Consider the following 72,089-nt stretch of genomic DNA (forward strand, 5'->3'; position numbering starts at 1 on the left):
CCCTCCTCCTGCTCCCCTTCACTATCCATAGCCTTGTATTAGCAGCGTGTCTGTGTCTCTCTATGCGCTTCTGCTCTTTTCTCCTGTTTTTCCCTCCCCTCTCCATAGACTTGTATGGCAGGCTGTGAAGAGACTCACCCACTTCCTGTAGTCCATATACTCTACTCTGTAACTAGGGACAGACTTTGCTTGACAAGAGTGAGTGGACAGCAAATTACAGGAAGGGAGACATCTAGTGGCAGTAACTTCACACAGAATTTGCATGGATAAAACATCCACATTTTAACAGTAAGTAAATTACAAAGTTTATATATATCAGGTAAACTATTATATTAGCATACATTGTTTGAAAAGGTAGGGTCTATTTAAACATATTTTCAAACATACACTTGTGGTCACAAATGGACATTTCAGTGAAAAACAAATTTGTTTATATATTCAAATAAGATCGTAAGTGTCCCGAGGGCGGTCCCAAGCCCAGGAAGTGCTTGTCTCATGAGTAAACTCTGACTACAGTCTTGCCCTTGGCCTTGATTGATGGCTCCAATGTTTGGCTAATGACAGTGAAGCTGAAGCACTTGACGGGCTTGGGATTGCCATTTGCGAAGAAAATTCTTATAAAGATATGTTTGAACATATATTTAAGTCTCCTATCTAGCGCTGTTATTATTTTAGATGCCATAAAGAACTTGACATACTCCCTTTAAAATCATTACAAACAAAAATCACAATTCGGCTTAGGCTGGGTTCTCATGTTGCGTTCAGAATGCTTTTTTTTTCTGCAAAATGTGGCAAAACTATGACATTTTGACATTTTTGCAAAAATCTTGGCAAAATGGCACAGTTCTGCAGCGGTTCATGGCAAACAATAGATTTTTACCACAAGGTGAGAATCTAGCTTCAACAGATTATATTAGAGGTAGTATAGTCAGAAATGTGTCTAATGTGCATATTCCTGCTGAATGAGCAGACTCTTCTTGGAGTGATGTAAGAGCTGTGTCATCTGTTCTGAGCCAATTAGATGTCTCCCCCGCTACTCATCTTCCCCTCTCACAGCATGCAAACCTCACACACAGGCAGAGAAACATCAGCTGCAGTTTCCCTCTCCCCCTGCTCCCGGTCTATTTTCTGTTCACACAAGACTGTAGTAGTTTGTGATCCTTTCTCAGATCTTCCCAGCATGTACAGGGGAACTACAGGATTATGGATTGAAAGGAAGAAGCCACTTCCCCTGATAGGATATAATACACGTGTACTACTGATTTTTGGAAATAAAAATTATTTGTTTTCAGCTATTTTAAAATTCAATTTCCCCTTAATTGTGTGTTCTATCACAACATGAGTTATGCATTTGATTCTATTGATGCAGGAAACACCAGTGCCAAGCAGAGTATAACTATGTGGTTACTTGGCCTTCCTTCTTTTTTTTCTCTTGGCAACTACACATGGACAACCCTTAGTTGCAAAAATGTGCTTGATAAAAGAGCCCGTGACATGCAGTTTCATGATCTACTTATTTTGCAATAAGGCTAATTGGATTGTTCACAATTCCGCACATTTTTTTTTTTTAGTAAGGTGCTATTAGGTACAGAAATTTGTTTGGAAAATGTATCAGAAAATTCATCTGAAGCATGCTGTTGTGTTTCTTTATATTAGAAATATGTACAGAGTTCACATATGTCCGATGCTCCTGTCAGTTTCCCTCCAGCATGTTGCAGAAAAGCCAGAGGGAAACTGATGCTAGAACGGATCCCATAGCTTTCTATGGGGTCTGTTCTGGCACATAAGTTCTGCCGCCGTACGGTGCCGAACCTGTGAAGGAGTCATATCCAAAAATGTTACCTGCAGCATTTTTGTGTCCCGCTCCCTAGGAGGTCCGGCGCCGTATACTATTTAATATATTGTTCACAAGTTCAATGCCAGGTGCTGCTGCATCCACTTTCCAGCAGTTCCCGACATGGAAATCCCTGGCCAGAGCATTGCCAACGCTCTGGCTGGGGAGCAGGAGCAGAATTTAGTGCCAACCATGCCCCGCTGTAGATAGTGCCAACCACACCCCCCATAGATAGAACCACCCATGGCCCCCCTATAGAGAGTTTCACCCCCTGTATATAGCGCTACTCCCTGTAGATAGCGCCACTGTAGCTCCCTCTAGGATTGGAATCTCTGGCCAGTGTGTTGCCGACGCTCAGGCCGGGGATTCCACTCCAAGAGGGAGCCCCTGACGTCCCTGTCCATATATGGACAGTGATGTCAGGGGCTCCCTTATAGGAGCGGAATCCCAAGCCTGAGCTTTGGCAACGCTCTAGCCGGGAATTCCGCTCCAAATATGGACATTGACTTTAGGGGCTCCACCAGTATGGATGGTGGGTGCCACTATCTACAGGGGGCATGGATGGCACTATTTTTAGGGGGGCATGTGTGCCACTATATATAGGGGGCGTGGTGCCACTATCTATAGGGGGTGTGGGGGGCACTATCTATAGGGGGCATGGGTGGCACTATCTACAGGGGGCATGGGTGGCACTATCTACAGGGGGCATAGGTGGGGCTATCTACAGGGGACATGGTTGCCGCTATCTACAGTGGGCAGTTTGGCACTATCTACAGGGGGCTGTGTGGCGCCATCTACAGAGGGCGCGGCGGTTCTCTCTACAGAGGGCACTGTGGTGCTAACTACAGAGGGAACTGTGACACTATCTACAGAGGGCACTGTGGCATTATCTACAGAGGGCCCTGCAGCATTATCTACAGGGGGCTGTGTGGCACTATATACAGAGAGCACTGTGGCATTATCTACAGAGGGCACTGTGGAATTACCTATAGAGGGCACTGTAACATTATCTACAGAGGGCACTGTGGCATTATCTACAGAGGGCACTGCGGCATTATCTACAGGGTGTGTGGCGCTATCTACAGGGGGCTGTGTGGCACTATCTACAGAGGGCACTATGGAACTATCTACAGAGGGAACTTTGGCATTATCTACAGAGGGCACCGTGGCATTATCTACAGAGGGGAATGTGGTATTTTCTACACGGGGGTGTGGCACTATATACAGAGAGCAGTGTGGCATTATCTACAGAGGGCACAGTGGCATAATTACAGAGGACAGTGTGGCATTATCTAAAGAGGGCACTGTGGCATTATCTACAGGGGGTGTGTGGCACTATCTACAGAGGGCACTGTGGCATCATCTACAGGGGGTTTGTGGCACTGTCTACAGAGAGCACTGTAGCAGTATCTACAGATGGCACTGTGGCATTATCTACACATAAATTAATCGTTTTTAATACAGAGAGCGAAAAAAATGGATGCACAACGGGTCATAATCGGCCGTCAAAAACTGAAACACGGACGCGGAACGGATACAAAACATATGCAAAACAGCTGTCAAAATCTGACTGATATGGACGTTTTTAACGGCGACACCCGGACCCTGTCATGTGAATAAAAACAACAGCAATCCCAGCGTGGTGTGGGCTGGGAAGGAGATGCAGGGTGGGATGGGGTATCTGTAAAGGCGCCAAACACTAGGTACTTCCTGAAGTTAGTGCTAGTGTTTGGCGCCTTTGGAGCTTCACAAGGCTGCTTCGAAGATCTGATCTGAGGTGAGTGGACAGCAGCTGTCTTCTGGTCTCTCCCTCTCGGTGCTGCACTGAATATGACACACAAGACACGTGTGTCAGACTTCAGTGTAGCGTAGAGAAGGGGAGCCCTGACATGCCAGGATCACGTCAGAAGTTTTCTAAAATGACAAGTATACAACATGTATCTAATCTCTCATGTATCCAATCTATCACAAACTATGCACCACTCTGATAAAATTGGCACATTTTCAGAGCCTAGACTACCATTTTGGTGGAATATTGTGGTATAAACTGATGTTAAAAACGGATGGTAAAAACCGATGACAACTGATGGTTTTCTAGTAAAAATTGTGAAAAAGCCTGATGGCAACGGATACATTTTTGCATCCGTATTTGCATCAGTTGTAATCATTTGAGAGACAGAAAAACTGATGCAGATGCAACTAATATATGTGAACGCTCCCTAATTATGTATTTCTCGTAAATTTCTTTGAGATCAGCTCTTTTCTCGCTATGCTATTCGCTAATTATGCATCTCTGCCAACATTATGTATCGACGTCAGTATTCTAATAATAGCATGCAGTTCTGTGGAAAAGAAAATGTGATGTGCCAATGAGCAGTGTGGGCAGTTGCCCCATTTGCCCTCCCTATAAATTGGCCCTGCTTGCTCATACAACAGAAATTCTGGTGGTACAGAAATTTTGACTATACCACCAGAATGGGTACACTTGTCAGGTATTGGTTACAACATCACATGATACAGGCTGATGTGTAAAACAAAATCTTTCTCAGGAACGAAAATTACGTTTTATTTCAAAATCTGCTAATTTCCTGTAAATATTAGAAATGTACTGACTTCTATGACTACAGCATTAGTAAAACAAAAATCTGACATAACTTTTGTACTCATTGAAACTAAATCAATCTCTCAATCAAGTGAACATCTTGATCCTTTAAAACATGAAATGAAAGTAAATTCCGAAGAAATGCTCAGAAATGGAAAGCATGTCTCAGAGTAGGCAGTTAGGGTAGCAGGCCAAGTGAACGTTCCCCTTTTCTTTATTTCTTAAGGAGGTACCGAGGAGTTACAACATGAATATGTTATCTCATGAAAACAGGAGATTAGATAAAACTGAGTAGATCTGATTATAGGCCCACGGAAGTCACGGAAAAATAATAAAGTTACTATAAACAATTTATACCAATAATGGAATGATGCTGACTGTACAGTATGCTGTGAAAGTAGAATTTGGCTAGAATTATGTAAAGTGGCAATAGTAGATTTTGTCTTGAATTCTTCTTTTTTGCCATTGTACAGTGCAATGAAAAAGTTAGCTAAATTATTTTTTCTTCCTTTACTGATTTTTACATATTTGGTACATTTGTTTCAGCTCCTCAAACTAAATTTAAGACAAAGATATTTGAGCTCCATTAGTGTTCTTTCACACGTGCCGAATAGAACAATCTTTTTTCAGTGCAACCCATTTGGCAATACAGTATGCGTTTTAAAGCCACTGTTGCTGCACACGTCTTCTACAGGTGAAACAGGTGTTTAACTGTGTTTCACCTATAAAAGCTGTGTGGCAAGAAACCATAAGGCAGAAATGCAGCAATTAGCGATGAAATACAAATGGCTTTGCCGAGCGGTAATTGGCTGCGTGGCAAAAAGACGGTGGCGTTCGGCACATGTGAAAGCACTCTTAGACTAGACATACTCAGGTTTGATCAATGCCTGCCCTGATGAATCAAAATATCCCTAAAATAGAAGCTTAGATGTGAGTCTCATAGACTTGCATTGAGAGACTGACCTCTGGTGCCTACAGCAGACGCATTAGGATTTGGGTGGTTAGAATGGAGATCACGTGACTAAACCAAGGCCGTAACCATAAATGAAAGCACCTAGTAAGCTAATACACCTCACTACATTTTACTTCATCACATTTTGAAACGGGGGGAAAGTGCTTCTCTAAAAACTGTATTTTGTGTTTATTGGGGTTGTTTTTGTGTTTACTGAGGTTGTCTTCTTAGTTATATTAGATCTGACACAATTATATGTGACAAATATGTGTTTGGGGAGGAGGGAGAGTTTTTCACAGCACTGCAATTTCAATCCATCCCCTAATTAAAATGTATCTGTTGCCCCATAGGCATTGCCAGATTCAATATAAAAGCAAATCTGTCCCCTGAATATGCTGGCCTATGTTAGGGCAGCATGTTACATGGACAGGTCTGCTCTCAAATTAGCCCAAAAGGCAGAAAAACATTGTGCCATTTAGCCAATAGGAGTGATCTAAAAATTATTAAAAGTCCTGTGTATTCATGAGGAGAGCGCACCCGCCACCTCTATCCACCTCCTATCCACCCCTCTCCGCAGTGATTGACGGACTGCTTTGTGTCTGCATACACAGAATCCAGTCATTACTGATGAGAAACAGTGGGAGCGCTCTCCTCACGTCCGCTGTATTTTTTGATCGCTCCTATTGTGCAATATTTATTTATTTTTTCGTTCCGTTTGGGCTAATTGGAGAGCGGACCTGTCCTCCTAACATGCAGCCCTTAGATAGGGCAGCATATTCAGGTGACAGATCTGCTTTAATGAAATGCTCATATATATTATGGAGCATAATAGTGATTATCCATAGCAATTTTTCATAAATTCTTATGTGCAAGCTACACATCCTAAAATATTGGCTAATCATGGATTAATGGGCATAGTAGCGATCATTTCAAGTATATATTGTACATTTTAAAGCGGTTGAATGACATATTCTGTATAGTTCTGTGAATACTGTAATTTTCTGGATTCTGTCTCAGTCCAGATTCCAAGACCAATTTATTTGTACAATTTTTGGGGAAATTCCCTGCTAGGTATAATCAGCAATTTCCTGATCGTCCTTGGCAGCACAACACATATGGGTTTTAGTCCCCTAGGTACAATCAAGCAGAGACAGGTTAATTAGCAATAAGCATTAAGCAATTACACAATTAAGGACTTCCCCTTTAAGTATGTACCGGAAACCGGGCTCCAGCGTATTTTTTTTCTCTCTTAGGTCAGTACGGAGATAGTACCCTATCCTTCTAACAGAGGAAAAGATGATTCCGGGCTGCATACAGGGCTGCGCCTCTGTCCCTCAGCCGCGAAGGTATACCAAGATGGCGGTCAATGTCTTGGTACACGGAGACGGGGCACCTTACCTGATCCTGGTAATGGTAGCAGGGGAGGATGACCCCCTGTTGGAGCATCCCCGGTTCGTCTAGGTCTGAAGTGTATTCCGGACCGATTGCCCGCGCTCTCCCTGTTACCCGGAAGTACTGCTCAGCGTTATAGAGGCATGGATGGGGCAGAAGTGATGTCATCATTGGCCCCGCCCAGGTTGGCCCCACCCCTGGGTTGGCCCCACCCCTGGATGTGACGCGCGAACGCAGCAGGCTCATAATGCCGGCATCCTGTTTGAAACCTGGCATGCTCTGCCTCTGGACAGCCCTCTGCTTGCTAAGGTTAGTAAGGTTGTTTACATTGATGGGTCCTGATGTGTCTTGATGCTGATGGCTATGCACATTTTCCTACCATACGTTTCTTTCTGCCTCTTCTCTAGATGTCTGCCAGAAGAGAAGGTAGGAAAAGGACCCACAAATCCAGGCACAGGCTTTGCAGGGAATGCCACCAGCCTCTGCCTGATAACATTGTGTCCGATCTGTGTATCTCATGCTCCACCCCAGTCGACTCCCCTCCCAGGGAAGATTCTAGGGGATTTATGCAATGGTTTAAACAACAGCTGTCTGTAGTTTTTGAGGATGTAAAATGATCACACCATGCTAATAGGGCCAGGGCGGTGAAGTATACATTGGAGACGGGAAAGGAGGTTGAGCATAAACCTAAAAAGGACAGACTGTTTTATTTTCCCAGCCATCCTGTCCTGACGGAATGGATGAAATGGGATTGGGATAAGCCTGAGAGGAAATCAGAACTGGGCTCTCGGTTCAAAAACCTCTACAGACTGGATAAAACTGGCTCCAAAGATTGGGAGAATATTCCAAAACTGGACTTGCCAGTAGATAAATTGGCAAAGAAAGCCGTTTTTCCACCCGATGAATCAGCCCTGCTGAAAGACCCCATGGATCGCAAGGTGGATTCCCTTCTGAAAAAGGTGTATACTTCAGCAGTGGGCTTGTTCAATGCCTCCTTGTCTTCAGTACCGGTGGCTAGAGCACTAAGCTAAGAGTGGCTAAGGCACCTGTCAAGGGATCTAGAAGATGGAGTCCCAAGGGCAGAAATTCTCCAGTCCCTCCCAGTAATGAAGTCTGCTTCGGAGTTCCTCTGTGACTCCCAGCTGGATAACATCAAGTATGCATTCAGGGCCTTGCCCCTATCGAATGCGGCCCGAAGGGCTCATTGGCTTAAGTTATGATCTGGGGATAATCTCTCCAAAAATAATTTTTGTAGCATCCCTTTTCAGCCAGAATCTCTGTTTGGTTCTCAATTAACAGATATTTAGAATTCCTTAGGGGAAGGCAAAGGGGCTAGGTTTCCTGAACTTAAAAGGAAGGATACCAGGCGTTACGTTCGGGATCAGAGAAGAAAATCCCCGAAATTCAAAAGAAGGTTTCCAGACCTTCAGCGCACATTTAAAACAAAGCGGGAAAACCCTTCCTCCTTTCGGAAAAAAAGCCCTGCTCAAAATCCAAACAGTTTATGACGCCCAGCCAATCCTACAAGTAGGAGCAAGGCTTCAGAAATTCTCCTCTCGGTGGTGGGTGATATCATCCGACGACTGGGTGACGGCAACCATCAGGAGAAGATAAAAAATATACAAGAAAAATTGGTCCGCTTACCACTCATTCGAAGTAAAGACGCCACATTCCATGATTATTCGGTGCACGTGCAAGAGAGCTCCGTCAAGAGTAGGTAGAAATCCAAGGAAAAAAGTTAGAGGTCCAGCACCCGATATGATGTGAAAAAATACAAAACTGTTTCTTTATGTCAAAATTAAAACAAGAAATTAAAAAATCCCGGGAGAGAACGCCTACGCGTTTCTCACTTTTCAGTTCTTAATCATAGAAGAGGATACACTTTGGAGTTCAGAATTCTCCCCCCAGACCACTTTTTCCTCAACAGGCATCACAACCCGATAGTCCATCAGCTTCTGCAGGTCTTTGTGCAGAAAGCAGCCCTGGAAGATGTTCCAGTCTCAGAAAAAGAGTTGGAGGCTGGTAATAGACCTGACATTCCTCAATCAATATCTGGTGAGGAAAACCTTCAAGATGGAGACTATACGGTCAGTGATGAACCTTCTGGAAAGGAACGACGTGCTGGCAACAATCGACCTCACGGACGCATACTTGCATGTCCCGATTCTGGCTGCGCACAAAAGGTTCCTCCGATTGGCGGTCCAGATGAAAGGCGGGGTACAGCACTTCCAATTTACTTGCCTACCCTTCGGGATTTCGTCGGCACCCTGTGTGTTCACGAAAATTGTGGTGGTCCTAACAGCAGCACTGAGGCTGAAAGGGATATGTGTGGTCCCTTACTTGGACGACTGGCTAATAAAAGCATCATCAGAGTCCCTTCTACAAGAACATCTCCAAACCACATTGGAGTATCTTCCCTTTCACAGGTTCCTGGTGAACTTCAAAAAGTCGTGGCTCTCATCATCACAGAATCTGAAATTTTTAGGGTTCATGGTGAATTCCCAGTCGATCACAGTCAAATTGTCTCCAGAGAGGATTGCTGCAATCCGGGGTTCAATAGAACGCCTTATTTGCCATCCGAATATATTGGTTCGAGGAGCTATGAAAATCCTAGGTCTAATGACCTCATCCATAGATGCGGTCCCCTGGGCCAAAGCCCACATGAGATCATTACAGCTCGACATCCTCAGAGCCTGGGACAAAAATTTCTGAAATCTGGACACCCTCTTCAAAGTCTCCAACTTCACCCTTCAAGACCTCAGCTGGTGGTTAATCCCAGACACTCTCTGGTCTGGCAAGTCTCTGGTTCCCCCACCACAGAAAGTTCTCACAACGGATGCTTCCTCCTGGGGTTGGGGTGCCCATGTAGATCACCTATGGGTTCAAAACAGATGGAGTCAGAGGGAAGTGTCACTATCCTCCAACATGAAGGAACTCAGAGCAGTGAGATTGTCAATAATGTCCTTTCAATCCCATCTGAGATATACCCAAATCCTGATCCAGTCAGACAACCTTGCAACTGTGTTCCATGTAAACAAACAGGGAGGAACGAGGAGTGCCTCAATGTCAACCGAGTGCAGACAACTTATGAGTTGTGCAGAACAACATTCATTGGGAATTTCAGCAGTTCACATCAAGGGCTCCTTGAACCACACTGCAGACTTCCTCAGCCGCAATATCCTCCATCCAGGTTTTCAGCAGCTTAGTTGCCACGTGGGGAATGCCAGACATGGATGTGATGGCATCAGAAGAGAACAACCAAGTCCTCAGCTTCTGTTCTCTGGAACACACCCGCCATGCAGTAGCATTAGATGGCCTGTCTGTCAATTGGGGAGGAAAATGAATCTACATTTTTCCTCCCCTCCCCTTAATACCCAGAGTATTGGAAAAAGTTCTTGACGATAAAGCGGAAGCTATTTCAATCCTGCCATTTTGGCCCCGCAGGGCCTGGTTCTCCCTAGCATTGTCTCTCTGGAAGGGCAGGTTCCTGAAACTACCAGTATCACCGGACCTCCTGTCCCAGAAAGGGGTGTATCACCCGAACCCTCGTAGTCTACATCTCACGGCCTGGAGACTGACCGGGAGAACCTGACAGAAATGGGACTTTCATCAGAAGTTATTATTACGTTGCTGTCAGCTAGACGACCTTCAAAGGTCAAAGTATACAACAGAGTTTGGACCCTGTTTACCTCCTGGTGCTCTAAAAATTCAGCAAAACGTAGTCTCTCTGAATACTATCCTACAATTTCTTCAGGAGGGCTTCAATAAAGGTTTGAAGCTAAATACCATTAAGGTGCAGTTCACGGGAATTAATGCCCAATTGCAAAATCGTTACTCCAACTAGCAGTTGGTGAAGACCTTCTTCAAGATTTTAAGAAACCTTAGCCCAGTCTCTCAGGTACCCTCTCTTTCCTGGGACCTTTCAATAGTGGTGTCGGCTCTAACAAAGCCACCATTTGAACCCATGCAAGAGTCATCCATTAGATTTCTCTCCTTCAAGGCCTTCTTCCTGGTGGCAATCACGTCGGCCAGGCGCATAAGCGAGCTGCAGGCCCTTTCCTTGAAAGAAGCCCTGGGAGATTGTCTTCTATTACGTACCATGCCTGGGTTCTTGCCTAAGGTTCCTTCCTTTAGGAATACAAATCAAGATATATTATTGCCAGTTCTTTTCCCTCATCCCCAAGGTGAACACAGGAAAATTGGCATACACTGGAAGTGAGAAGAGCAGTTCTCACCTATATTCAAAGGACAAAGGCTTTTAGGAACTCAGAAAATCTGTTCCTTCAACATGCCGGTCTTAATAAGGGACCAAAAGCAAGTAAAATCACCCTAGCAAGGTGGATTAGATCAACTATTGAAAAATGCTATAATCTCAGTGACCTTCAATCTCCTCTACAGATCAGGGCACATTCCACACGCCTACAGCTACCTCATGGGCAGATGTCGGGCATATCCCCCTGGATCAAATCTGCAGAGCCACTACGTGGGCATCTGCATCAACCTTTGTCAAGCACTACAGGCTCGACTCACTGGCATCAGAGGGTTCTCTATTTGGCAAAAGAGTGTTTGAAATGGCGTCTGCTATCGTGCCCCTATAGCTATTGATTGGCAAGGTCCCATATGTGTTGTGCTGCCAAGGACGATCAGGAAAGCGAACATTTACTCACTGAAATTTTTATTTCCTAGAGTCTGTAGGCAGCACAAGCTTCCCCCCTGGCAGGACTTATAACTATTGCTTCGTAAAAATACGCTGTTTCCGGTACATACTTATAGGGGAAGTCCTTAATTGTTTAATTGCTTAATTCTTATTGCTAATTAACCTGTCTCTGCTTGATTTTACCTATGGGACTAAAACCCATATATGTTGTGCTGCCTACGGACTCCAGGAAATAAAAATTTTGGTGAGTAAATTTTCGTTATATGATTTGCTATTATAAATAGAATTTTAACATTTTAAATAAATTTCAAATATATGTATGTTATATGTACCAAATGCAATTGAGTGGATTGAATGTATATTGATATTAACCCTTTCCTCAGGAGATATACCACCAAAGATATTAGGTATTAACCGCTACTCCACTTTAGACCACCCGGGGTATGACAGGAAGACGATCACTAAACCCTAAACCACCCCATTAAAAAATGGTGGAATTATATATATATATATATATATATATATATGTGTGTGTGTGTGTGTGTGTGTGTGTATATATATATATATATATATATATATATATATATATATACCAGTAGAAAAACGGCAGCACTCAATCAAGTAATAAAAGGTGCCAGCTGATAGTCCCGATCCAAAGACCTTACGCATATCCACGAAGAAAATTCAGCAGCACTCCGATGATGAAAGGTCCCAAGGTGGGACGGAAACGTTGCATTTGCCATGTTGGCACAATAAACTTCACTTTTTTCATCATCATCGGAGTGCTGCTGAATTTCTTCTTGTATATATACAGTGGAGGAAATAAGTATTTGATCCCTTGCTGATTTTGTAAGTTTGCCCACTGTCAAAGTCATGAACAGTCTAGAATTTTTAGACTAGGTTAATTTTACCAGTGAGAGATAGATTATCTAAAAAAAAAAACACAAAATCACATAGTCAAAATTATATATATTTATTTGCATTGTGCACAGAGAAATAAGTATTTGATCCCCTACCAACCATTAAGAGTTCAGCCTCCTCCAGACCAGTTACATGCTCCAAATCAACTTGGTGCCTGCATTAAAGACAGCTGTCTTAAATGGTCACCTGTATAAAAGACTCCTGTCCACAGACTCAATTAATCAGTCTGACTCTAACCTCTTCAACATGGGCAAGACCAAAGAGCTTTCTAAGGATGTCAGGGACAAGATCATAGACCTGCACAAGGCTGGAATGGGCTACAAAACCATAAGTAAGACGCTGGGTGAGAAGGAGACAACTGGTGGTGCAATAGTAAGAAAATGGAAGACATACAAAATGACTGTCAATCGACATCGATCTGGGGCTCCATGCAAAATCTCACCTCGTGGGGTATCCTTGATCCTGAGGAAGGTGAGAGCTCAGCCGAAAACTACACGGGGGGGACTTGTTAATGATCTCAAGGCAGCTGGGACCACAGTCACCAAGTAAACCATTGGTAACACATTACGCCGTATGGATTAAAATCCTGCAGTGCCCGCAAGGTCCCCCTGCTCAAGAAGGCACATGTACAGGCCCGTCTGAAGTTTGCAAATGAACATCTGGATGATTCTGAGAGTGATTGGGAGAAGGAGCTGTGGTCAGATGAGACTAAAATTTAGCTCTTTGGCATTAACTCAAGTCGCCGTGTTTGGAGGAAGAGAAATGCTGCCTATGACCCAAAGAACACCGTCCCCACTGTCAAGCATGGAGGTGAAAACATTATGTTTTGGGTGTGATTCTCTGCTAAGGGCGCAGGACTACTTCACCGCATCAATGGGAGAATGGATGGAGCCATGTACCGTCAAATCCTGAGTGACAACCTCCTTCCCTCCACCAGGACATTAAAAATGGCTCGCGGCTGGGTCTTCCAGCACGACAATGACCCGAAACATACAGCCAAGGCAACAAAGGAGTGGCTCAAAAAGAAGTACATTAAGGTCATGGAGTGGCCTAGCCAGTCTCCAGACCTTAATCCCAACGAAAACTTACGGAGGGAACTGAAGTTCCTAGTTGCCAAGCGACAGCCTCGAAATCTTATGATTTACAGATGATCTGCAAAGAGGAGTGGGTCAAAATTCCATCTAACATGTGTGCAAACCTCCTCATCAACTACAAAAAAAGTCTGACTGCTGTGCTTGCCAACAAGTGTTTTGCCACCAAGTATTAAGTCTTGTTTGCCAAAGGGATCAAATACTTATTTCTCTGTGCACAATGCAAATAAATATATATAATTTTGACAATGTGATTTTCTGTTTTTTTTTTAAATATAACCTATCTCTCACTGGTAAAATTAACCTAGCCTAAAATTTCTAGACTGTTCATGTCTTTGACAGTGGGCAAACTTACAAAATCAGCAAGGGATCAAATACTTATTTCCTTCACTGTATATATATATATATATATATATATATATATATATATATATATATACTCCTCAACATTGAAATTGCTGCACCAAGAAGAAAAAGTTTTGGAGTTGTGTAAATCACATATGTTAATGATATGTAAATAAAACAAAAATATAAACAAAATATTCCAAAAATCTTGGTTTATTCAGTAACGAGTATGAGCAACATACTGAGATGGTTTACATTTGTTTCCGTTCCTTAAAGTTTACATTTTTTTCACAGAAAAAATATCGTTGTCGACTATGCGATTGTTTCCGTTGCACTTGGGCAGCTCCCTTTGCAATTGCCGTCCAATAACATCCCAGATGTGCTCGATGGGATTCCGGAGACGCTGTAGGCCATGGTAGCGCGTGGACTGCTCACAGTAGCACAAGCAACATGAGGCCTGGCGTTGTCATGTTGAAAAATGGCTCCTGGGACACTATGGAGAAATGGCCGTATCACTGGTTTCCCCAACCAAATCAATGTAACACCGAGCTGTTAGTGTACCTGAACTGGTACATAGTGGTCCGGCCACCGTACATTATGCCACCCCACACCATAATCTCGGTGAATAGGACCGGTGTGATGTTCTCTTGTGAAATCCTCTTCATGGTGTTGCCCATGTGGTCGCCAGATCAATCGGTTGTTATTGAGTCCGGGACAAAAGCGGGACTCATCGCTGAAGAGGATAGACCTCCATTGCTGATTTGCTGTGCACCATCATAGCCTTTGAGAGCGGTGGCGTGTGGTCAATGGAACACCTGTAGCAGGACATCTGTCTCGTAGCCCAATATCGTGCAAACGTCATCTGATGGTTTGTGTCGACACTGGTTGCCGCCCTAGGCTTGGGACGTGATGTCCAATTTCACTTGCAGTACAGAATGGATCACTATGCGCCATTCTTCCAATCAGACGATCCGTCCATGCAGAGGTTCGCCTCCACACACCACTTGCAGTCATTCCCGTTCGTTGTTGTTCCCCGAAAAACTCCGGGACACGCAACCTTGAACAGTGCTTACATCTCAGCGGAGGCACGTAGTGATCTGCCGGAGTGATAAACCAAGGTCTCTCAGTTCAAGGATTCTGTCCCTCTCAGTTTGCTACATATAGTGATAACTGGCACATCGTTGAGCTGGAGGCACTTGATCCATTTTTTGAGGTTTCATGTTGCGAAAAAACTTTGCTTTCAATCTGAGTTTTATAACCTCCCTCATGCCACAGATTGGAGCTAGGTGCTTGAAAATTTGAGTGACACCTGCTACTTCCTATATCTTCATAACCTTACGGCTTGCCATTCTTGCTGTTGCAATTTCAGCGTTGAGGAGTGTATATATATATATATATATATATATATATATATATATATATATATATATATATATATAAAGTTGGCAAACTCTTTATAATTGGAGGTATTTCACCGTCTGCATCTGGAAACCCCTTGCATTTGCCTCTGTGTATATAGAGTGTAAGAATGTATTTTGGATTAAAGACCCGTAACTACAATGCCTTAAATATATTCTTAATAAAAACTGACAAAAACGAATGTTCTGCTTTCATTTCTAGATAAACATAAGGGAACATTTGTCGGTCAACTTGTTTCCCAGTTTATGCAATTAATCTGTCTACTGTAATTTACAGCATATTTGTTTGATTTCCACTGTGATGCAAGGATTATAAGGAAAAAATATGTTGTTTGCTAGTTTTGGTCACAAAAGTAGTTTCTTTTCATTTGTGGATTATGGTATGTTGTCAGAATCCCCAAAATAAGATACAGTAACCCATTACCTGGTCCCTATGAAGTTGAAATTCCTATGTATTTGCTTCTCATAGAGTAAGTGCATAGGAGGTAGTACATAGAGGTCCCCAATCTATTGTAGGGAAAAACACTAATAATAAATAGGAGCACAAAGATAGCCTCCATTAGGCCCCTAGGCTGCCATACCAACCATCGGCACCACACTATCACGTCTCGGGGGGCCGATAGGCTATCAGAGGGGGATGCCCACTCTCTCTAACGCTTTAGATACCACGGTGGCTATTGATTGCGGCATCTGAGGGGTTAAACTAGCGGGATCTAGCGGGACTAGCGCTCTCGATCGCGATCCCGCTTGTTACAGAGATGTGTTGGCTGTAGCATACAGCCGACACCTGTATTGTATGGAGCAGGCTCAGCCCATGAGCCAACTCCATACTTCCCCCACCCGGCTATGACGTGAGTATACGTTATACGTCGGAAAGTGGTTAAAAGTTTTTAAAAAAAGTCAGAACTATTACAATATAATGTTATTTAACTGGCTCGGTGAAGGCTGTCACATTTTGTCACCTTAGCCCCCCGAAAAATGGAATAAAAAATTATCTAAAAGTCGCATGTACCCCAAAATAGTACCAATAAAAATGACAGCTCACATGGCTCAATCGACAGAAAAATGGAAAAGGGCAACAGAAATTTTTTTTTTTTATCAAATAGATTTTTTTTTATAAAAGTGGTAAAACATTAAAAAAAATATAAAATTGGTTTCACCGTAATCGTATCAACCCGTAGAATAAAGTGAACATGGGCGCCATAAAAAGGAAAGCCCCCAAAATGGCGCAATCGCTGTTCATTGCCCATTTCACCCCACAAATAATTTTTTCCAAGTTTCCCAGTGCATTAAATATGGTACATTAAATGGTTCCATAAAAAACTACAACTTGTCCCGCAAAAAAACAAGCCCTCATATGGATATGTCAACGAAAAAATAAAAAAGTTAGGGCTTTTGGAGGGCGAGGAGGAAAAAACAAAAATGGACAAACTAAAATTGGCTGTATCATTCAGGGGTTAAAGGTATGACAGATTGATACAGGCCAAGAGACTTACAAGAAGTGTTTGTGGAACCCCCTAAACACACACCACTCACACGCTGAACGCATGCGACATTCACATATTGGACATATGGTGCACATGTGCCGCTCACATACTGGATTCTTGCCACACATGTGCCACTTACATGCCGTTCCCATGTTCCACGTATGCGTCACCAACACACTGAACCGATTTGCACATGCGGACAAATACTGCACATGCACCCTCTACACCCTGGACTCAGGCTGTATATATGCTGCGCACACATAGGACACATGCCTCACATGATGAACCCTAGTAGAATCCCAGCAGGCTGAGTTCAAGCCCTGTCCTCGAGTTCACTGTCTCTGTACCATTGAGATAATAGAGAGTGACCATGTATATTCGTTCAATTCTCCTCTGGTAACAGGGACAGAGCACCCTCTTTCTCAAGATTAGTAGGAAATCCAGTGATCGGACCACCACTAATCAGATTTTTTTGGAATATCTAATCAATCTGGGAAAATTATTTGATGGGGAAAAAACCTTTAAAGGGGTTATCCGGGACATTTAATAATTGGCAGCAGGGTGCCACGTAGGATTCGTGGACCCACTGGGCTGTACCGCCTTGGCGGTATGGCAGCTGGCCAACAGGGTGCAGGTTAAAGTCTATAGTTCGTATAGGGTAGCAAGGCAGTAGCAAGGCAGGCTCGGCTGGGACTAGGTTGCAGGTAGACGTCAGGCGTGGAGTAGCAGGACAGGCGTGGAATACAGCACATCACGACTCTGGCTCAGCACGGCACACGACCAGGATAGCACGGGATACAGGAACAGGAACTAGAACTGGGACTGGAACAGGAATACACTAGGAGACCATTGCATAGACAAACTTATGGTACGACAACAACGCTCATGCATAGAAGCAAGGGGCTGAACCCCTCTTATAGTCCAGAGCACTCATGGGCTAATAATTCATTAAAGTCCGGTGTGAGCGCTGCCCCTTTAAGAGCCAAGGTGAGTGGAAGCGAGCGCTGGCGTCAGGGGGAGAGTGAACCTTACGGCCCGCAGCCACGGACATGACACAGGGCAGGTGATGGCATTACAAAATGGCTGGCCTTAGTGGTCACATGCTGTTTATGCCAGCATCATTGCAGTGATTGACTGCAGTGGCATGTGACCGATGAGCAGCATGTGACCGCTGCAGTAGCTTTCGGGACCGAAGCAACAAAGAACAAATCCCCAGCACTGATCATGGGGGGCACTACAGGGGGTGAGAATCTTAGATTTTATTATGTAATGCCACCCCCTGCCCTAGTGCTAATTTAGAAAAGTCACGGATAACCCCTTTAGGCCTTGTTCAAACGGGTGTGTCTGATTTGTGTGCGCAAAACACAAAGTTTTTCGTCCATGTTGCATCCACGTAGTTTCCGTGTGTAATCACTTTTTCTCAACTGTTTTTCTCCTCTGAAAGTGCTTGCTGCTTAGTTTTTTTTAATCTGCTTTTCTTAAGCAACTGATTAGTAAAAACAGCACACGGATGTCGTCTTTGTGAGAAATAAGTTTGTGTAAATAACACCTTAAGAGTATGTTCACACTAGTAGGATTTGCTGCGGAAAACTCCACAGCAAATCCGACCCAGATTCTGCTGGAAATTACAGCTAAATGTCGTTACCTAATCGAGTTTTATTTGGTGTCGATTTTCGGCCAGATTTGCTGCTGCAGACAACAGAAGAGGGGATAAATAATAAAACACTATAATTACCTTCCTTGGTGCTCTGTAGCAAGGCGTCCCTGCTCCACCATCTAGTCCCTGTGCTGCCGATCTCATAGGATGACGCTTTGTTCCATGTGATCGTTGCAGCCAATCACAGGAGACAAAATGTCATAGAAGGTTGCAGAGACGTAGCTAGGTTCTCCAGCACCCGGGGCAAAGATTCAGTTTGGCTCCCCCCCCAACCTCTTTCCCGACATCTCCTTCCCCCTCGCCGTGTTTGTTTTCTCTACCAATCGACGTGTCATTTATTTTTATGTAACGCGAGCATAAAATTATTTGTACATTTCACAAGCAATATGGTTCTATACACAACACCAGAACCCAGCTCGGTACATATATACAGCCCCAGAACAAATACAGCTCAATTTAGTGCAACCCCTGCCGTATAGGTTTGTACGGCGTAAAACGACAGCTCCCAGCATGGCCCGAACAATGGTAAGGATATGCTGGGAGATGCTGTTTCACAAAAAATAAATCCTATCATAATCATACCACCCATCATCTCGCTGCAGATCATACAGTGACTACAGTGCTGATTAGAGGCAGAATAAACATTTACATTAAGTGACTCACCGGTGACGTCTCAGATTCTAGTTATTTTTCTCCATTTGGTACAGACCTCTATGAAGACTTCTCCCGGTCCATTTCTGCAGTTTGCCGCTCACATGTCTTCAGCTTCTCACTTTTCCAACATTTCTGCACCTATAAATATATATAAAGTTATCATTATACCACACACTACGCCCCTATATCTAATAGCGCCATACACTGCACCTCTAATTATAATAGCACACACACACACACACACACTGTGCCCCCTGTAGATAGTGCCTGCCATAGAGCCCCCTGTAGATAGTGCCTGCCATAGAGCCCCCTGTAGATAGTGCCCCCACATAGACCACCCCTGTATATAGTGTCCCACAAATAACTCCCCCTATAGTGCTCTACAGATAGCCCACCCCTGTATATAGCCCCATGTAGATATAGCCCACCCCTGTATATAGAGCTCTACAGATAGCCCAACCATGTATGTAGCCCCCCTGTAGATATAGCCCACCCCTGTATATAGTGCTCCACATATAGTGTATCACAGATAGCTCACCCCTGTATATAGCCCCCCCTTGTACATATAGTCCACCCCTGTATATAGTGCTCCACTAGATAGTCCACCCCTGTATATAGTGCTCCACAGATAGCCCACCCCTGTATATACTATATACAAGGGTGGGCTATCTGTGGAGCACTATATACAGGGGTGGACTATATGTACAAGGGGGCTATATACAGGGGTGGGCTTTTTGTGGAGCACTATAGGGGGAGCTATTTGTGGGATACTATATACAGGGGTGGGCTATATCTACAGGGGTGGGCTATATCTACAGGGGGACTATATCTACAGGGGGACTATATCTACAGGGGGACTATATCTACAGGGGGACCATATCTACAGGGGAACCATATCTACAGGGGGACCATATCTACAGGGGGACCATATCTACAGGGCTGGGCTATACACAGGGGGGGGCTATTTCTACAGGGGTGGGCTATACATAGGGGGGCTATATACAGGGGGAATATATCTACAGGGGGCTATATCTACAGGGCTGGGCTATATCTACAGGGCGACTATATCTACAGGGCTGGGCTATATCTACAGGGCGACTATATCTACAGGGGGGCTATATACTGGGGTGGGCTATCTATGAAGCACCATATACTATATAGCCCACCCCTGTATATGGTGCTCTATAGACAGCCCACTCCAGTATATAGCCCCCCTGTAGATATAGTCCCCCTGTATATAGCCCCCTGTAGATATAGTCCCCCTGTATATAGCCCCCTATAGATATAGTCCCCCTGTATATAGCCCAGCAGATATAGTCCCCCTGTATATAGCCCAGCCCTGTAGATATAGTCCCCCTGTATATAGCCCAGCAGATATAGTCCCCCTGTATATAGCCCAGCCCTGTAGATATAGTCCCCCTGTATATAGCCCAGCAGATATAGTCCCCCTGTATATAGTCCCCCTGTAGATATAGTCCCCCTGTATATAGCCCAGCAGATATAGTCCCCCTGTATATAGCCCCCTGTAGATATAGTCCCCCTGTATATAGCCCAGCAGATATAGTCCCCCTGTATATATATAGTCCCCCTGTATATATAGTCCCCCTGTATATAGCCCAGCAGATATAGTCCCCCTGTATATAGCCCAGCCCTGTAGATATAGTCCCCCTGTATATAGCCCAGCCCTGTAGATATAGTCCCCCTGTAGATAGACACCCCCACGTAGACAAAGTCCCCCCCCGCAGATACAGCCACACGTCTATTACAATAAAAAAAAAAAATTCAAACTCACCTTATTCCCGCTCCCACGCCGTCCGGCATCCATGGAGACCTGCTCTCTTCTGCGCAGGTCTCCAGGGGGTTGAACGCAGCGTCTATGAAAGGCGCTGATTGGCTGGGCAGGATGACTTTCCCTGCCAGTCAGTCAGCGCCTTTCATCGACGGAAGCGTCACTGGTACAAAAGGTACAAGTCGCTTCATTCGTGGAGAGGCGCTGAATGGCCGGGCACGGAACGTGCCCGGTCATTCATTGCTTCTAATTGTACCTGTGTCCTTGCGACACAGGTACAATTATAGTGCAGGAGGAGGTGGCGCTGGCGCCCCCCTCTGATCTGCGCCCAGGGCATATGCCCCGCTTGCCCCCCCCCCTAGCTACGCCCCTGGGAGGTTGGCTGCACAGAGGACAGCCTTGGGAGAAGCCAGACATCACTACGGAAGACTAGGGGAGGTGAGTACGCTCCTTTCTTATTTTAAAGTGAAAATGTTTTTTTCCCCCTACTTGCTATTTTTGCTGCAAATTCTTAGCTTTTCCCGCATAAAAATAACAACATTTGTTATTTGTTGCAGGTTTGTACTTCCCAATTGAACTCAATGGGAAAAAACCTCAACAAATATAAAACCACTCACCAGCATAAATTGGGCTAATAATTCTTTAAAGTCCGGTGTGAGCGCTGCCCCTTTAAGAGCCAAGGTGAGTGGAAGCGAGCGCTGGCGTCAGGGGGAGAGTGAACCTTACGGCCCGCAGCCACGGACATGACACAGGGCAGGTGATGGCATTACAAAATGGCTGGCCGATCAGCAGCATGTGACCGCTGCAGTAGCTTTCGGGACCGAAGCAACAAAGAACAAATCCTCAGCACTGATCATGGGGGGCACTACAGGGGGTGAGAATCTTAGATTTTATTATGTAATGCCACCCCCTGCCCTAGTGCTAATTTAGAAAAGTGACGGATAACCCCTTTAGGCCTTGTTCAAACGGGTGTGTCTGATTTGTGTGCGCAAAACACAAAGTTTTTCGTCCATGTTGCATCCACGTAGTTTCCGTGTGTAATCACTTTTTCTCAACTGTTTTTCTCCTCTGAAAGTGCTTGCTGCTTAGTTTTTTTTAATCTGCTTTTCTTAAGCAACTGATTAGTAAAAACAGCACACGGATGTCGTCTTTGTGAGAAATAAGTTTGTTTAAATAACACCTTAAGAGTATGTTCACACTAGTAGGATTTGCTGCGGAAAACTCCACAGCAAATCCGACCCAGATTCTGCTGGAAATTACAGCTAAATGTCGTTACCTAATCGAGTTTTATTTGGTGTCGATTTTCGGCCAGATTTGCTGTTGCAGACAACAGAAGAGGGGATAAATAATAAAACACTATAATTACCTTCCTTGGTGCTCTGTAGCAAGGCGTCCCTGCTCCACCATCTAGTCCCTGTGCTGCCGATCTCATAGGATGACGCTTTGTTCCATGTGATCGTTGCAGCCAATCACAGGAGACAAAATGTCATAGAAGGTTGCAGAGGTGTAGCTAGGTTCTCCAGCACCCGGGGCAAAGATTCAGTTTGGCTCCCCCCCCCAACCTCTTTCCCGACATCTCCTTCCCCCTCGCCGTGTTTGTTTTCTCTACCAATCGACGTGTCATTTATTTTTATGTAACGCGAGCATAAAATTATTTGTACATTTCACAAGCAATATGGTTCTATACACAACACCAGAACCCAGCTCGGTACATATATACAGCCCCAGAACAAATACAGCTCAATTTAGTGCAACCCCTGCCGTATAGGTTTGTACGGCGTAAAACGACAGCTCCCAGCATGGCCCGAACAATGGTAAGGATATGCTGGGAGATACCGTTTCACAAAAAATAAATCCTATCATAATCATACCACCCATCATCTCGCTGCAGATCATACAGTGACTACAGTGCTGATTAGAGGCAGAATAAACATTTACATTAAGTGACTCACCGGTGACGTCTCAGATTCTAGTTATTTTTCTCCATTTGGTACAGACCTCTATGAAGACTTCTCCCGGTCCATTTCTGCAGTTTGCCGCTCACATGTCTTCAGCTTCTCACTTTTCCAACATTTCTGCACCTATAAATATATATAAAGTTATCATTATACCACACACTACGCCCCTATATCTAATAGCGCCATACACTGCACCTCTAATTATAATAGCACCATACACCATGTCCCAGACACACACACACACACACACACACACACACTGTGCCCCCTGTAGATAGTGCCTGCCATAGAGCCCCCTGTAGATAGTGCCTGCCATAGAGCCCCCTGTAGATAGTGCCCCCACATAGACCACCCCTGTATATAGTGTCCCACAAATAACTCCCCCTATAGTGCTCTACAGATAGCCCACCCCTGTATATAGCCCCATGTAGATATAGCCCACCCCTGTATATAGAGCTCTACAGATAGCCCAACCATGTATGTAGCCCCCCTGTAGATATAGCCCACCCCTGTATATAGTGCTCCACATATAGTGTATCACAGATAGCTCACCCCTGTATATAGCCCCCCCCTTGTACATATAGTCCACCCCTGTATATAGTGCTCCACTAGATAGTCCACCCCTGTATATAGTGCTCCACAGATAGCCCACCCCTGTATATACTATATACAAGGGTGGGCTATCTGTGGAGCACTATATACAGGGGTGGACTATATGTACAAGGGGGCTATATACAGGGGTGGGCTTTTTGTGGAGCACTATAGGGGGAGCTATTTGTGGGATACTATATACAGGGGTGGGCTATATCTACAGGGGTGGGCTATATCTACAGGGGGACTATATCTACAGGGGGACTATATCTACAGGGGGACTATATCTACAGGGGGACCATATCTACAGGGGAACCATATCTACAGGGGGACCATATCTACAGGGGGACCATATCTACAGGGCTGGGCTATACACAGGGGGGGGGGCTATTTCTACAGGGGTGGGCTATACATAGGGGGGCTATATACAGGGGGAATATATCTACAGGGGGCTATATCTACAGTGCTGGGCTATATCTACAGGGCGACTATATCTACAGGGCTGGGCTATATCTACAGGGCGACTATATCTACAGGGGGGCTATATACTGGGGTGGGCTATCTATGAAGCACCATATACTATATAGCCCACCCCTGTATATGGTGCTCTATAGACAGCCCACTCCAGTATATAGCCCCCCTGTAGATATAGTCCCCCTGTATATAGCCCCCTGTAGATATAGTCCCCCTGTATATAGCCCCCTATAGATATAGTCCCCCTGTATATAGCCCAGCAGATATAGTCCCCCTGTATATAGCCCAGCCCTGTAGATATAGTCCCCCTGTATATAGCCCAGCAGATATAGTCCCCCTGTATATAGCCCAGCCCTGTAGATATAGTCCCCCTGTATATAGCCCAGCAGATAAAGTCCCCCTGTATATAGTCCCCCTGTAGATATAGTCCCCCTGTATATAGCCCAGCAGATATAGTCCCCCTGTATATAGCCCCCTGTAGATATAGTCCCCCTGTATATAGCCCAGCAGATATAGTCCCCCTGTATATATAGTCCCCCTGTATATATAGTCCCCCTGTATATAGCCCAGCAGATATAGTCCCCCTGTATATAGCCCAGCCCTGTAGATATAGTCCCCCTGTATATAGCCCAGCCCTGTAGATATAGTCCCCCTGTAGATAGACACCCCCACGTAGACAAAGTCCCCCCCGCAGATACAGCCACACGTCTATTACAATAAAAAAAAATAATTCAAACTCACCTTATTCCCGCTCCCACGCCGTCCGGCATCCATGGAGACCTGCTCTCTTCTGCGCAGGTCTCCAGGGGGTTGAACGCAGCATCTATGAAAGGCGCTGATTGGCTGGGCAGGATGACTTTCCCTGCCAGTCAGTCAGCGCCTTTCATCGACGGAAGCGTCACTGGTACAAAAGGTACAAGTCGCTTCATTCGTGGAGAGGCGCTGAATGGCCGGGCACGGAATGTGCCCGGTCATTCATTGCTTCTAATTGTACCTGTGTCCTTGCGACACAGGTACAATTATAGTGCAGGAGGAGGTGGCGCTGGCGCCCCCCTCTGATCTGCGCCCGGGGTATATGCCCCGCTTGCCCCCCCCCCTAGCTACGCCCCTGGGAGGTTGGCTGCACAGAGGACAGCCTTGGGAGAAGCCAGACATCACTACGGAAGACTAGGGGAGGTCCTTTCTTATTTTAAAGTGAAAATGTTTTTTTCCCCCTACTTGCTATTTTTGCTGCAAATTCTTAGCTTTTCCCGCATAAAAATAACAACATTTGTTATTTGTTGCAGTTTTGTACTTCCCAATTGAACTCAATGGGAAAAAACCTCAACAAACATAAAACCACTCACCAGCATAAATTGACATGCTGCAGATTTAAAAAGATCCACACTGCAGCGTATGGAGGAGATTTTTAAAATCTCATCCACCTTGCTGCTTCTGTAAATGTAATGTAAAATCCAGATTGAAAATCTATAGCAGTTATGCTACGTGTGAATGTTGCTTAAAGTAGATCGTCCATTTAAAGGGAATCTATTATTAGAAAATTACCTATAGTTAAAATATTTTTCAAATTTTTCCATGTCACTATCTACCATATTTTTCGGACTATAAGATGCACCTGACTATAAGACGCACCGAGGTTTTAGACAACAGAAAATAGGAAAAAATGTCATATTTTTATACTTTTACAAAGCAAAAACTATTTGTTAAAAAAACTATTTGTTCTGTTTCACCACATTCTGAGAACCATTTTTTGGTACATACGATTTTTTTGTATCACTTTTTATCTTATTCCTCGGGGAAAAATGGGAAAAGTTTTTTTTTTTACTTTTTATAATTTTTTACATTTCTGAAAATTATTTTTTTTTACACATTTTATTAGTTCCCCTAGGGGACTTGAACCAGTGATCATTATATCGCTGGTACAATGCACTGAAATACATGGATGAGTTATGGAAACAGCGTAACTCGCTGAGCTACGCTGTTTCCGTAACTCCCATAGTAGTGAATGGCAGTTACAGAAGCAGTGTAGCATGCTATGCTGTTTCCATAACTACCAGAGGCGTAACTACCACTATAACAGCCGTAACCACCTGCCGGCACGGCCCCCCCCATGGCCGGAGGCTCCGCTAGGAGCTGTTATGGCTGCCACAGCGCGATGCCACTGAAGGGCATGTTCCTACAAAAGACATGCATCCCCTATCCACAGGATAGGGGATACATGTGTGATCGCTGGGATGCCCAGTGATAAGGAGAACGAAAGTCCCCCGAAGTTCTCCATGACAGACCTCGGACTTCCGGGGTCTGTCTGCAGCTCCATAGAAATGAATTGTGCACCGGTCGCGCCTGTGCGCATGCGTGACCAGCGGTCCTTTCATTTTTATTGAACTGCGCAGACGCCGGAAGTCCGAGGTTTGACATGGAGAACTTCCGGGGGACTTTCGGTCCCCCGTTCTCCTTATCGCTGCCAGCGATCACACATGTATCCCCTATCTTGTGGATAGGGGATACATCTCTTTTGTAGGACAAATTGTCAGGGATCATTACCATGTATATTGTTTGCAAAAATATTATCCTCACACATATGTATATACATTTCAGTTCTTTGTGTAATATACTGATATATATATATAACAAGTTCTTTGTTCATGTCGGACACACCTATGGAAGACACCGCCCCCTGGAATGCAAGAAGAGTGTGCATAAGAATTTGCAGCTGAGAAGTCGGTGGGGGCTTGGGCGCTCCCAAATCCCTAGGGAGGGTTTTTTTCTGTGTGTTTCTTTGTTCTGAATAAAGGGCAGTTCGCTTCCTGATTGACTAAGAGAAAGATGTCTACCAGCATTTGTCTGTGTGGTATACTTCTTTCCATGAATGCATTCAGCTTTCAATTTACAGAGGTGGTTATTCGGTGTGAGATAACAGGGAGAAGGAAGTTACCCTGACATTTGGCGCCCGAACGTGGGGCCTCACTCGAGGAAATCTCAAAATCCGGACAATCGACAATCACAGGGTGAAACAGAGGACTCAAAGTTGCCCACTGAAAGAGTCTGATAATCTCCATACTAACCACGGTAAGTCAGTTGATTTTATAAATCTTCGACTTATCTGTGTTAGTGGACAGTTTTGTGGCGATCTGTAGAACCCTTTTGTTGATTTCCTGGATTATCTCAGGTGACAGAGGCGATATTTTCCGCTGTGAGGTCGAAAACCTGTGAGACCTTAGTCGCGCCCGACTAACCGTCCTCTGGGTAATTAGGGACTAGATAGAAAATACGCGGGCACAATACACATGTGTGATAAGTCGTGGATAGTATTATAACCTGTCTTATACAGGGGCACGCGGGCACAATATACATGTGTGATAAGTCGTGGATAGTATTGTAACCTGTCCTATACGCGGGCATGCGGGGTGCAATACAATGCACTGATAAGACGTGTGATAAGACGTGAGACAGGCGCACGCGGGGTGCAATGCACTGATAAGACGTGTAATAAATTTGTAGGTAATATAGTGGCCAGACCAGAGAGTTGTATTTCGAAAATTGTTATATAAATTGCGTGTATAATATAGACTGTTAGGATGGATGGTTTATATTCAAATCATCAGGATCACCCGTACCATCCTATTCATATGATTTGGTGAAGCGAATGGAAGTTAGGAATAAGAAAGGTATTGTATGTTATATGTATTAGAAAACACAGGACCAGCCGACGCCCGGTAATGGTGTCCGTACCTCATGTTGAGTGTGTCCTCATTGTGGGCAGGAAACCCCCCCCCCACAGCTGCGCAATGTGTTTCCAATTGGAGAGGCTGCCCCCCCCCCTGCCCCTGATGTGGCCACGCCCGGCCCAACCAACTCAGTATGAAATAATCGCCTTGTTAATTTTGTCATTTGTAGCACATGCTGCAGTGTCTTTTCTATTTTTAGATTCAATTCTAGTGTGCGGGACGCTGTTCACTGTTGAAGCAACACGTCATCATAATATAGAGATGGTGGCCGACAGATTGGACTGTTACAGATTATGTGTTTGATGTTTTGAATGTAGATAATTCCTATACAATGATGTGATGAATGATTGCAGATACGTAGGTTGTTTTGCCGGCATTGAAAGTGTTAAGATTGTGAGACTAGACGCTGTGAGGAGTGAGTATGTGACCCCCCCTCCCCCTGTAGTATGCTGTGCTTGGGAGGAGGAGGGGGGGGGGGTGACTGGGTGCAGTCTGCAGACAAAGGATTTCAATATGCACTGCTTTTGAGATATATATATATATATCAGTAATGTCTACAGATACTGTGAGACACAGGGTTTTGAAAATGTATGTGTCCCCCACTGTTCCCTATATTTATGTATAGTTTATTGGTTTGCAGTAATTAATGTTATCAGATATAATATTTTCTGTTTTATTGAATAACTAACTACAATTGTTTTGTTTTTGATTTCACACATGAATTATGTCATTGTAAAGATAAAATGTATTTTCGTCAGGAAAAAAGTCATTTTTTGTTTCAGGCTGTTGTACATTACAGGGGGTTAAACTAGTGCCCCGACTTTGTTATGTTGAGATGTAGTTTTGAACTCTGCTACATTACTTTCACAGAGTCCACAAAGGGGGGAATGGTGAAGGGACTGATCAGGTACAATTTTGGTTTGTTTTGAATTAATGAATTTGGTTTCAGGAGATCTACAAAATGTGTATGAGACCCCAATGAGTAATCCAGATTAAATGTGTATGACAGTAACCTACATTTTGAGGTATTTCTGTGTAGATGGTTCCAGATCTTTCCAGAACGGTGAATATGGCACTGGGTATGCTGTGCTGTAGTCTCCATCCAATATGAGGTATTGTGTAAGAGACCATCCCCCTCCAGCAAATTTACACAAGAGGCAGAGGTGACGTCACTCACAGATGAGTCTTTACAGATTTAGGAGAGAAGGAGGTGAAAATTGTCTGAACATTGTTTATTTTATGCCAGATTTCAATAATATATTTTTATTTGTTTTTGTATTAATCAAGTATTTACAGACCCTGATAAAGGTGAAATTCTCAAAGTGTTCTGGATTATCAGATGAGTGTTGAGACATGTATAGCATTTGGTTTTATATTAGAGAATGAAGACGCCACCCCTTTGAAATGTTCTTGAAATGTTCTATCTATATGTGACATGGGTTTTTAATGTAAATTTGTAATGTAAAGATATTTCATCATATACAGTATGTACAAGACAGGATACGAGGCACCAGGTAAATTACCCAGAAACCACTCTCACCTTCTTGTTCATCTCAAGGAGTGGAGCTGGAGGTGCTCGCTGAGACTGTAGCCTGGCGGAAGGTAAGACGGCCGACATTTACACTGACTCTAGATACGCTTTTGGCATCGCCCACAATTATGGGCCCATTGGTAGCAGGAATTTTATTGGATCATCGGGTAAGCCAATTGAGAGAGCGAGAGACGACAGAACTGACAACAAGAGTATGTGCGGCCAGGTGTCAGTAAATTGGCTTGTCCCTGGATACAATAATGTCATCGCTAGGTTTGTAGCAGCCGGCATGATGTGCGCACGGCATGACATTGGTAAAGCAGCAAAGGTACCTGTGAAAAGTGCAGCCCGGCCAGATTACCCGTCCCAGCGACTGCAGAACATACAACTATCCGAGGTAGAAGTGTATGACAATGTGCTCGTATATGTGTAGACCTGTTCTCAGGGGGGCCTGAAGCCCGGCCGGTATCTTCCCCACTGCAGACGTTGTGTGTAGTGACAGGGGAACAGTGTTATCCCAAGTATTGGCCTGGTGTCCCAAGGTTAGTTTGTTTAATAATTGTATTTAAGAAGGGTTGTGGGAATATTAAATACTGAGGTTAAGTTTTATGTAAAGTTCTAGACCAGCCTCAGCATTGGACTGTTGGATGTGTCCGATAAAAGTTACAGAAGCGGAATATTCCCATTCGAAAACATTTTTATTTGTTTATTTTTGTTGTTATTGTGAAAGGGAAATTTTAGAGCAGAGAATTCTGTGCAGTGTATATGTGTATGTATAGATATATATAAAAAGAAAGAGAATCAGTTTGTAGGTATCAGTTTTAGTTACTGACCAGTGTGAACGTTTAACATAAATCTGTCATTGTTAATGTTTTTTCTTCAAGTTAATTATCTGATTAAGATCAATTACTGATTAGGCTATGAAAAGCTTGTTCTTCACAGGAAGAGTCCAACTGGGAGCGGAAGGCGTGAGAACCAGATTCTAACAGAATGTGGACGGATAAAGGAAGGTAAACCAGTAGCTCCCAAGGCATTCTTGATAGCACTTGTATTGATGGTGTATGACCTCACCTATGCCCCAAGACTGCAAGGATCGACTTGGTAAGATCTAATTGGTATGTCCCAGGCTTTACAGCTGTTGCTGCTAAATTCTGTTAGAGCTGTTTCATTTGCCTACAGAACAGTCCTGGCAGACCGGGGCCAACCTTATCATACCCGCCTCCCACATAGAGAACCGACCCTGAGGGGCCTTCCCAGGTAGAACGAACCAGATTAGAGTAAGGAAAATTGGTTTGAGACACTTGTCAGATAAACATGTGGAATCTGTGTGTATTTCTGTGAGGTGGAGATGTTCTAGGCAATCAGCTGATATCAAGGTACAAATCCTGCTGAAAAAGTAGCACCAAGTGCAAATGAAATGTACCCAATAATTACACATCTTCTAGGTGCCCTGTCCATTGTAACAGAGAAGTTTTTTCCTTATATAAAGGTGTTTGATGTCGTATAAGGCCCTGACATTATTGTATGTACTTAGAACAAAGTTTATAATGTATGCGGATGATGTTATCACCAGATTAGTATTTATTTTAACAATTGACAAGAGTTGGGGGTCCCCAGCAAGTGCCAGTAAACATGAACTAAAAGACTTTTAACACGATGAACTCCATCACTGAGATGCGGCAGGCGCAGCCTGAGCCAGTACAATGCGTTTATCATGAACTGACGGCAGTGTCACAATTCTAAGCAGCCGCCCAGACAAGTAACTTGCCAGAGGAAGAGTACAGATGCGGAGGGTTTGTGGTAGTCACAATACAACTCCACTAATCCGCCTACGTGGGATCTCACCCCAGGCTCACAGCATGAAGTGTTATGTACAGCACGGTGACGTAAACTGAAGGAGACGGTGTCTGACAGATGAGAAGGACCAAACCAAGTCCTGATGACATCAGCAAAGATCAAAGTAAAGACCAAAGACCTGAGTGAATCCGTCAGCAGTGTCAAGTGTTTTGATAAGTAAGTGGCTAGGAGGGGGTAATAATAACTCCCCCACTGGACGCCAACGTAGTCTGACTCCACAATTGTGTGGGTTACCCTGAGGGCGATAGTCAGTGAAGAGCAGAAGACAGGAGAAGAAGGGGACGATGATGTACAGGACAGGACTGATGGGACCCGAAACCTGAGGGTGATAGCATGAGATTGGTGATAGCATTATGTTATTAGTTGAGGCCCTATTGTTTATATTGTCTGAGGTTTATAATTATAATGTGTGTAAATATGCCACAGTGCTGCAAATTACAATCTGAGGAGTTTTTTGTGAAGGTGTGAGGTGAAGGTCACTGTGCTGCCCATGACCTGTTATATCTGCAGGGGTAAAAGTCCTATTAGGACAGTAAGTGACAGTGCGACAATTATTACCATTAATAAAAATGTAGACTGGATTAATTATATATATTACAACCAGCAGCGGCTTGTAGATTATATCAATACAACCATCCTGTATCCTGAGGAGAATAGGGAAAGTTAGGACAACTCCGAAACCTTGGAAGTCCAGGTACAAAGGGAGGTTACTTATAAGGAGTATCTCGTCTCAAGCTGGTGAAGAAATCCAAAACCCCTACCCGCCTGGTTCGAGTGGTCAGTGGTAGGTTGCTAGGCAAGACTCAAGGATAGAGTAATAATATTTTTAGGGGGGACTGTCAGGGATCATTACCATGTATATTGTTTGCAAAAATATTATCCTCACACATATGTATATACATTTCAGTTCTTTGTGTAATATACTGATATATATAACAAGTTCTTTGTTCATGTCGGACACACCTATGGAAGACACCGCCCCCTGGAATGCAAGAAGAGTGTGCATAAGAATTTGCAGCTGAGAAGCCGGTGAGGGCTTGGGCACTCCCGCATCCCTAGGGAGGGTTTTTTCTGTGTGTTTCTTTGTTCTGAATAAAGGGCAGTTCGCTTCCTGATTGAATAAGAGAAAGATGTCTACCAACATTTGTCTGTGTGGTGTACTTCTTTCCATGAATGCCTTCAGCTTTCAATTTACAGAGGTGGTTATTCGGTGTGAGATAACAGGGAGAAGGAAGTTACCCTGACAAAACTATAGGCTGTTTTTTTTTGTGGGGGGGGGGGGCTATATGGCGTTATCTACAGGGGGAGTCTGTGTGGCGTTATCTACAGAGGGGTCTGTATGGCGTTATCTACAGGGGGGTCTGTATGACGTTATCTACATTGGGGGGGTCTGTATGGCGTTATCTACAGGGGGGTGTTCTATATGGCATTATCTACAGGGGGGTCTGTATGGCGTTATCTACAGGGGGGTCTGTATGGCGTTATATACAGCGGGGGGTCTGTATGGCGTTATCTACAGAGGGGTTCTGTATGGCGTTATCTACATTGGGGGGGTTTGTATGGCATTATGCATAGGGGGTGTTCTGTATTGCGTTATCTACAGGGGGCTGTATGGCGTTATCTTCAGGGGGGCTGTATGGCATTATCTACAGGGGACTGTATGGCGTTATCTACAGGGGGGCTGTATGGCGTTATCTACAGGGGGGATTTGGGACTGTATGGCGTTATCTACAGGGGGGGCTGTATGGCGTTATCTACAGGGGGCTGTGTATGGCGCTATCTACAGGGGGCTGTGTATGGTGCTATCTATAGGGGGCGCTTTGTGGTGGAATCTATTGGGAGGCACTATATACAAGGGGGGCGGGGTTGTGTGATGCCCAGCGGAGGGGGGGGCCTAGTCAAAAGTTTGCTATGGGGCCCAGTCTTTCCTAGTTACGCCCCTGATAACTACTATTCAGTTCTGTGGGAGTTACGGAAACAGCATAGCTCAGCGAGTTACTCTATTTCTGTAACTCGACCATGTATGCAGTTTTCGGAGCTACCGAGTTACGGAAACAACGTAGCTCATGGTGCTACGCTGTTAACATAACTCCCATTCACTTCTATGGGAGTTACGGAAACAGCGTAGCTCAGCGAGCACTCGGCTGTTTCGGTAACTCCCGACCAACTAACCAGGAAGTGGCCGGGAGATAGCAGAGCGAGTAAGCTAGAACAGGGTTTAGGGGGCCCCATTCTAGAGATAGGTGCCGGTCCCAGAGGACCCGCATCTAGCTGACATTTATGGGAAGACCCCTATAATCGGCACATCATGGGTTCGGAAAGGGTTAAGTAAGAAGCGGTCAGGGGGCCCGGCACTGTCAGGTCCCTTGACTGCCGACTATAAGACGCAGGGACTTTTTAGCAAGATTAGACCGAAAAATACGGTATATTAAAATAAATCCTGAAATATTACAGCTTTCACACTTGTCACTGAGCACTTGTTTTGTCGTAATCACTTTCACCTTCTGCTTTGTCCACTGGGTGCAAGATCAGCTGTCATCTAATGATCAACAGGGGATAGGATTACAATGAAAGGTAACATCTCTATTAGACAGCTCGTGGAAGTGGATCACAGTATTTAGAATTGGTGGATGGGGCCAGATCTGCTTCTCCTTCCCCTCCCTGCACAGTGACCTCTGCAGATGTCACAGAGCATGCTCACAATATTCTCCCACAGAAGTTAATAGCTAATTTTCTGCCCTCTAAATGTTCCCCACGAACAGCAATCCAGTCGAGGAGGTGATTCTGTGAAGGCTGGGCCAGATTATAGAATAGGCAAAAGGGACGATTGCCCCATTGCTTTCACCATTAGTGGCCTCCACCACCCGGCTATTTGAGCATTATGTAACTATGTAACACTACATAGCATTGTTATTTGGGCATATGTGTTTACAGTTTGTCACTATTATGTAGGTAATATATGGCAATATTATATAGATGGCATAGCCCTTTGCATGAGACTTTTATTTGTCATTGTATAGTGTCAATTTTTGTTACAGTTTTGGGGATACTATTATGACATTATGATATTACTCCCTATTTCTCTTCTTTCCCCCCCAAAAAAAAAATAACTGGGCCTCCACAGGTTTGCCTAGTGGCCGCCACAGGTTTGCCTAGTGGCCTCCACTGACTTTGATCCAACAAGATCGATGAGGAAATTCCCACCTATGTCCCTAAACCATACGGAAATGTGATGGTCGACACATACAATGGGTTATGCATTAAAATGTGTAGTTACTGTTATTTACAGTCTCCCAGTTCTTATACTAATTAAAAGACAAATTATTTTTTCCCCCCACTCAGGATAGTGGGTGAGGGGAGGGTATAAGGGAGGATTTGTATTTGTTATTCATGTATAATTTTGTATTGTGTTAATTACAGTTGTAAAAGAAAAAACACTTAGAAATTTAAATACATATTTGGTTTCTTTCCTAAAACCTCTCTTCATTGTTCTTTCTTTTTGGGAGTATTTAAAGGGAATCTGTGAACCTTCAAAAGTACTGTCAGCAATACAAAGTGGGGTGTGTATATAATTGTGACAATGTGATTTTCTGTTTTTTTTTATTTTTATATATATATAATCTATCTCTCACTGGTAAAATTAACCTAGACTAAAAATTCTAGACTGTTCATGACTTTGACAGTGGGTAAACTTTCAAAATCAGCGAGGGATGAAATACTTATTTCCTTCACTGTATATATATATATATATATATATATATATATATATATATATATATATAACTTTTATTGAGCCTCTTTTTTTAACCAGGTATCTGTCTGGTTTCAATCTCAGGACTTGCTGTATTTGAGGAAGAAACACCTTCCGTGAACCACTAGCTGTAGTGTTATCTATGAGAGGATTTTCTGTCTAAATACCTCAATAGTATTCTTCTTCAAAGGCAGAATGTACTGGTATACCTCTATATATTTATATGTCAGTACATTATAGTAAAAGAAAAAAAAGTGAAAAGTAAAAGTAAATTTTTTTTCTAGCAAAGTTACTAAAACATAAAGCCGCAAAACAATGAATAATTAAAAAAAAAACAAACACATTATTAAATAAACATCACAAACAGTAAATAACATACAGAAAAAAGGAAGTGGGGAGGGATCCTCCAGCTCACCTGACACATGTACTTGGTGTCGCTGACAGCGCACAGCGCACGGGTCTTCGTGTCGGCACACGACGTGGAATAGCAAAGGTAAAGGAAGAAGTAGATCCAGCGCTGAATTGGAATAAAATGGAAACTATTTCCAAGTTTTAATGAGCTTCAATTTAAAAGGGGTCCAAAGGTTTGGAGTCCTGGTGTGCAAAGTAAGGGAATATCAATCCGATGAAAGAGCCTACGCGTTTCAGACGACTCAAGCGTCCTTAGTCATGGCTGTAGTGTAGTTTGAAACTGGGCGCGCTAAGTGATTTATACACTTTCCGGTAAAACAGCTGAATCTCGATTGCGTTCCAGGACTTGGACAGTCACCTGGAACGCAAACCGGAAATAGTACTGATGTTTTAGGAGTAAATTACCTCCGCTGCTATGTCTGGTAGATAATGCGTCTAGTCTGATGTACAGATAAGAGGTAAGTGTCAAACATTTTGATGTTGGCGATATTTATTATTTAATATCCATGTAGATCCCTAAGTTCGATATAACATAGATATACAGCATTTGATATCCGTGTAACTTTAACAACGCATACAATACAGTGAACCAATTATTTATGCTGATCTATATGCTGATCTTTGCTACAAAATTACAGAAAAATTTATTTATGTAATTTTTAGCGGAAAACAAACACACAAAACAAAACAAGTCACTGGCAGCATTGGTATTTAATACGCTGGGTGGATGAAAGAAGTTGAGGCAAAAGGGAGCCCACTGTGACTCTATTGTCCCATGGTGAAACTTGAGACGGTCCTGGTTCTCTGCTTTGGATAATCTCCACTTGTTAGAAGGGTCCCTTGACAGTAGGCTGATCAAAAGGTGTCCCCCTGCTGTAACCCCAAGCGATCAGCTTTAATCTGTGGAGAAAACCTGGCAGTGTGTTCAATTTCCCTGCAGCGCCACCACAGGGGAAATTGAGCATTACACAGTGTCCATTCATATCAATAGGTTGTTTGTGTAATGCAGGACAGGACAGGAAAGGAAAGGTCCTCCAGAGCAGGAGACAGTCTTTGTAACTATTGTGCAATATGTCGAAGAGATACGGATCCTGAAGAGGTCCCCCACCTGTATTAAAAAGGACCTGTCACCTCTCCTGACATGTTGTTTTAGTAAATAATTATATTCCCCATGAAATAACAATTCTGGAACATCTTTTCTTTGAACTATATGTTGTGACTCTCCTCTGATATTCCTCCTAGAAATTGATGAATAAATTGACAACTAGGTGTTACTAGTTGGGGATGTGTCCCTACACAGACTGACAATGTCCAATCAGTGCTGAGAGTGAGACTCTACTGGGACACACCCCTTTGACATGGGGAATAGTAACACTTAGATGTCAATTTATTCACAAATTTCTAAGAGGAATAACACTGCAGAGTTCTAAGAAGATATGTTCCAGAATTATTATTTCATGGAGAATACAAGTTTTACTTAGAATGACATGTCAGGAGAGGTGACAGGTCCTCTTTTACTCAGAAATCCGTAATAGGTTATAGTAAATGGATTTTCTAAACTAGACTACCTCTTTAGGTATGTGAAAGGCTGAAGATTCAGTTATAACCGGTTTATGACAAAGGGACATTATTACAAGATCAGGGATCCTTGTTTCCTCACTCAGTTTATAATTCATTTTATATTTAGGAAAACTCAACAGGAAATATTTTTTTCCCTGCATTTACGTAGTTTGGAAACCACAGTCATTCAAATGCTGGATATTCATCCTGCTTTATGGCAACAGATTTTAGTAGACCTTACGATATCTTAAACGATAGTTTTTTATATTCTGAGTCATTAGTTCTGATTTCAACATGTTCTTTTCACTAGATTTTGGATAAGCTGCAATATTGGACATAGCCCATGGACAAGTGTGATGCTGTGTCTGGCAAAAGAAAGCAGAACATTTTTCCAAATTCTGGACAACCCCTTTAATTTCATATCCACTGGCAAACAGGATATTTCTCTTTACTCAAGTCTTTGTGAACATTTCTCATAATGAAACAGACATTTACTTAAAACCTGCAAGATTAAACTTACTGTCTGTTTAGTTTGCCTGCTGTTAGGGAACACTATGTGCTTCCCTAACAGCAGCCTGTGTCATAGTGACACAGTGTAATGTATTAGCATACAGTAGAATGCTAATACATTATAAGCATTATACATTATAAGCATTATAAGCAGGGCCGCACTGGCCATCTGGCAGTTCTGGCAAATGCCAAATGGGCCGGTGAACAGTGGGCTGGCCACCCAAACAATCAGTGTCGGCGGCATGCTGCCTCTCTGAGTGGGCTGCGGCGCCACTGAAACCAGCCGCCGCCACCCTTTCCGCCACTGCTTGTACCTGCCTTACAATGACCCTGATTAGCAGGGCAGGATGACTTGCCCCACCAATCAGCGCCTTTCAACGATGCTAGTGGCGCGATGACGTCAAGTGGGGCACAATCTACAGGGGAGGATATATGTGGGACACTATCTACAGGGGGTTATATGTGGGACACCATATACAGGGGGGCTACATGTTGGGCACAATCTACAGTGGGCTCAATGGGGGCACTATCTACAGGGGAGTCAATGGGGGCACTATCTACAAGGGGCTCTATGGGGGCACTATCTACGGGGAGCACTGTGTGTGTGTGGGACACAGTGTATGGTGCTATTATAATCAGGGATACAGTGTATGGCGCTATTATATTTGCTGGCACAGTGTGTGGCATCATGAGAATTTTATCTTCGTTTATAAGTGCAGAAATGTTTGAATAGTGAGAAAATGAAGACATCTGAGCGGCGAACTGCAGAAATGAGTTGTGGCCGGGAGAAGTCGTCATAGAGGTCTGGACCGGATGGAGAAGAAAAGAGAAAAATAACAACTAGAATCTGAAAAGACGACACCGGTGAGTCACTTAATGTAAATGTTTATTCTGCTTCTAATCAGCACTGTAGTCACTGTCTGATCTGCAGTGAGATAATGGGTGGAATATAATTTTTTTTTTTGTGAAACAGCAACTCCCAGCATATCCTTACCATTGTTCGGTCCATGCTCGGAGCTGTAGTTTTACGTCGTATAAACCTATATGACAGGGTCTTCACTAAATTGAGCTGTATTTGTGCTGGTGCTGTATATATGTAATTAGCTTAGTTCTGGTGTTGTATATATGTACTGAGCTTGGTTCTGATGCTGTATTTATGTACTGAGCTTGGTTCTGGTGTTGTATACATATACTGAGCTTTGTTCTAGTGCTGTATATATGTACTGAGCTTTGTTCTGGTGCTGTATATATGCACTGAGCTTTGTTCCGGTGCTGTATTTATGTACTTAGCTTGGTTCTGGTGCTGTGTATATGTAGTGAGGTTGGTTCTGGGGACGTATATGTCAGAGCTTGGTTCTGAAGCTGTATATATGTACTGAGCTTGGTTTTTGTGCTGTATATATCTACTGAGGTTGGTTCTGCTACTGTATATATGTATGAGCTTGGTTCTGGAGCTGTATATATGTATGAGCTTGGTTCTGGAGCCGTATATGTCAGAGCTTGGTTCTGGAGCAGAAATTATATAGAATAAATTTATAATAACAAAATTGCAGGGCAGATGGAATTGTTTTCAATTTATTGTATATTTAATGGGAACCTGTCTGGTAGTTTTAACCTCTTGAACCGCCACCACGCAGTAATACATGACCTGACAATATTCCCAAACATTCCCCTGTATGTTGTTTTCAGATGCAAAAAAAATCTATAAAATCAACTTTTAAACCAGCGCACACTATAGTCTAATAACTCATTAAATGGTCATGGGGCAGTGCCTTTATCCTGAAGAGTCACATATTCCTGCCGCCAAACCCACCTTTCCATACTTGATTGACATCCTCCTGGCTGTTATACATCACTACTAGTCCCCTCCAACTCTCTTGAATGCGCCATTGCCTTGCACTACTTGGGCACGCACCATGCAGCGAGATGTGTACTCTGCACGGCTGCACCGTGCATGCCAGTACAAGGAAATGGTGCATCCGCAAGAGTTGGAGGAGGCTGCTAGTGATGTAGAACTGTGAGTGAGTGAAGTGTTGGATTGATTTTTGTAGTGTGACTGGTTGATGTACTGTTAACAGTGTATTTCAATTGTATGAGTGAAATATTCAAATTTGTGTGAGTTTTGTGTTTTCTTCTAATATATTAGTGGCATTTGTGTGCGTGTTGTTTTCAATGTGAGTGTGAGTGGTATGTGTGGTATAGGTCTAGCGTGTAAGTGTTATGTGAGATATGTGCTTAGCATTTGTGTGGTGTGTGGTATGTGTCTAGTGTGTGGTATGTGTCTAGTGTGTGAGTGGTATGTGTCTAGTATGTGAGTGGTGCGTGCAGTATCTGTGCCAGTTGTGAGTAGTGCGTAATCAACATGAGTCCTTGGTGTGGGTAGACAACGTTCGGCATATGTCTTAGGTGTGAGTGGCGAGAGTGGAGGATATATCCTAGGTGTGAGTGGTGTGCGTGCGCATGTGTCCTAGGTGTGAGTGGTGCACGTGCGGCATATGTCCTAGGTGTGAATGGGGGATGTGTTCTAGGTGTAAGTGGTGTGCGTGCGTGCGCATGTGTCCTTAGGTGTACGTGTGCATGTGTCATAAGTGTGAGTGGTGTGCCTGCGCATGTGTCCTAGGTGTGAGTGGCACGAATGCAGCATGTGTCCAGCTTGTGGGTTGCATCTGTGCGTCATGTGTGCAGCATGTGAGTGTGTGCGTATATGACTGAATATAAAATTGAAATCATACTATTTAATTACAGTATGGTGATATTTTAGCATTGTATAATGATATAATTTGCAATCTTTATATGTCAGTATTAGGCCATGATCACACAATCAGGATTTGATTCGGACTAAGTCCCTGATTCCACACCTAAATCCCTTTCAAATCCACTAACATTCTGCATCCATTACAAGTGAATGAGCTATTTTATACCCCATTCACATGCAGCGGAAATAAATCTGCTTGAACTTTTTTCCGCTCCGCAAAAAAAATCTTCTAGAATAATGAGCATGTTCATTATTCTCGTAGAAAAGCATTGGATTTGTTTGAGTTGGAGCTATTAGGACTATTCCTCTTTTCATTTACACCTGTTTTAATAAATCTCCCCATGTCTTGTATAGCTGAAAGGTGGTCCCATGTACTCCAGCCCAACACTGGCGGCTGCGTATGGCCTGCGATGGGCCTGTGTGCTTACAAATGCCAGGGCCGATTTTAAGTCCCAGTCCGACCCTGATTATAAGTATAAAATAAAGTTGAAAATAAAGTTATCCTTTAACCACTTAAGGACACAGCCATTTTTTTCAAATCCGACGTGTCAATTTATGTGGTGATAACTTTGGAATGCTTTTATGTATCCAAGCGATTCTGAGATTGTTTTCTCGTGACACATTGCAGATGACACCAAGCTATGCAATATAGTTCAGACTATGGAAGATGTTTGTGAATTGCAGGCAGATTTAAACAAACTAAGTGTTTGGGCGTCCACTTGGCAAATGAAGTTTAATGTAGATAAATGTAAAGTTATGCATCTGGGTACGAAAAACCTGCAAGCATCATATGTCCTAGGGGGAGCTACACTGGGGGAGTCAATTGTTGAGAAGGATCTGGGTGTACTTGTAAATCATAAACTAAATTTCAGCATGCAGTGTCAATCAGCTGCTTCAAAGGCCAGCAAAATATTGTCGTGTATAAAAAGAGGCATGGACTCGCGGGACAGGGATGTAATATTACCACTTTACAAAGCATTAGTGAGGCCTCATCTAGAATATGCAGTCCAGTTCTGGGCTCCAGTTCATAGAAAGGATGCCCTGGAGTTGGAAAAAATACAAAGAAGAGCAACGAAGCTAATAAGGGGCATGGAGAATCTAAGTTATGAGGAAAGATTAAAAGAACTAAACCTATTTAGCCTTGAGAAAAGACGACTAAGGCCTCATGCACACGACCGTGTTTTTGCGGCCGTAATTCCCCCGAAAATCCACGGGAGAATTGCGGCCCCATTCTTTTCTATGGGGCCGTGCACACGACCGTAGTTTTTGCGGTCCGTGCACGGCCCGGGAGCCCGGACCGCAGAAAGAACGGGCATGTCTTATTACGGCCCGGTTCTGCGGTCCGGGCTCATTGAAAACAATGGCCGCGGCCATGTGCATGTGCGGGCGGCCTGCGGCTGACAGTCCGCTGACAGTCCGCAGCCGGCCGACCCGAAAATCACGGCCGTGCACACGGCTACGGTCGTGTGCATGAGGCCTAAGGGGGGACATGATTAACTTATATAAATATATGAATGGCGCATACAAAAAATATGGTGAAATCCTGTTCCATGTAAAACCCCCTCAAAAAACAAGGGGAGAAAAAAAGGTTCAACCTGCAGAGGCGACAAGGCTTCTTTACTGTGAGAACTGTGAATCTATGGAATAGCCTACCGCAGGAGCTGGTCGCAGCAGGGACAGTAGATGGCTTTAAAAAAGGCTTAGATAATTTCCTAGAACAAAAAAATATTAACTGCTATGTGTAGAAATTTTTTACTTCCCCTTTCCCATCCCTTGGTTGAACTTGATGGACATGTGTCTTTTTTCAACCGTACAAACTATGTAACTATGTAACTATGTAACATTGTACTTTATGTTATCGGTAAAATTGAATTGATATATTCAGTGTTTAACTGTGAAAAACCCCAAAATTCTGTGAAAATTTGCAAAAATTTGCATTTTCCAAATGAAAATGTATTTACCATATGTCTACTTTATGTTGGCATCGTTTTTTAAAAGTCCTTTTATTTTTCTAGGACGTTGCAAGGCTTATAACTTTAGCAGCAATTTCTCACATTTTCAAGAAAATTTCAGAAGGCTATTTTTTCAGAGACCAGTTCAGTTAAATCACCCCATTTTAAAAACTGCACCCCTCAAAGTATTCAAAACAGCATTTAGAAAGTTTCATAACCCCTTAGGCGTTTCACAGGAATTAAAGCCACAAAGAGGTGAAATTTACAATTTTATTATTTTTTTGCCAAAATTCATATGTAATACATGTTTTTCTGTAATACAGAAGGTTTTACCAGAGAAACGCAACAAAATATTTATTTTGCCCAGATTCTGCAGTTTTTAGAAATATCTCACATGTGGCCCTAGTGTGGTAATGGACTGAAGCACAAGCCTCAGAATCAAAGGAGCAGCTAGTGGATTTTGGGGCCTTTCTTTTTAAAAAAAAATATATTTTAGGCACCATGTCAGATTTGAAGAGGTCGTGTGGTGCCAAAACAGTGGAAACCCCCCAAAAGTGACCCTATTTTGAAAACTACACGCCTCAAGAAATGTATCTAGGGGTATAGTTAGCATTTTGACTCCACAGATTTTTTGCTAAATTTATTGAAATTAGTTGGTAAAAATGAAAATCTACTTTTTTTCTAAAAAACTTTTTTAATTTTTACAAGGAATAAAGAAGAAAAACCACCCCAACATTTGTAAAGCAATTTCTCGAAATTACGGAAATACCCCATATGTTGTAATAAACTGCTGTACGGACCCATGGCAGGGCTTAGAAGGGAAGGAGTGCCATTCGGATTTTGGAGTGTAGATTTTGCTGGAATGGTTTTCAGTGTTATGTCGTGTTTGCAACGCCCTAGAGGGACCAAAAGAGTGGAAACCCAAAAAAAGTGACCCCATTTTGGAAACTACACCCCTCAAGAAATGTATCTTGTGGTATAGTTAGCATTTTTACTGCTGACACTTTTGCAGATTATTTGTTGGAATTAGGCTGTGAAATTTAAAATGTTTATTTTTTATAATAAAATGTAGTTTTAGCTTAAATTTTTTCATTTTTACAATAGATAAAGGAGAAAAAGCACCTCAACATTTATAAAGCAAGCTCTTCTGAGCACAACAATACCCCATATGTGGTAATTAACTGCTGTTTGGAGACAGGGCAGGGCTCAGAAGGGAAGGAGCACTATTTGACATTTGGAGCTCAAGTTTTAGAAATGAATGAAAAAAATTAAAACGTTATGACTGAAAAAATGAGGAGAGATGTCATTGGGGCCCAAACAGGCTTTGTCATGAAGGGGTGATACAGTGTGAGCTTTGTAAAGTGAATGCTGACAATAGGGTCCCAAACCCTTTTTGTCTATGTACATGTATTCTATCATTTTTTTTTATTGTCCCACTATTATTCTTTGTTGTGTCATTGTTTCTCTCTATACCAGGCAACATAATTTTCGTTTAAAAAAATCTGAAGGGTCCAAATTCTAAGTACAGCAAACCTAAAGATGATGCCTCAGTAAATATACCAATAAAAACCATAATAGTGGATAATTGTGAAACTGTAAGGGCTCATGCAGGATTACAGGATTATCAAGGTTAAGATTGTAAACTCTCATGTGATGTTTGGTCCCTTCATAACTTAGATATGATCATCTACAGGTGGATCCTGTGTGTCCGACCCTCTGACACTGAACCAGTCAGGTCCACCGGGCTGACGGATTCAAGACTTAGCGAACGATACAGCTGCAATAAATACAGAATACAGAACAGCTGTATCTTCAAAAGTAAATTTTTTTTAAAATAAAAACTATTTACAAAGTTACACTAATCACACTGACTAAGGCCCCATGCACACGGCCGTAATTTTGATCCACAATTACAGACCGTATTTGCGGATCAAATTTTAGACCAATTCATTTCTATCCCACAGACATCTTCCTGTATATTTACGGGAAGGTGTCCGGGCCATAGAAATAACCAGCAAAAAATAGGACATATCTATTATTTGATTTTACGGACCGTGCTGCCATACTTTATAATGGGAGCACGGCCCGCAAATGCGGGTGACTGTTCACGACCATCCGCGGTCGGCTGCTCCGGTAATCACCGGCTGTGATTACGTCCACGGCCATGTGTAGGGGGCCTAAACTATTTATAAAAAATAAAAAAAATGCCCTCAAAGGTGTACATAGCCTTTAGACATTTCACAGTGGCAGTGTTCATGCTCAAGGCTTTTGGAAATTAGTTGCAGATTTATTCATTACTTTGTCAGTTTATGGCATTTTTTACATTAACTTTTTTGTTGCATTTTTTTTTTATTATAAACAAATAAGTGGAAAGGTATTTTTAGAAATCACATTCACACATTATGTATAAATCACACCATGCCCATAAAGCCTAATATTAAAAGTGTGGAAGTTTCCATTTATAAAACTTTAAAGGCTATGCACACCTTCACAATAATTTTAGTTTTTTATTTCTCCAATACATCTAATTGCAATGGTTTACATTAAAATATACGGTTTTGTGTCTACAGCTCCTCTGCAGACCTACGCGTCTCCATATTAGAGACAACAACAAACACTGTGTAGTCTGATCCTGCAGTTGTACTCTCTTCTACATATCTGTCCCCTATTCCTCATTTTATAAGTTTGTATTCTTTGACTGTCCACTCTGGCCCTGCATCAGTTTTCCCTGGAATGTCCCTTTAAATAAAAAATTTACGAGTTATTATACAATTATTATTTATTTCTTGCAATAATATCAGTTTGAAGATGTTTTTATGACATCGGACCAAAAACTTACGTAGAGAAATGGAAAAAGAAATATTGGCGTTTAACACATTCATTGATGTTCTACAGAACAGGTCGCCCCCTAGTGTCCTAATTCTATTGGTATGCAGCTTATAGCAGCTATCCACTGATTTTACATAGAAGCACGAACAACTAAATTGAATATAGACTATGAGAATTAAATTAGGTTTTTGTGTGCTATTACGTTCATGCATTCATGAGTTTCTGCAGTGCTACTCCTATTAAAAGCCACAGGAGCAGCACAACACGGATCTCACACAAACTGATTTTTTTTTTCCTAAATAAAGAGGTACATATTAAAGCATCACTTAAATTCTCTCATAGCTAGCAGTAAGCTTGAGGATGGTAAATTAGTATGTGTGACATATTAAATGAACAAGAGCGATCAGGGACGGAACAAGCTCAGTTGGAGCCCAAGATTTGGGTTTCAAATGGCGCACTCCCTCAGTCCCTGAAGAATCATAAAGCGATAGCATATCCTAGCGATATGATAGGAATAACTTAACTGTGCCTTGTTGCACTCTTCCTCACCAATTCCCAGTGTAGTAAAAAATTGTCAGAACATTGCTTTTTAAAAAAAAAACCATCTATAAATCCCCACCTTAATGGTGCCGTTGGCGACTGTCTACATAACCTTTCCATGGTCCCGCCCCTTAGATCGATTATATCAGGGGCATACATGCCACCTGTGCAGCAATTGCAGCTGCACAGGTGCCCAAAGGTTTGAGGGGGTCCTCTCTCTCACAGTAAGGCCTTATTTACACGAACGTGTGCGTTTTGCGCGCGTAAAAAATGCAGCGTTTTGCGCGAGTTGCAGTTCCGTGTGTCATCAGTGTTTGGAGCGTGTCTGCATAATTTTTGCGCGTATGGCACCCTTATGTCACGTGGTTTTGACGTATGCAAAATGAAATGAAGGAGGTGGTTTTCTTTTTCTCATCATTTCTTGAGCAACTGTTGCGTGAATCACGCACAGCACACGGATGTGCTGTTGCGTGAATCACGCACAGCACACGGATGTGCGTCCGTGTGATGTCCGTGATTTTCACGCACCCATTGACTTCAATGGGTGCGTGATGCGCAAAACACGCTCAAGTATAGGACATGCAGTGAGTTTCACACAGTGGACACACGTTGCATGAAAAACACGGAATGTTTGAATGGCCCCATTGACTTACATAGGTCCGTGCGACTTGCGTGATTTTCACGCGCATATCACGGACGTGAAATACGCTTGTGTAAATAAGGCCTAAGGCCCCATGCACATGACCGTGCCCAAAATCATGGCCTGCGAGTATGGGAGCACGGCACGCAAAATGCAAAAGAACGGGCTTGTTCCATCATTTTCTGAACATTTCTACGGCATGGAGACCCATCCGTAGCGCTATGGAAAGCTGTCCCCGTTCAATGAAAGTGAATGGGTCCTTTTTTGCGGACCGCAATTGCGGTCCGCAAAAACTGAGGTTTTTTACGGTCATGTGTGTGGGGCCTAAGAGTACAATCCCATGTAGAGACGTCCACATGCAGCCAAAGCCCCACTCACTTGCAGTGGTCAATGGCTGCATAATTTTGCCGGGTATTATGGTCAAAAGCGTGTAACCATTGGCCACCGCAAGTGAACGGGGTTTCGGTCGCATGCGGACACCGCTAAGTGGGACTGTACCCTTAGGCCTTGCGTTTTTTGACGCGTTTTGTGTGCATTTTTGGCGCCCCTCTGTGGCGCATAATTAGGACTGCCATTGACTATGGGAATTAGGCGCATTTTCGGCTTTTTACATGCCAAGATTTGATCTGACGCTTCTTTTTTTTACACAACGCCTTTTTAAACACGTGTGCGTAGAAAAAAACACGTCGTATGCACTACAATGCGCTTTCCCATACCGTTTTTAGGTGTGTAAAACACGTAAAAAAATTGTCAAATACACGCCATGTGAACAAGGCCTCAGACTTAGGAGCAGAAGCTAATTAAGCAGGGGACGGTAGTATGCATACCTCCCAACTTTTGAATTCGGAAAAGAGGGACATTTTAAGCCACGCCCCCTAACCACGCCCAATATCCCGTATAAACACATCAAATCACGGCCAGATCGTTCTGCAAATAACAAGAGCATATTCTCACTGCGGATCTCTGGACTGTCTGGATATCACAGATATTATGGATCCGGTTATATCGTCTTTGTGTTACTTTTCCTAACTTGGGTATAACATTTGCTCATCACGGCGGCAGCTGCAGGACAAACCAAAAGGCTGAGAACAATGAAAGTCAAGAGGGAGACCCTGTGGTGGATGACTTTTCAATTGACATATAGCAGAGTTACATGATGGGGATTTTTTTTTCTAGTTGTGTAACTCTGCTACCGGTCAATGATGAAAAAAATCATCCACCAGAGCCCCCCTGTAGATTGCGCCACACAAAGCCCCTCTGTACATAGCACCAGACACAGCCCCCCTGTAGATAGCTCCACACACAGCCCCCCTGTAGATAGCTTCACACACAGCCCCCCTGTAGATAGCTCCACACACAGCCCCTCTGTAGATAGCTCCACACACAGCCCCCCTGTAGATAGTGCCAGACACAGCCCCACTGTAGATAGCTCCAGATACGGCCCCCTGTAGATAGCTCCACACACAGCCCCCTGTAGATAGTGCCACACACAGCCCCCTGTAGATAGCGTCAGACACAGCCCCCCTGTAGATAGCGCCACCCACAGCCCCCTGTAGATAGCTCTAGACACAGCCCCCTGTAGATAGCGCCACACACAGCCCCCTGTAGATAGCTCCAGATACAGCCCCCTGTAGATAGCTCCACACACAGCCCCCTGTAGATAGCGTCAGATACAGCCCCCTGTAGATAGCGTCAGACACAGCCCCCCTGTAGATAGTGCAACACACAGCCCCCCTGTGGATAGAGCCAGACACAGCCCCCCTGTAGATAGCGCCAGACTCAGCCCCCCTGTACATAGCGCCAGATACAGCCCCCTGTACATAGCGCCAGATACAGCCCCCTGTACATAGCGCCATATACAGCCCCCTGTACATAGCGTCAGATACAGCCCCCTGTAGATAGTGCCACACACAGCCCCCTGTAGATAGCTCCACACACAGCCCCCTGTACATAGCGCCACACACAGTCCCCTGTAGATAGCTCCACACACAGCACTCCTGTAGATAGCTCCACACACAGCCCCCCAGTAGATAGCTCCACACACAGTCCCCCTGTAGGTGCCACATTGCCCCCAGAGCTGAGAGCGGTAGAGGTAGGCTTTATTCACACGACAGGGTCCGAGTGTCCCCCGATAAAAACGTTTTTGGCCGTTTTTCCCGGCCGTTTGGCATTCGTTCCGATTCTGTTCCGGGCCGTGTTGCTGTTTTTAACGGACGATTTTTACCCATTTTGCATCCATTTTTTTCCCTGTCCGTTTTAAAATCGGATGAATTTAATTTAAATTTGTTGCCACACACAGCCCTCTGTAGATAATGCCACAGCCCCCCTGGTAGGTAATGCCACACAGCCCCCTGTAGGTAATGCCACCCAGCCCCCTGTAGGTCATTCCACCCAGCCCCCTGTAGGTAATGCCACCCAGCCCCCTGCAGGTAATGCCACCCAGCCCCCTGTAGGTAATGCCATACAGCCCCCTGTAGGTTGCACCCACTCCCCCTCCCTTCCAGAAGAAGTCACTGACTTCATTGTCCATATATGGACAGTGTAGTCACTCACTTTTTCTGCAGTGGAATCCCCGGCCACAGGGTCGGGATTCTGCTACACAAGTGAGTGACGTCACTGTGTCCATATATGGACAGTGTAGTCACTCACTTCTCCTGTAGCGGAATCCCCGGCCACAGGGTCGGGGATTCCGCTTCAGAGTTGAGTGACGTCGCTGTGTCCATATATGGACAGTGTAGTTACTCATATCAAAATACATCTCACAGGTCAGAATCACTGGTTAGGTGCAGCCAACAAAATGTCGAGGCACCTCCAAGGTATATGCACAACTCCAATAAATCTTAAGCAAAAAAATTGAGGACAAGGAGTCACAACGCCACAAGTAATAGAAACAAATACAAAATTTTATTTAATACAATATCATACAAGGAAAAAACGATTAAAAACAATAGCGAGGATCTAAAATACAGTATGTGTGGACCACTCGAAGGTATTAATATTACCACGGGTATGATGTATAAAGCACACAATTTAAACGTGTGTGCACCAGGAAGTAGCGAAAACCATAGGTCAGTGATATGTCACCGCAGTGTCTCACCTGTGCTATAAGAATATATAGTCCACAGAAGTAAAATTCAATGATAAGTAAAGCCCTAATATCAACAATTTGGGACAAAAAAGACAATAGGGGGAGATGTCACACCGAACATTGTTACATATTCATTATGCATAGGTCAAAAAGAGAAAATATCTTGGCATGTTCTATAATGTGAATCAAAGCCTGCCTGGAATCACAAAGAACTTTGTACAAACAGTCTTACCCATGGAGGTGAAAAGAATAAGGTAGTCCACGAAATATACCCAAGTGTAATAACGCCTCACTTCTCCTGTAGCGGGATTCCGACTCCTACAGGGAGAAAAAAAAGACCCTCCTCCTCCTCACATGCTCTCTGCACTGTGAGGAGGAGGAGAGAGAGCGCGAGCGACGGAAGATACGGCCATCACTCGGGACACATTCCGGTGATGGGCGCGTATTACCCGCCCCCATAGACTTCTATGGGAGCCGGGCGGCCGGGTAAACAACCGAAAATAGGGCATGTCCCATTTTTGACGGCCATGTTTCCCGGGCCGTCAAAATATCGGTCGTGTGAATAGCCCCATTAGGGGTCTATTGTTCCTACTGCAGCCGTGTGACAGCCGTTTTATGAACGGCCGTCACCCGGCCGGGAAACCCTGTCATGTGAATAAGGGCTTAGCCGGCCCTTCTGCTGCCACTCTCCGCTCTGCTTTGATGTCACTCACCGTCACAAGAAGGCAGGAGTCTTGCAGCGGTGTTCTCGCTGGTGTCGATGCCGGCCCGGGAGTGAACCAGTCCAGTAACCTGACCGGTGAGGTCAGATGACAGGCCAGGTGACTGGACTGGTCCACTCACGGGCCGGCATCGATCCCAGTGAGAACATTGCCGAAAGACTCCTGCCTTCTTCTGATCACTGCTGCAGTCAGCAGCGATCAGCTGTTCTGATGCAGCGCCCAGCGGGACATTTACAGACCGCCCGGGACGGCGGGACAGCGGTGAGAAACCGGGACTGTACTGCCGGATCCGGGACGGTTGGGAGGTATGAGTATGCACAGGATTATCTAGAAAGCAATGGCAATTTAATGATGTCCAAAGGTGCTTGTCTTAAGGGCTTATTCAGACGAACGGGATATACGTCCGTGCAACGCGCGTGATTTTCACGCGCGTCACACGGACCTATATTAATCTATGGGGCCGTGCAGACAGTTGCGTGATTTTTACGCAGCGTGAGTCCGCTGCGAAAAACTCACGACATGTCCGTTCTTTGTGCGTATTTCAATGGGTGCGTGAAAATCAAGTATTCCACACGGAAGCACTTCCGTGGAACGAGCGTGATTCGCGCAACGGCTGTCAAACTATGAATGTAAACAGAAAAGCACCACGTGCTTTTCTGTTTACAAACATCCAAACGGAGTGTCATAATGACGGCGGCTGCGTGAAAATCACGCAGCCGCACATCATATGGTGATGACACACGGAGCTGTTAAGTGCCTTTTGCGCACGCAAAACCACATTTTTGGCTTGCGCTAAACGTACACACTCGTGTGAATCCGGCCTAATAGTCAAGTGGGCGGGGCTTAGCAAACTCGAGGATGGGTCTTTGTCTCAGTCTGCAGGGATTCTAGCAGGGTTCAGCTATCCCCTAAATAGACATAGAGTTTAATTATAAACTTTTGGATGCCCACAAAACAGGAGGAGCTGAGGAGCTAATGGCAAACTTTATTATTGAGTTTGATGTATAAACAGAGTGCAGTAAGCAGTTAAGCTTTCCCTAATGGCTGCTGCAGACAGAGACAATTTTATTATTACTATACACCATGGGGATATTTTCACTCTATAGGGAGTAGCAAGGGGAGAGCCGCATGCTGGGCCCCTACCCTGCCACACCCCGACCGGACTTCCACCTATCCTTCCTTTTATTGGACAGTTAAATAAATGAAAAAATAAAAATTAAAAATAATACTCCCCGCTCCTCTTCTCCCCTCCGGCTCCTCCTCCTTAACGACCAATGACCGATCCATCCATCAAGAGCGGGTCCTAGTTCCTGCTCTGTGACGGATATAACCGTCATTGGTACCTGATGGGTACTACCGTACTGATACTGTAGCCATGAGATTAGCGGCAGGTGCATGGCTATTATAGTCTGGCTCCTGCCGCTACAGCTGGGATTGTGGATAACTTTAAACCCAGCAGTCAATAGTGACCGCGGCATCTAAGGTGCTTGACAGAGGGAGAGCACTGCCTCTGTGAACACTCGGGCGCCCCACGACGCAAATGCAAAGTGCTTATCCACAGGATAAGTGATAAGTGTTGAATCCCTGGGGGTCCCTCCTCTGTGAACCCTACCTATCAAGAGAACGGGGATCCTGAGTCATCTGAATGAATGGAGTGGCAGTGCGCATGTCGCTTTAAGAGTCATGCAAAGTACATCTTTTTTTTAAATTAAAAATTCCCTCCACTTTTCTGCTTAGAAAAGTATTGGAAAAGGTCTGACCTGGCATTTTTAGCTCAATCCAGATTCATCAATAGGGAGTTCACCATGTTGATAAATCTGTTACACGCTGCACAGGGGAGATATACTGCGGTCCGCTCACATGGAGCATTACTGTATTAACAGAGCTCCACCTGTAAGGATCTGATATAAAATTACGGTGAACATTAACGTAATAAAAAAATATGTACATTTGTCAGATCGGGGTGGAGCACATACTAAGTTTTGCTATGGGGCCTATGATACTGTATACTTCCCTGCTATTGACCCTTGTTTGATGTGGAGGGGAGATTGCATGAGACTAACAAAAACTCCAAATAGGAGACAATGCTACAGACTTTTTGGAGTATTCCCATCTCAGAGATTTATGGCATATATCGATAGGATATACAATAAGTGTCCAATAGATGGGGTCCAGGCTCTCAGACCATCACTTATCTCTAGAACGAGCCTCCTGACCCCTGTCCAACCTTCTGCCGCTTTGGCTGGGCTCCAGCCACTGACTGATGAAGTGGCCGGGTTTTCCAGAAACAGCTGAACACATTTTGCTGCGCTTTTTCTGGAACTCATTGTAGAAGTGAATGGAAGTTCAGGGAACTGTGCAGCACAGTTATAGCTATGCTATTTCCCGAACTCGCTGTGCTATGCGATTTCCGTAACTCTCATCCACTTCTATTCTAAGTCCTTAAAACAGCATTCCAAAACGCACTTGACTGTTTCCAGAAACTCCGGCCACCTCATCAGTCAGTGGGTGGAAACCAGTGACGGAAAATAGGATGGGAGTACAGAGGTGGAAACAGCATCTGTCTGACATTTTTGGCATATCCTGTAGATGTGCCATAAATGTTTGAGATTAAAATATTCTCTTTAAATCTGTTCCCACGGTATGGTCAAATTAATTTTTTTCCTGTGACTTTGAGAAATCATGGCAAAACACAGGGGCGTTGCCAAAACTTTTCGAAAATCGCTGCAAAAGCCATAACATACACGGACCATGTGAATAGACCCTAACCAGCCGTTTATTGCCAGTCGCTTTTAATGTGAATTTACACTTAAATAACTGTAATAAATATACAGATTATCTTAGAGAGATCTGTTTTACTGACTAACAGTTTTCCATTGATTAGTGACAAAAAGCATAACTAAATCATACATGTCTACTCTCCCAGAATATTCAGGAGACCCCCGGAAAAAGGGGAGACCTCTTGAACTCCCAAAAAAGTAGGTTTCCCTGTCATCAGTTGATCTGTAATGGCAGCAGGGACGGTTGTCTGTCATTGCTGTCTCCATAGTAGAGCATGCAGGCTGTTAAAGGTGTTATGTGGGGACCGAAATGTATTAGCAGTGTACTCACTGCAGTATAATATACATTCTGGTTCAACATCACGCTGATTAGGAGATTTGAATGGATTTTTATAGTGCTGGCGGGGGACCAGAAGTCTAGTTGCACAGTCTTTCTTCATGACGACACAACTCTTTGTCATGTGACCGGCCCCGCTGTACTCTATGTACAAGCAGTAGCAGTAGTACAGCGATTACATAGAGTACAGCGGTGACGGTCACGTGACAAAGAGTTGTGTTGTCATGAAGAAAGACTGTGCAACTAGACTTCCAATCCCCACGGCAGCGTTGTAAAAATCTATTAAAATCTCAGAATCAGTGCGACGGGGAACCGGAATGTATATTTGCGAGTGTACTCACATGCTGCAGTGAGTACACTGCTAATAATTTTCGCCCTCCATATAACCCCTTTAAGGTAAGAGAATGGGCACTGTGGCTGACACCAATGTAGTGAGCTATGTGGTTGGCACTGATATAGGGGTACTGTGTCACTAGTCAAGGGACATTTTGGCTGGTACTCTTATGGAGGCACTGTGGCTGACTGTGGTTTTATGGGGATTAGCAGTCATGTGCAATAGTCATGATTCAATGGCATTAGGTTGGGGGTGCTCGAGGGTGTGACCAATATATAAGGAGTGGGGATTATGTCTGAAAATTTTTAAGATTGGTGATTACTTTTTATAGATAAATAGATGAATTTGATTAATACAAGGCATAAGAAATGACCAGCAATAGAGAACTACACACATGCCTTTAATATATATAAACTGTACACCCAGCCTAAAAGGGAAAGATGAGTAATGGATAGTATGTTGATAGTTCACTTCTGCCCTGGTGAAAGGCCAGGGTAATTATGAGAAAGTTTGATTTGATTGTTCCAACTGGAAAAAGAACATTTGTGCCAAATACCTGCTGGCTGACAAAAACAATGTATGCATCCATATGTTAAATATAAAGCTAGCAGGACATTGTCTGACAATCTTGAATGATCTTAATAATGGATGCCTGCCAGTTTTATAGCAAAAAAATCTTCTTTTTATTAGGATGAAAATTCGATTTTGAAAACTGTAGAGTTTAAGCCAGTGAATGGAAAAAACTGTGTATAACGTTGGATGCAGCAAAAATGATCTACAGATATTGTAGATATTTTTGAATTCTTACTAAGTTCACACTAAAACCATTGCACTTAAGGCTGGGTTCACACGACCTATTTTCAGACGTATACGAGGCATTTTTTGCCTCGTTTTACGTCTGAAAATACGTCTCAAATACGTTGTCAAACATCTGCCCATTACTTTCTATGGGTATAACGCTGTATTGTTCCCACGACGCGTAATTTTACGCGTCGTACGGCAATTACGACGCGTAAAATTACGCCTCGTAAAAAACGTCGCGAAAACGCAGCGAAAAATGCAGCGAAAAACGCGAGTTGCTCAAAAAACGTCTGAAAAGCAGGGGCTGTTTTCCCTTGAAAACAGCTCTGGATTTTCAGATGTTTTTGGTCACTACGTGTGCACATACCCTAAAAGTTGCACTAAGTTAAATAAGTTTTCCTACTTTTTTTTTCCCCTAAAATACTGCGTGGTTTACCTTAATTGATAAGTAAAAGGGTATTTTCACTTTCGATGTTGGTTATGGAGAAAGTGATTTTCAGATATATATCTGTGTACCCGGAGGGGCGTAAGCTGTCCATTGTTGTTGAATTATTTCTGTATTACTTATTTATTAAAAAGAAAACCTGCTTTATCTATCTCTTTCTGCTAGTGGAGCTGCAAGTTCAGAGCTCAGTGGGTATTCCCTGTGAAGAATGCATTAAAAATATGTTTTACTTTTTTAGATACAGCTGCTCTGTATTCTCTATACAGGGCGGCTGTATCTAGTGCTTTTCACTGAATGTGTCAGTCCTGACTGTTACAAAGTTACACAAAACACTGATACACCTTTTTATTATATATATATATATATATATATATATATATATATATATATATATATATATATATATATATATATATATATATATATATATATATATATATATATATATATATATATAGATATATATGTATCTTAATTTCTTTAAAATTATTGCAACCCTGTAAGAACTATAAAAAACAGGCCACCAAAAAATAACATATAGCCTTCTATCAGCCTTCTATATATATATTTTGCCTTTTAAAGGTTTACTTAGCCTTGAAGTGTATGGTAATCTTACCCATAAAGCAGCAGCTGCATAAACCTTATATCACAACTACTAAATCTTTAATATTTTCACATCAAAACATGAAAATAAACATCAGTCTAGCTAAAGATCTATCAGTTTTTAGTGTTCTCCAGTAGAGGGCAGTATTGCTTTTGTAATGGTAAACCTGACATTACTTTGGATTTTCCCACAGTACTATTCATTTACTAAGCAATACTACATGTGAAATTATGTAATGTTGCAGAAGCTTTTTATTACATGATTGTTTTAATTTGTAAAATATTATATTAATAAAAATGCAGGTGTAAAGATATTAGACATTTTTTTTTTAAATCAAGTGATTCCATGACTTCTCAATCTAACGGAAATTACTCTCTCCTGATTCTTCTGGATTTATCTGCTGCATATGACACTGTAGACCACCAACTACTTCTAAGCAGTAATGAGCAGTGTAGCTGTGAATCTCACCAATAGGGTTCAGTGTTTGGGTGGAAGAAGAGGAGAGAGCTTCAGTGAGAAGTGCTAAAGAGTGAGCTGTGTGGCTGCGAGTGTGTGACAACACAATCTGGTAGACCGTAGTTTGTGGATCCTGAAGTTTATTGTGGGTGCCGGTGAGCAGCCTCCCTGTGAGTGTGCAGTGTCGTGTGAACTGTGGTCAGTGGGTGATAGGCAGGAGCCAGTTGGTGACAGGCAGGAGCCGCCGCTGCGTCCTGCCGCCACATACTTACAGGTACCCGGCGTCTTTTGTCTCCTGGCAGGCGCCACTCCTCTCCTCCTGTCTATGCTGCTAGTGGCCTCCCATGTCTCCGGTGCTCAACTGCTGGTTCTTCTGCCACTGCGCGCATGCTGACGCTTCTTCTCTTAAAGAGGCTCTGTCACCACATTATAAGTGGCCTATCTCCTACATAAGGAGATCGGCGCTGTAATGTAGGTGACAGTAATGCTTTTTATTTTAAAAAACTATCTATTTTCACAACGTTAGGAGCGATTTTGGTTTATGCTAATGAGTTGCTTAATGCCCAAGTGGGCGTATTTTACTTTCGACCAAGTGGGCGTTGTACAGAGGAGTGTATGACGCTGACCAATCGGCATCATGCACTCCTCTCCATTCATTTAGACAGCAGACTCGCGTTCTTACTAGAACATGATCTGCAGCCACATACACAGCGATTCTGCTTGATTAACGTTAATCAAGTGTCCTGATAATGAATACACATGACCATCCAGCCTGGACGTCATGTGTATTCAGAATCCTGACACGTCTGAATCTTTTCTGTGAGATTTCCAGCACGGGAAACGAAATCTCGTTTATCTCCGTAATCTCGCAAGATTTTGTTTCCTGTGCTGGAAATCTCAAAGAAAAGAGTCAGACGTGTCAGGATTCTGAATACACATGACGTCCAGGCTGGATGGTCATGTGTATTCATTATCAGGGCACTTGATTTACGTTAATCAAGCAGAATCGCTGTGTATGTGTCTGCAGATCATGTTCTAGTAAGAACGCGATTCTGCTGTGTAAATGAATGGAGAGGAGTGCATGATGCCGATTGGTCAGCGTCATACACTCCTCTGTACAACGCCCACTTGGTCGAAAGTAAAAATACGCCCACTTGGGCATTAAGCAACTCATTAGCATAAACCAAAATCGCTCCTAACGTGAAAATAGATAGTTTTTTTTAAATAAAAAGCATTACTGTCACCTACATTACAGCGCCGATCTCCTTATATAGGAGATAGGGCACTTATAATGTGGGGACAGAGCCTCTTTAAATAGCTAACGCAAGCCAAAATTCCACCCAGCTTTTCCTGTATAAAAGGTCCTTCCTACATTGCTCCATTCCTGAGCAATTATGTACCATACTCTAGCATGCTAGTGGTATACACCTTGTATTTCATTATCTATTACCGACCATGCCTGGACTTGAGGTCGTCTGCTTGCCAACTGCCACTTGCCTATTTAACGTGATGACCGTCTGCCACCTGCCCTGACCTCTGGCTTTTCTAAACCTGAGTGAATGTCTGCCATCTGCCCTACGCTAATACCAGACCCTGTATCTTGCCTGCCATTATTGTACCCTGTCCACGTCGGCCATTGTTAATGGAGACTACGCTGAGGGTAGCGAGCTGGGAATACTAGCGGCCAAGTGCACATCTCCGTACAGAGGTTAAAGGGTGAACACCTAGCTATCAATTAGACTCAGCTCCCCAGTTTAGCTCCACATAAAATCCATTGGCAACACAGTCGGTCCACACCATCCTCTGTAGGCCTCATGACAGTCACTACTTCTACGGGCCCCGTGTACCCTCTGAATTGTGAAGTGCTGCGGAATATGTTGGCGTTACATAAATAAAGATTGTCATTCTTCTTCATCTTCTTATTAATATTATTATGAATAATAATAATAGTAATAAAATCAGAATATGTAGCTATAAAAAATTTTACAAATGAAAAAAAATTACATAGCCACATAATGTACTAGAACCAAAATGTCCAATTCTAATTACTTTTCTGACTTTTATGAAAGATCCCTACTGATTCTGAGAATAAGTAGAAGCCTACCATCAATTCACAGTCACTCTCCTTTGAAATGAGTAGAGATTATAGAAACTTCTATGTGAAAGCACTCAGAAGTTTCCATAACTGTCCTTCTTCCAGCCAATCGGTCTGCACTGGTGCTGGTTTATTCTTTGGATCGATGTCCCATCTGATGGACTTCTAACTGATCAGACTTATGAAATAAAATGTAACAAGTGTAATTTTTGGGGGGAAAAATGCTATTATCTTCTAATTATTATTAATGAATCATGAGGATGGGTCGCTGGAGTCTTCAGAGCCGTTTTCTACAGAAACAAAGCAAAATTGATCTCAGATAAATCTTCAGTGGGATCTCTGTTGTAACTTTCATATGCACTCTATAGTAAATATATAACATTTTCAGATAAAGTGTGAACCGTCTGTGCTGCCATAGGCCCATATTTTTAACACACTAATGAACACAATAGCTTTTAGAATGCAGGTCTTATTTTTCATGATAATTCTGACTTATGACTTAAAGGAGTTTTCCAGGACTATAGAAAAGTCATAAGGATAGGACATAAACATCAGATCGGTGGGGATCCAACTCCCGCACCCCTGACAATCAGCTGACTGAAGCGGCGGCTGCAGTGCTCCAGCGAGTGCCGCATCCCCTTCAATGTTTACAAGACCCAGCGCCGTACATTCCGTAGTGGTTGTATCTGGTATTGAAGCTCAGTCCCATTCACTACCAAATGTATCATAAGGGTAGGCCATCTAAATTATAGTCCCGGAAAACCGCTTTAAAGTCACTATACATAACTGAAAAAAGTCATATAAAAAAATAGCTCGACTGGACACCTTTTACTAAAGACATCAGGTTGTTCCAAGGATACCTAAGAAAAAAAATAGGTACATCAGCACATAGTTAGAAAAATAGACCATGTTCTTCCTCCTCCACCTATGAATAATGCTTCGCTTAATACCATGCACCACAAGGAAGCACGTTTCCTCTTGCAAGAAACAAAATACAGCAGCTGAATTTGATCACTGTACACAATAGAAACTGGGCAGGTTAAAGTAGGCACTATTCTACAGAAGATAACATAAGCGAGGCGCACCTCATAACAACATAAGCTATGTAAGCAATCATAGGGGATGTGAGGATACCACAGGTTTAGAGAACTGTCTGACAAGTCATTCACTGAGCACTGAGTTTCATCTGTTAATGGGATCTATGTCCTCCTCTGACATACAATACATGCCTGTCTCCAGTTGTGTATTCTGTGCTAATATACCATGCTGAAGACATGTGCAGACTCTTCAAATCTCCAATCTCTATGAACATACTGGCAGACACTTAACTTGTCTTATCTAATTTGTCTTTGATCCTTTAAAATGTCAGCAATTTCGCTTGTAATTCCTCATGTTTGATGTTCTGTGGTTCTTGAAAATGATCTTTGTTTTTTGGGATAAAATAAAATGTGAATTACTGTATGGCAGCAATACAGTGTCAGAGCAGAGAGACGGGCAGCCATGAGTAACAATAAAATAACACCGTAGAGCTCATTTTAATCTAAAGGCTTTACTGCTTAGTTTTGGGATATTTTTGGAATCTGTTGTCACTAGCAGTCTAGTTATTGTGTAGGAGTATGATATATATTTGCTTTTGTTACCATTGTCCCCATAGACATCCCTTTTCTTGTGTCTTGTGTCATCTTAAAATGTAAGGACACCCCATGTAAAAAAAAAATCTTTATCATATATGGAGATATAAATATTTAATCTTCTTTCAAACTGTATATAAAGGTGATGTAATTGGTTTTTGGCGTGAGCTGCTGGGTATCCTGTAGGGCAACAGTGCACGTGGTGATGTCAGGTTTAACGATGTCAATGACTTGGCAACATCACTGCTGTTGATGTCATCTGGGGGTTTGTCAGGGACATGGGCTGGTGACATTATAGGAGTGACAGGTGCTGATTCTATTAATTTAATGCCTGGACCGTCATCTGCCTGAAAGCTGCAGGTGTTATGCATCCCATTTTAAACCTCTATATACCGGGTGATGTTACTGCAGGGATGGCGTCAAGGTCCAACGCCACAGCTTTGGTTTGGTCACTGCTGATGCCATGACAGAGCGGCCAGCCGCTATTACTACAACTAGCGCTCGTCTATGCAGTATCCCAGCATGGCTCAGTGCCTGAAGAAGGTCGTATTGACCGAAACGTTGCACTCTGCCATTGGTATTAAAAACGAAATAAAAAATTACATTTCTTTCAAATTGGTGTGCCGGATACTTTCTTTCATACTCGACATTACTGGGGGGTTATCAGAAACACAGGATGTTGGGTCCCCTTTCGGGCATTGTTGTGATGCCACAGGGTAATGATATCACAGCAGTGGTAGCATCAAAGTTTGCTGACATTATTAGTGACATTGTCCGACATAGCTTTATTGTGTGTAGTAACGACATAGGTGGTCCGTGGCAAGCAATGAGTTCACAAAGTTAAAGATGTTTTCCAGTCCCTAAAAATTGATTGGAAATATTTTCAGGATAGGCAATTAATAGCTGATCAGTCGGGGTCCGACTCCTGGGACCCCCACCGATCAGCTGTTTTGAAGGGGGTGCAGCGCTCGTACAAGATCTGCTTCCCCTTCATTTCTACTTGCTCACTGTGAATCGTTGACACACATGTAACCGCAGTTCACAGGTATTGCAGCTTTCTTCTCCCATTCATTTCAATGGAAGAAGAAGGCTGCAATACCTGTGAATTGCCGCTACATCCGTAAATCTGTGTTGACGATTCACAATGAGCAAGTAAAAATGAAATGGAAGCAGCGCTCGTACGAGCGCTGCACCCCATTCAAAACAGCTCATCGGCGGGGGTACCTGGAGTCGGACCCCGACCCATCAGCTATTGATTTTTAAACTTTTAGGGACTCGACAACTCCTTTAAGGGCTGGAACCCGCAATTGTCAGCTAGCCACGGCAGTTGCACCTGGGCTCCTCGATTATGGATAATGAAGTTGAGATCATGGGGCAGATGTCACTGCCTTGATGATGTCACCACTAATGATGTCATTGGGAGGTTTTCAGGGACATGGACTGGACGACCCCCTGTAGGATACCAGTACATGTAATGATGTCACAGGGGGTTACATGATAGTGAGCAATGTCAGTAACATTTCCTTGTCTAATCCCCTATTAAGGCCCCAAAACAGGTGATGACATCCCAGAGGAGCTGATCCTATTAATTTAGTGCCAGTACCCACAGCTGCCAGACATCCACAGCGGCTACACCAAGCAGAAGGGTTGGTCCATGATCAAGACTTGGTGTGCCCCTAAGGCTCCAATGTGGGTCATGACACCACAGGGGCCAATATCATTGCCTTGGTGACATCACATTTGATGACGCGATCTGGGTGGTTTATAAGGGATATTCTTATGTTCACACTGTTTGGGCATTATTTAGTGTGAGATTGGCTAATTGATTCATGGACACCCTTAATCTGGTTTACGGAAATCTGGTTTTATCATGAACATCTAGGGTAGTAGTTTGGTTTAAGTATTAGACTGGCCATAAATAGAAAGATGCCATTATTGAAATATTTGTCTTCATATTTAATATGCTTTAACAGGGTCCAGTTGCTCACCACCAGTTTCATCACACAAGTTTTTTTTAGACCCTTAGCTATGTACAGTTAACTAGATATAGAGAGAACCTAGTTTTTCTGTTTTTAAATGTTTCAATTATACAATTTTATGTATTTGAAACATAATATACTTATTATACTAAAATATATCCTAGACATGTCTACAGCAGAGAGGGGAAAACAAATACTTATTTCTATAGCTAAAGCACAATGTTAAAAGTTGCATAATGCTCTATTTATATTATAAAATACTCCTGCCATATAATTTGGGCAGATGCCTCTCTGCCCGGCAGGCGGTGTGGTGGCATACTTGAAAAAGAAAAAGTTTGTTGTTCAGCTCACCCTTGGTGTTTGGACTGCAGGGCTTGCATGAGGTGATGCACGGAGCAGTGCGCTGAGCCGGTTTCAGGTGCAGACTTGTATACTTTAAACATCCACAAGACCTCCTGCTGATAACAGAGAGAAGGCAAGTGAGAGGATGGACAGGGATGGAACCGAGCTCACTCCCAAAGATGTTTTGAAAGCCATTGCAAAAGGGAACCTGGCTATTAATTCTCTTGCCATGCAAATGGGAGGCTTGAGAGAGGAACTTGCTACCATGAGACAAGATGTACATAAAATTGCTGAAAGAACCACTGAAGTGGAGGCTAGTGTGTCTGCAATGGTAGATCATTCCAGAGTTAAGAAAATGGCGAAAAAAACAGCCCAGGATGCTGTTGCTCTATGGTCCAAAACTGACGATCTTGAAAATAGATTGTGACGCAACAATGTCAGAATTATAGGCATACCTGAATAAGAGGAAGGAGCAATTTCTACGGGATACATAGAGGAATGACTGGCACAGAAGTTTGTCAGAGCAGAGTTATCTCCCTTGTATGCAGTTGAAAGCGCTCATAGAGTCCCTACAAGACCATTGCCGCCCGAAAGACCGCCTAGACCGATCCTGGCTAAAAAAAAACTACATTGCAGGTATCGAGACACTCTACTGTGTAAATCTCGGGATCATCCTGATTTGACCATTAATGGATGTCGGATTTCTCTGTTCCCAGATTATTCTTCAAATGTCCAGAGGAAAAGAGCCAGATTCCTGAATATTAAAAAGAGGCTCCGGCAACTACAAGTGAATTATTAAATGATATATCCGGCTAAACTGAGAATTGCGGCACTAGGCCACACACACTTTTTGATGACATGAAGGGCAACTGGGAGAAGAGCAGGCACCAGGATGATTGTTGTCTTATGAGGACATGTTGAAGTTCCTACAGCCTGCTGAAAAAAAAAAGTTGTTGGAAGAAGGCGTTGGAGTGCAGTTCCGACAGGACCTAAATATTACACTGTGATGGTTTGTCTTTTGTTATCTTTTTGTCTTTTACCCTTCGGGTAGGATGTCTGACTAGAGGGGTAGGACGGGCAGGAGGGCTGCGAATTGCTACTCGTTCTGGCAATGCTGTATGATTTAATTATGCTGATACTACGGATGCTGATATGGCGCAGTTTTAAAGTGCAGTCAGGTATCATTGTTACTGTATGCCCACTCTTCCAGAGGGAGAGCAGGTATATTTTTATTTTATGTACTATCTATCACCAAATGTTTATCATTGTCTATATCTATATACCCCCTCCTTTTTCCAGTAGTGTTCTGAAAAAAGTGGTGGAGTTTGTGTCTAAAATGCCTGAGATACCGACCGTTATTATCGGGAATTTTAATAATGTTGTGGATTCCACTCTTGGTAGGTGCAGAGTAGATCAACAGCCAGTGGGACCAGCAGTGACGCCTTTTGGGGTGTTGCTTGGAGAGGTGGCATTGGTAGATATCAATACACCACAGTTGCTATATAGTAATAGTGTATGGGCAGATGTGAGGTGTCCAAGGTGCGGACCGGAAACCGCTGATGTGATGCATATGCTATTGGGTTGCGTGATGTTACATGCATACTGGTCAGATGTTCTGGGAATCAGAGCTGAAGTGTACTCCATATCTGTACCTAGTGATCCTAAGACTTGTATTTTAGGTTATGTTGAAGAACTTTCATTGGACACACTAGGTAAAACGGCGGTGGGACATCATTGGATACTGTATCGCCTTCCAAAACTGAGTTTATTGGGAAGGTCAACGTTATGTTAATGAATGAAAAGGCTGTATTTTATAAACGCAATGTTCCTCACAAGTTTGAAAAACTGTGGCAGCCGTGGCTAGACACACCTGGGTTAGCGAATACCTCTGTTGAGGGAGAGGATGTGTAATTTACCTGTAGTTTTGAGCTCCCCAAACTCAGGAAATAGATAATGAAATGTTGATGGGAATGAAGAAATATTCGGACAAATAATATGTTGAAATATATGTATATAATTGATATGTATTGATCCGTAACTCTGTTTTCACTGCCTTCATTTGCCTACCCTGCGAGTTTTTGGTCACTACGTGTGCACATACCCTAAAGGATTTACCAGACACAGCTTCTGTGTCGACGCCCGTGATTAATCAGTCTGCATCTGCTCCTAGGTTTGATAGACTGACTCGATCTGCTACCACTCAGGCTGGTAGTCTGAGGAGTGGGAGAATCTATCACAGCCTGGCCAGACGGAGCTAGCTCCCGCCCTCGGTCCATTTATGCCTTCATTTCCTGCTTTTCCTTTGCCTTTGATTCTGTCTGGTATCCTGGCTCTGCTGCTCCTGCTAGTACTATTGACCTCTGCTACAATTTGACCCTGGCTTTACTGACTACTCTCCTGCTCTGCGTTTGGTACCTCGTACACTCCTGGTTTGACTCGGCTCATTCACTACAACTGCCCCATTTCCCTTAGCTTCTGTGTACCCTCGTCTGTTTGTCTGTCATGCACTTATTGAGTGTAGGGACCGTCGCCCAGTTGTACGCCATCGCCTAGGATGGGCCGTGCAAGTAGGCAGGGACTGAGCGGCGGGTCGATTAGGGCTCACCTGTCTGTCTCCCTACCCCGACATTACAATAGAGGTATTAATGCTTAATAAAAAATGCCAATCTAGATTGGAATAAAGATATAAACATGCAAATAGCCCAGAATGAAATAAAATATCTGGGGATAAAGATCAATAGAGATCCACATAAAATATACCATTCTAATCATTAGCAGAATCAAGTCAGAATTAAACAGATGGAAGGATCTTCCATTAAGTATAAATGTAAAAATGGCAGAATTCAATTATTGAAAATGATCGATATTGCCAGGATTATGTATCCTATGCAAGTTCTACCCCTACTAATTAAACATCGAGACATAAACACTCTTGAGCGCTTGATGTTATAATTTGGAGGAAAAGGAGGCCCAGCGTCAGATTAAAAATTTTACAAGAACTAAAACAAAGAGGTGGTATGGCACTTTCTAATATAAGATTCTATAACTTGGCATGAATGATAAGATACATCAGAGAATAGAGAACACAGACGCCATATTTGACCTATTTAAACATAGAACGAACCATGACTTATCCAACTCCAGATCAGATAGTACTAAAGGGGGGAAAAAAATCTACAGATCCAAATTGTCTGGAGAAAATGCTAATTTTTAGGGATACAATCGCAACCTGGAAATTAATAAGAAAGAAGTATGCTCTGCCTATCCATTTCGACCTAGAAACATAAAATAGGAGCTCATTCTGATGTCAATCTTATAATGGACAAATTTATGCAAGCTAGATGGCAAAATAGGGGTATTAAGTTCCCAAAGGATATTATGGATAATACAGGTAAATTTATGTCCTTTGAAGAGATGCAGAATAAATTTAACCTACCTGCGGGTTGTTAGCAGAAGTAAAATATCCAATATATATGAAAAATTGATTGGAGTAATGTTCAATTTCAAAATTGACTAGGAGTATGGAAGCAACACCATTACAGAGGCTCTGTCACCAGATTCTCAAATCCCTATCTCCTATTGCATGTGATCGGCGCTGCAATGTAGATAACAGTAACGTGTTGTTTTTTTTTTTAAACGTTCATTTTTGGCCAAGTTATGAGCTATTTTATATATATGCAAATGAGGTTTGAAGTGGATAACTGGGCGTTTTTTTTCGTTATGTCCAACTGGGCGTGTATTGTGTTTTTAACTGGGCATGTTTACGTGTATGACGCTGACCAATCAGTGACCAGTCAGCATCATACACTCATCTCCATTGATTTACACAGCAGCGATGTGCAGCCGCATGCACAGAGATTAATGTTACTGCAGTGTCCTGATAATGAATACACATGATCATCCAGCCTGGACGTCATGTGTATTCAGAATCCTGACACTTCTGACTCTTTTCTTTGAGATTTCTAGCAAGCGAAACTAAATCTCGCGAGATTACGGAGGTAAACGAGATTTCGTTTCCCTTGCTGGAAATCTCGCAGAAAAGATTCAGAAGTGTCCTGATAATGAATACACATGATCATCCAGCCTGGACGTCATGTGTATTCAGAATCCTGACACTTCTGAATCTTTTGAAGAAACACAGACTTCTGGGTAAGTATAAGATTGTTTTTTCTGAGTTGCGTCTTTTCAGTCGGAATCAGATTGCGCCGCAAAGAAAGCAACAACTGCTATTTGTTGTGTGTTTTACCTTTGATTGAATTCAATGGGGAAAACCCGCAACAAATAAGCAGCGTTTACAGAAATACAATTGACATTCTGTGGAATAAAATTCCACACCACAATTTCTGAGCGTTTTTTCTGCTCCATATTTACGCTTCAGGATGAGATTTGCTCCACCTCGTCCACTCTGCTGCTACTGTATTTGCTGCAGAGTTTCTGTAACGAATTCTGTTGCAGAAAATGAGCTGCCCCCTAATATTTTTTTTTGTACATTAAAAAAAAACCTTTAACTGTATGTTACATGTCTTATTGCAGTATATCGCTATACTGACAGTCTCCTATGAAGACCCCTTTGAAGTGGGGTGTCAACTGTAACATACAGCCAACACCCGCTGAATATGGAGTGCACTCAGCCTATGAGTGCGCTCCATGCTTCCCCTTGGTGGCTGTCATGTACAGTTACGTGACATGTCGCCAAGGGGTTAAAGGGCCAGGTAACATATTTACCCAAAGGATATGTTTACAGTCCATCAGCTGTAGTTGGGGAAGGGGGCACTTAGTTCACCCACCTTAAAAGTTCAAGCCCCAAGGTGATGGGCAGTTTCTGCCCACACCCGTGTATGGCTATCGAAGATCTTTAAAAATGAGGACCACCATAAAGAACAAGGAAAATGTTTGCAAAAATAATGTTCCTATTGTCAGAGCAAAAACCGCTCTTCATTTTAGCTAATAGAGGAGGTTCGTAAGTAGTGAAACATCTCTATGTCCTAATAGTGCATTTGGAAATGAATTGTTTTTATGAGATGACCCCTTTAATTCTTTGGAGTATAGTGCTATGTAAATTACTCAATGGTGAAACTGGATAGTGAATGTTCTGCTTCTACATTTAATGTCGGCCCACCTATTTCCTTAACGTTTAATAAAATAGTGCTGTAACTCTATCATTTCCTCAAAATTGATATGTATATTGTGTGAAAGGCAACATACAGTACCACCGGCCATTTATAATCTAAAGTGGGGAAAGGCTGTTTTACTTGGTTATATTAACAGCACAGGACAGAAAAAGGAATGGAATTTGATATTGTTATTTTAAAGAGAAAGACAATACCCAGGAAAATAACAAATGATCTGATTAGAACGACGATTAGTTATTAAGAATGCCTTTGATTTGGGAGGGCTTACATAGTTTTCATGAGGGACTTGGCTTCAACCCAAGCCCACAGTTTAGGAAAGTAGAATATTTACATATTATTACCCAAAAATTACTCCAAAAATATTCCACATATATTTATCCAATGTACACTGATATTCAAGCTTAATGTAACCCTTAGGGGGATGTCAGCGCTACACATGGTTTTCTGCTGTATGTGTCAATTCCAGGTCTCAGTTTACAAAGGCTGTAATATGCCAATTTTCCTTTGGTCAAGTTAGTGTAAAAACAATGATTTCAAATGATTTATGTGTCTCATATAATTGTAGGAAGTATGTTCTGAGCTATTAACATAAAACCCCTGGTGAAATATAGACGTAATTGGGGTACAGATAAAAGTCACATATACCCTCAGTGGAAATGATCTATTCACTTACAGCTCAGCCTGTTCATAGTTTGTCAAGTACATGGAATTTCTCTTTCTAAAGGCCATTTTACATGTGTCGATGATCAGACGAACAAGCGCACTTTCATAGTCTCGCACCCGATCATCAACTAGTGTTAACATGGCAGTAATTAGCCGACAACTGAGCTTGTCGGCTGATCGGATGTTTTATGCTGCCTAAAAAAATTATTTGTCGGCTGCACATCTCCCCGTGTACACAGAGAATGTGCTGCCAACAAGATTCAAATGTATGGGGCAAATTATTGTATAAATGATTGTTCATCACCATATAGCCATGATCCAGTGGCGTAACTACCGCTATAGCAGCCGTAGCGGCTGCTACGGAGCCCGCCGGCACGGCCCCCCCTCCCATGACCGGAGGCTCCGCTAGCAGCTGCTATGGCTGCTACAGTACGACGCCACTGAAATGGTTGTTCCTACAAAAGACATGCATCCCCTATCCACAGGATAGGGCATACATGTGTGATCACTGGGACGCCCAGCGATAAGGAGAACGAGGGACCGAAAGTCCCCCGAAGTTCTCCATGACAAACCTCTGACTTCCGGGGTCTGTCTGCAGCTCCATAGAAATGACTTGTGCACCGGTCGCGCTAGTGCGCATGCGTGACCAGCGCTCCTTTCATTTTTATTGAACTGCGCAGACGCCGGAAGTCCTAGGTTTGTCATGGAGAACTTCGGGGGACTTTCGATCCCCCGTTCTCCCTATCGCTGCCAGCGATCACACATATATCCCCTATCCTGTGGATAGGGAATACATCTCTTTTGTAGGACAAACTATAGGCCGTTTTTTTTGGGGGGGGGTCTTTATGGCGTTACCTAAAGGGGGGGTTCTGTATGGTGTTATCTACAGGGGGGTCTGTATGGCGTTATTTACAGGGGGTCTGTATGGCGTTATCTACAGGGGGGTCTTTATGGCGTTACCTACAGGGGGGTTCTGTAAGGTGTTATCTACATAGGGGTCTGTATGGCGTTATCTGCAGGGGGGTCTGTATGGCGTTATCTACAGGGGGTCTGTATGACGTTATCTACAGGGGGGTCTGTATGGCGTTATCTACAGGGGGGTTCTGTATGGTATTATCTACAGGGGAGGCTGTGTGGCATTATCTACAGGGGGGTCTGTATGGCGTTATCTACATTATCTACAGGGGGGACTCTGCATGGCGTTATCTACAGGGGGGACTCTGTATGGTGTTATCTACAGGGGGGTCTGTATGGCGTTATCTACAGGTGGTATCTGTATGGCATTATCTACAGGGGGGTATTTATGGCGTTTTCTACAGGGGCGGCTGTATTGCGTTATCTACAGGGGGGCTGTATGGCATTATCTACAGGGGGATTTGGGGCTGTAAGACGTTATCTACAGGGGGGCTGTATGGCGTTATCTACAGGGGGGATGTATGGCGTTATCTATAGGGGGAGCTGTATGGCGTTATCTACTGGGGGGCTGTATGGCGTTATCTACAGGGGGCTGTATGGAGTTATCTACAGGGAGGATTTGGGGCTGTAAGACGATATCTACAGGGGGCTGTAAGGCGTTATCTACAGGGGGCTGTGTATGTGCGCTTTCTACAGAGGGGCTGTGTATGGTGCTATCTATAGGGGGCACTGTGTGGTGGAATCTATAGGGAGGTGCTATCTATAGGGTGCGCTGTGTGGTGGAATCTGTAGGGAGGCACTATCTACAACGGGAGGGTTGTGTGATACCCAGCGGAGGGGGGGCCCCAGCCAAAAGTTTGCTATGGGGCCTAGTCTTTCCTAGTTATGCCCCTGCCGTGATCATTGCTATAGCCGATCAACATTTTATTATCGTAGATGGGCACTCGTTACTGGGCAGGAATCTGCCCATGTAAAATCACCCTAAGTCAATCATAGGTTCGTAAATCTTGCAGTTCTAGTTAGCTAGCTTGTTGATTTTGCTCTTTCGGTGGCATATTTTCTTTCCTTGTGATGGCCAGGATCACACAGGGCAGTTTGGTACAATTTTTCATGCTATTGTTAATGCATTTTTGTTTTAGCCAAACCCAGGAGTGTATCATAAAGGGAGGAAAAGTATAAAAGAAAAGACTTTTCCTCTTTGTTTGTATTCATTCTTAAAGGATTTTACCCACCAAATTAATGATGGTAAATTGCTAGGGTATGCCATCATTTACTGAGTCGTGGGACCCCCATAAAGCCATTGGTTTTTTGTCAAAACGGCACTGACACGGCATTTAGCAGAGTACTACAGCCCCATTGAAGTGAATGCCCCATATCCTGATAACAATGTTAGCACAAATTGTAATCTATTATACTGTATGTGCCTATTCAGTTCACGAGTTCTGATCTCTAGAGCCTACAGACACTGTGTTGTTTCCTCACATGCAAATGATGGATGCTATGGTGTACATCATACCTCCCAACCATCCCAGATTTAGCGGGACAGTCCCGGATTCCAGGTGGTGTCCCGCTGTCCAGGGCGGCTGGTGGTATGTCCCGGTGTCAACTATATCTGTATCCTCAGGACGCAGATACAGTTGATACCGATGCTGAAGCAATGAACCATCAGTTCCCTGCTTCAACATTAGTACAGAGCGGAGGGGCAGAGGGAGCTCCTCCAATTGTCGAGGACTCCCCGGGCACAGTGCTACTGTAAGTGCTAACCCTGGGTTAGCCCTTTATGTCACTGTCCATATATGGAAAGTGTTGTCAGGCTTTCAACTATGGACACCCCGACCAGAGCATTGCAAGCTCCCTGGCCGGGGGCTCCTATCTTGGGAAAGCCCTTGATGTAACTGTCTTTGTATGGACAGTGACGTTAGTGGCTCCTCCAGGAGCGGAGTCCCCGGCAAGTGCGTTGCTGGCACTCTGGTCATGGTTTCCGCTCCTGGAGAAGCCCTTGTCGTCACTATCCATATATGGACAGTGACGCCAGGGGCTACTCCTGGAGCGGAATACCAAGCCAGAGCAGTGCCGATGCTCTAGCTGGGCATTCCTCTCCTAGAGGGAAGCTCTGACTTCACTGCCCATATATGGACAGTGACGTCAGGAGCTCCTCCTGGAGAGGAATCCCCAGCCACAGCGTGGCCAATGCTCTGGCTGGGGATTCTGCTAATAGGGGAAACCAATGACCTCACTGTCCATATATGGCTTCTCCTGGAGTGGAATCCCCGGCCAGAGCATTGGCAACGTTCTGGCCAGGGATTCCTCTCTTAGCGGGGCTGCAGGACGTCAGAGGGATACGTCACCATGGCTAAGGGTAAGTATAGACTTTTTTTTACGTGCTGTTTTCTGCAGCGGACATTCTGGCTGAAAAACTGCACCACAATTCACTGCGGCATCCAGGGCGGATACTCTGTGTACCCTTACGCAGCATATCTGGCCTGTGTGAATATACCCTGACAGTGACACTTTTTCCCTTTGAAATGTTAAGTATTAGGTTTTTAATATGATAGACAGGTAGGGTAACACAGGTGATACACTAGAGATTGATAATACATATATATATAGTAATAAGATAATCTTGCAGTTGTCTAACAAAACCACATTTTAAAGCTAAAACTTTCAGCCAATGCTCAAACAACACACATTTCTGTAGTGCGCTCCTCACTTGACCTCCCGGCAGTAGTATTGATTCAACTATATTTATACAAAGTGTGAAGTAGTCAGGGAGAATGCTGTCTTATATGTAGACTGACATCTGATCAATATTTCTCTAAAACTTATACAAATCATTGTCCTATATAGTAGATAAATGTAGACCAATACATAACAGAATCATACAGGCTACATGCAGATCTGGAAATCCTGAGTGCATTTATGGATATATCTGCAGTAAGCTACATAGAAGAAAACAAATATCTCAAAGAGGGAACAAGGAAATGAAAGCCATGTAAAACACTCTGTTTGTACTGATCTCTTAGTTGAACCACATATTGAGAATAAGTCCTAATAAATGTCAGCACAGAGGTAAAAGGACATTAAACGGTTCAGGTATATTTTGGGCCTTCTGGACCAGACACGGTTTATCCATTTTTTGTACGTGTTAGGTTAATGGCTAGAACTTTTTTATTTGTTGGATTATCGACTTGATTTTGCTTTTTTTTTATTTTTTTTATGACCAATTATACTGTCCTTTCTCTTATAATTTTTCTACCCAACTAACTATATTCTATACACAGTGATCCTTGAACACTTGAACAGATTTACTACCGAGTCTGGATCTGGAAAGTATTGAAAAATAGCACCAAAGTTTGGCGCAAATTGGTGCAGTTTGGCGCAATTTTTATGTTTGTGCAAAATGAGCCACTTTTTTTTTTTTTTAAAAACGTCCGCATAAGGGGTGTGGCTTAGTTCGAAAGGGGTGTGGCTTCAAATGCATCAACGTCCAACAAAAATGCACCAAAAACTGGCACAAAATTCTGGGAAAAAAAAGTCAAATCGCAAGGAGTAGAAGGAAAAGTGTCTAACAGATCATGCAAGATGTGCCAAATTCGTCATAAAGCATGCACCTCTGTGATGAATCTGATGCATTTTGTGCATGTCTGGTTTAAGTTCACACTGTCTAACAATTAGGCTGGATTCACACGAGCATGTTTGGTCCGTAAAGAACGGAAAGTATTTTGGCCGCAAGTCCTGGACCGAACACACAGCAGGGAGCCGGGCTCCTAGCATCATAGTTATGTACGATGCTAGGAGTCCCTGCCTCTCTGTGGAACTACTGTCCCATACTGAAAACATGATTACAGTACGTGACAGTTGTCCCGCAGCGAGGCAGGG

The sequence above is a fragment of the Rhinoderma darwinii genome, chromosome 5, assembly GCF_050947455.1.
Source record: "Rhinoderma darwinii isolate aRhiDar2 chromosome 5, aRhiDar2.hap1, whole genome shotgun sequence".
Lineage (NCBI taxonomy): Eukaryota > Metazoa > Chordata > Amphibia > Anura > Rhinodermatidae > Rhinoderma > Rhinoderma darwinii.